The 61,810-nt window shown below is 46.0% G+C and overlaps 2 pseudogenes; both read left to right on the forward strand.

Annotated features, from left to right (window-relative positions):
• Window positions 1-21,472: 21,472 nt before the first annotated feature.
• LOC123819336 lies at window positions 21,473-28,400 on the forward strand (annotated as a pseudogene).
• On the forward strand, window positions 21,482-59,007 carry LOC123819334 (annotated as a pseudogene).
• Window positions 59,008-61,810: the final 2,803 nt, after the last annotated feature.

The following is a 61,810-nucleotide window of genomic DNA, read 5'->3' on the forward strand; positions in this document are numbered from 1 at the left end:
AGCTACAGGAGACACCACAGGCCAGCGAGTGTCGCGCAGACCACCAGGAAAAGAGATGGGAACAAAGGGCCCTTCTCGGTCAGAGAAAACCTGAAAGACTGGCAAAAGCACCCCTTGGAAGGAAACCACGTTTAATTAGATCAGACTGCGGAGTCCTTTTCACCCAGAGGCCTGTTGTCTGAAGCCAGGGACAGACCAGATGGCCATTGTTCACCTAGCAGCTGGGTGTTAAACCGAGAGACAGAGACTGACCGAGAGATTAAGGGAGAGACTGTGTGAGGGAGCGACAGCCAGAACCATTGCCATCCCAGGTGGCGCCCCCAGGCTGCCCCTGCTGAGGAGCCACATCAGAGGAGTCACATTGCAGGGGACACAGATGTCCCCAGAAGAGTCTAGCCAAGTCGCTAAACAACATATAAATGACAGCAAACTGAGCCTTAGAAAAGCAGAGGAAAGTCACTCTTCAGAGTTGTATATGACATTACTTAAAATATCCAGTTCCTAATGAAAACTGCAAAACATGCAGAGAAACAAAGAAGTGTGACCCACATGAAAAAAACTCAGGCAACAGCAACTCCTTGTGAGAGGCCTAGATATTGGATTGGAAGGCAGGGCTTCAGAAAAGCAATTATAAATATGTTTAAAGAACTGACGAGAATCATGCCTAAACAAATAAAGGAAGCTATGATGACAACATCTCATCAAATAGACAATGTCCATAAAGAGATGGAAATTAATTTCTAAGGACAAGATACAAATTCAGCAGGTGAAAAGTATAACTGAAGTGAAGATTTTTACTAGAGGGGTTCAGTGGCAGGTTTGAACCAGCACAAGAAAGAATCAATGAACAGTGAAAAATCACAGGGGTCGAGGGGAAATAGACAATCCAACAAGGATAGTTGTAGATTTCAACACCCCACTTTCAATAACTCAGAGAGCGACTAATCAGAGGGTCAACAAAGACATGATGTCACCGACCAGGTCCGACACAAGAACACTCTGCCCAACAGAAGCAGGGTATACATCCTTCCCAGGTGCACAGGGAACGTTACCCCAAACAGACCAGGTGTGAGGCCACAAAATGTGCATCAGAAAATGGAAGGGGCTCAAGATCACACAGAGTCCATTCTCCAGCCAAAATGAAGTAAAGTTAACAATCAATAACAGAAAAAAATGGGAGGAATTCAATAATAGATTTTAACAACATAATTCTAAATAACCAATGAATCAAAGGAGATATCAAAAAGGAAATTATAGATATTTGAGATGAGTAAAAATAAAAGAGCAACATAGCAAACCCTATGAGGGGCAGCTAAAAGAACACTTAGAGGAAAATTTGTAGATGGAAATTCATATGGAGCTACACTGAATAGAAAGCAATGATCTCAAACCAATGACCTACTCTTCCACATTAAAGAGTGATTGAGGCAACAGTCTATACCTAAAACAGTCACAAGAACAATATAGTAAAGAGTAGCATGGAACTTAATGGACTAGAGAATAGAAAAACACTACAGAAAACCAGCAGATTCAAAGCTAGGTCCTTCGGAAATATCAACAAGTTGACAGATCTTCAGTTAGTATGACTAAAAAGCAGATAGAGAATTACTAAATCAGGAATAAAAAAGGTCAGAACATATCACCTGAAACTATAAACCTCCTAAGAGAAAACGAAGGGTGTAAGCTCCTTGACATCAGTCTTGGTCATCATTGTTTGGATCTGACCCCAAAAGCAAGGAAACAGAAGCAAAAAATAAGTAAGTGGGACAACATCAAATTAATAAGCTTCTGCAGAGCAAAGGAAGCCACCCACACAATGAAAAAGGCAATCTACAGAACAGCAGAAAACATTTGCCAGTCATGTATCTGATCCGGGATTAACATGCAAAATATATGGGAACCCCTATACCTCAGTAGCAGAAACCAAACAATCCCTTTTTAAAAAATGGGCAGACAGACTGAATAGACATCTTTTCAAAAAGACATGTAAATGGCCAATAGAACACGGTGCTCGAGATCACTAACAATCAGGGAAATGCAAATCAAAACCACAAGGAGACAGCACCTCACGTCTGTTAGAACGCCTACTGTCAAAAACACAAGAAATAACAAGTGTTGGTGAGGACGTGGGAGGAAAGGAACCCTTGTGCACTGTCCGTGGGAATGGAAAGTGGGGCAGCCACTCTGGAAAACAGCACGGAGAGTCACCAAACAACTGAGAACGGCACCACCACCTGGTCCACACGGACGCCATCCACAGGGAACAAGCACAGGACCCCACAGAGGCCTCTGCACCTCCCTGCTCACTGCAGCGCCACTCACAGCAGCCGAGTGTGGGAGCCAGCTAAGGTTCTGTGTAGGGTCCCATGGACAAACACGTGAGAATTACGAGGGACAGAATGTGCAGGAGGGGACAGAAATGAATTTAGGGTAGTGAGTAAAAAACAGTAATTAATGAATAATGATACAAGATTACCCTCTATTTTGCATACTCACAAAAAAGTAAACCTACTTTTGCCCACCCGTGTATGCGTGTGTGATCTGCCATGAGAATCGGAAGGACATCTTTCCACTTGCAGACAGACCTGGAGGGCATTTGCTAAGTGAAGTTACTCAGACACGGTCATAAACACTGTGTGACATCACTTTCAATGCGGGATTTTAAAAACCCAAACTCTCAGAGGAGAGAGCAGTCTGGCTGCTAGCAGGGGCAGGCAGGTGGGGAATGGGGGGACGGTGGTCAGACTGCACATCGGCCACTTAGCGATGAGTTAGTTCTGGGGATGAAATGCACCGCACGGGGACTGGAGGTAATGACACTGTGTTCTGTCCCTGAAAGTTGCTAAGACAGTAAATCTTCAGTGTTGTCACCACAGAACAGAAACAGGAATCATGGGAAGTGGTGCAGGTGGTAGCACCCCAACAAACTATGGTGGTGATCGTCTGTGCTGGCAGGTAAAATGCTCAAACCAGCACGCTCTGTGCTTTGAACTTCCACAACGTTACATGTCAATCACATCTCAGTAGACCTGGGGGCAGTGGGGTGGGGGGGACAGTAGGTGGGTTCAGTGGGTGTTGGGTTCCTCATTATCAATGACGAGCTGGCAATAATGGGCCAAAATCAGACTCCAGTGCATGAGCTTCAGATGAAGTTAAAGCCTTCACCATCTATGGGCAATGTCACCTCCAGGGAGTCTCAGTGAGTCTGGCCCCGTCACATCTTGTCCCTGACCTGCCCAGGCCCAGGCCCTGAACCCCCATAACCCCGGGGCAGCCTCCCTCCCTCTACACCAAACCTGTCTGTTTCGTCACCTTCCTCAGGTCTCCTGGCCCCCTGGCGGGACACACTCAGGGCTGGTGGGGATGTCAACTGCTGTTCGGGCTGCGGGCTTGGGTGCTGCCCCGGAAGATGTGTGTGGCCCTGGTGCTGGACGCTGTGTTCCTCCTGTTCTGCCGGCTGCTGACCAGACAAGGGCCTGAGCCACAAGTCCGTTCTGAGTGACAGGCTGTAAACAGGACCTTGTCCTGCCAGCTGACAGTCATACTCATCTCTGGTGTCTGTGCCTCCAGGGTCTGCAGGCTTTGCTTGCATCCCTCACCTGGCAGTAATCTACCAACGACAAAGTCCTACCAGGGCCCATTGCCTGCCTCCCCGCAAACCCTGCCCCTGTGACCTGGCCTCTCTGGGCTCCTTTCCTACTTAAGCCAAGTAACTGTCATTGCTTCTCCTGGTTTCCAAATACCTCAAGCTGCTGTCCCATGTTATTGAATCTTCCCCCAATCTCACTACCAGACCAGGGTCAGGCCCCACACAAACCCTCAGTCCATTCCCATTTGTTTCAATTGACCATGAATTGAGTGCATGAATGCACTGGACGTTCACATCGTGTTGTCTGACATCAGTATTTGTAGATGTTAGTTCATCTGCCTGACACTCACATTGAACAAAGGCACTGCTCTGTCATCCCCGCCCCCACCTGCAAAACCACACTCACTCCCAAGTGCAGAAAGATACACACACCCACTAGGGTGTGTGCCCACAGGAAGAGAGACCCTGAAGAACTATCCCTCGGTCACAGCAGGGGACATCTCCCCTTATGTTGCCATCAGACCCCTTAGCAGCCTGAAAGCAGAGGCTGCTGAATCCCAAGGAAACTTGAACTACAGACTGGAGTCACTGGGAGCCACAGAGACCCTGAGGAGAGTCTGCTTCCCCAGAAGACGTTTCTCACTGGCTGGCACACTCATAGGGTGGGGGTATGCTTTCTAACTCTGGAGTAAAGCCAAAAGAATTAAGAGGGTTGGAGATTTTTATTCCAACCTCCTAATAAAGGGCAGATAGGCCTTGGTGTGCTGAACACTGGTGGCACCATGGTGGGCAAAGTTTTGTCAGCCTGGATGTGCCGTGCAGATCTGGGAGGGTCAGCGCCAGGCCCAGGTAAAATGAGCCAGGTCAGCAGCTCATCTCTGCACACACTTGCTCGGTCTGCCCCAGAATCTCCACCCTCACACACAAACTCAAGCTCACCCCGGATCCTGCTGGGTCCCTATGGTGTCGTCTGCTCAGTGCTTCAAAGGCAGAGAGTCCCAGGTCACTTATGCCCTACCATCACTGAAGGGACAAGTCAAAGGGGAAATAATTTGGAACAGCTGAGCACGAATTAGAGCAAGGTGACCACATGTCCCACCTGAAGCCACTGCAAACACGAATGGGAACCCAACACTGAGGCCGAGACTCAGCACTTCCTCTGCTGCCACCATCGCTCTGCTTCCGGGGTCCTGCACAGATCCCCACGGAGGCCCTGACAGGGAATCTGGATTCTGGAGTCTTTGTCCACTTTCCAATATCCTTTCAAAGGAACAAACGGGAAAAGGCTGACATTGTCCCTTTGCTGAGAGGGGAGATGGTCAATGGTAAACAAATGAGAAAGAAAAGCAAAGTGTCCAGTGGAAGCAATGAAACACGTGATTCTCACCCTTTGGTTGGGGAGGGATGAGCCCAGAGGTCCCCCAGGGACAGCGATGGAGCTGCTGGGATGTAGGGAGGAGACCCCAGGGGTTCCAGGGAGCAGACACACCCCACCACGGCTGCAACCCAGGCACCCGAGGGAACAGAGTGTTTGCTGATAAAAGGACAGAGATTAGCGGAGTAGGTTGAAACTCATGTCCCAAACATAGGCTGCTTTCAGAAAAAGCCTTTGAAATATTATGGTAGTAACAGGCTGAACATCAAAGAATAGAAAAAATAAATGGTGCCAATATTAATCAGGCAAAGGAAGGAAGAAACAGCTGCACTGATAGCAAAAGAATTAGACTTGAAGACAAAGGAAATTACCAGATGCAGAAAGTTGAACATTGTAGGATGGTGAAAAGGACCCTCTACCCAGAAGACAAAGCAATCCTAAATGTTTTCTCCAAAACCAGAGAAGCAAAATGTGTGTGCAGAAACCAAAACTGAAAGGAGACTCAGAAAAATCCAGGTCCGTGGTTAGAGACCAGTCTCCCCACACAATCGACGGAACAGCCACCTGGAAAACGAGCTGGGGTCCAGAAGGGTCCCTCACACCGTCACTCAGCAGGGCTAACTGGTGTTTGTGGAAGCTGGGATTTACAGAAGACACATTTTTTTCAGGTGCCCATGGAACATGTGCCAGGATAGGCCCTGTCCTGGGTCTCAACACAAACCTCACCACATTTAGAAGAACTGAAATGCGGTGGAACTGCATCCAGGGAGGACTCAGGAGCCACTCCTTCACCAGCTGTCGGCGGTCAGCAGAGCCGGGGCTCCCCGCACATTCTCGGAACCTGGGGGAAGGCCTGTTGATGGCTCCTCGAGGTCAAATTCTAAGTCTGCAAAAGTACTTTTCTGGGCCCGGAAGATGCTCACGACACTGTCACTGAAGGATGGAGGAGTAAGGGGTAAGGGGACATTTTTCTTTTCCTTCTACTCATCGGTGAGACCAGCCTCCCTATTGAGGGGAAGAGGTGACAATGTCCTCCACCCCACATGGGTCCCCTGGCTCCAACAACCCCTCACTCGTTTTCCACTTAGAGGATAGATGTCCTTGCTCGAATAGGGACAGCTTCAGTCTCTGCTCACCCTTGGCCAACCCCACCCACCATGTGGGCGCACTAACCCTGGGCGCATGATCAGTTACCCCTGGTACAATTTAGCCTCTTTGTGAGAATCCGAGAGCTGCATCCTGTCAGGGACAGACACCTACCGGGCTGTGTTGGGAGTCAGCCTCACTGAATACTGGCCAGCCCCTCAACCTGCCTGGTTGGGTCCCTGCAACACCTCAGACAGCCTCCTCCAGCCACTCCCCACTGGCAGAGATGGCAGGGAGTCCGGCTTTCTCTTCAACAGCAGAGAGACTGCTCTCTCTCTCTCTGACAGAGGAGACCCAGGGGCCAAGCAAGTGTAGATGGTGCACACCCAGCCACCCGTGGCCCAGGGTCCCAACTAAACCCTAAGTCTTCAGCCCCCTCTGCCCCTCCAGGAACCTCTTGACATAAGACAGTGGGACGTGTGGAAGTGAAGCCAGAAGTCAGAGGTGTCTGGGAGAAACTTAGGAACTTAGGAAACCCCATATCTTTTCCTTGTCTGTGCTCAGTTTGGGAAAAGGAGGAAATAATACCCAGTATTGGGAAAGGAGTGTTGAAATCTCCAACTGTAAATGTGGAGTGGTCTCTTTCCCCATTTGTTTGGCTCATCATCCCGTTCTTAGATTTGAAAGTTCTGTTGTTTTCTGAAGCTCCGTTACCTAGGAGGCACATTCAATCTTATTGCCTTGTGGATGCACTAACCTATTTGTCATTATGAAAGGTCCTTCTCTATCCCGGGTGCAAAGATGGTATCATTTGGCTCCTACTTTGTTTGACTTGAATACAGCCGCTGCAGATGTCAAATGTTGAGCTTGTGCGTGGTTTCTCTTTGTGACAGTGTGTCTTTTTGGATTCTTGCCCTGTGACCTGTCTGCATCTCTGCATGTAAAGTGGGAATTCCTTCACACAGCACACAGGTGGGCCCTGCTTTTCAAATCCAACCTGACTGTCTTGTAACTGGGGCATTTAGATAACTTACACCTAATACTATTGATATAGTTGTGTTTAAATTCATTGTCTTGCTACTTGTCTCTGTTTGTCCCATCTGTCCTTTTTTTCTCTGCCTTTTTGGGTGAATTGTAAAATTTCCCTTTATTTCACCTACTGCTTTATTAGCCACACCTCATGTCATTTTCCCAGTGGTTGCTCCGTGATTGACAGTACGCACCTTTAACCTACATTCTACCTCCAGTGAACAGTCCATCACAGCACAAGTCCTGTGAGATCTCTGCAACATTCTACCATTGCTTCCTCCCTCCCCATTTAGGCACTATTGTTGTTGAACCTTTTACAGTTACATAAAATATAACCTCCACTATATATTTTGTTTTTGTTTTACTTTTAAGAGTCACTTGCCTTTTGCAGAAAATTTTCAGTGATAAAAAGAATCTTTTCTACGTACCCACCAACTTGCTGTTTTTGGTCTCGGCCCTTTACGGAGGTGCCAGTTGTCTCCATTTTCACTTTGTGCACCCCTGACCAGTCCTCTGGGTCAGCCCTGAGGGGCCTTCATTCAATGTCTGGATACCATATGTTTATAAAAGAAGTTTTAGCAAATTTAAAAACATTGAAAAAACACTAAATATCTTTTCTGGCCACAATAATATGAAACTAAAATTAGTAACAAGAGAAAAACTGAGAAACTCACAAAAAACATGGAAATGAAACAACACACTCCTGAACAAGCAGGAGAATTTTTTTTTAATGGAAACAAAAGTGGTAACAGCATACAACCTGCAGCAGAAGCAATTCTAAGATGGAAGGTTATAACAATAAAGGCCCACACTAAGAAAGAAGAAATCTGAAATAAACAACTTAACTTTACATCAAGGAGCCAAAAAAAAAAAACAAAAAAAACAACTAAGCCCAAAGTTAGCAGAGGAAGGAAATACAAATCAGAAAGACAATAGATAAAATGAAGAAAACCAAGATCTCTTTGTGTGAAAAGATAAACAAATGTATGAAACTTTAGCTCAACCAGGTTTTTAAAAAATAGAAAAGACTCCAATAAATAATATCATAAATGAAAGAGGAGATGTTACAACTGAAGATATCACAAAAATACAGCGGATCACAGAGACTGCTATGAACAACCACGGGCCAACGAATGGAGAAACTACAAGAAACGGATAAAATTCCTGGAAACATGCAACCTACCAAGACTGAATCATAAATAAACAAAAAATCTGAGCAGACCGATAATGAGGAAGGATATTGAAGTGGGAATCAAAAATCTCCCAACAAAGCAAAACTCATACCACATGGTTCTACAAATGAATTCTATCAAACATTTGAAGAACAATTAAAACCTGTCTTTCTCAAACTGGTCCAAAAATTGAAGAGGAAGGAACACTTGCAAACTCATTTTGTGAGGCCAGACTAACCCTGATATCAAAATAAGACAAGGGCGCTACACAAAGAGAAAAACCACAGGCTAATCTCCCTGATGAATATAAATGCAAAAATACTCAACAAAATACCAGAAAACGAAACTCTACAGGCATTTAAAGGATCATACGCCACAGGCAAGTGGATGTAAGCCAGGTGCACCTCCTTTTACAGGTGTAAATGTGGACCTTGTGTGGTGGATGTCCTTGCTAGACAGGACCAGGGTCTCAGATCTGGGAGGTTGTTAATAAATATGGGGGGTGGGGGGGAAGGGTATTGATTTTTGGAAGGAGAGTTGTTTCACTCATTTATGCATTCATTGATTGAACCTTGTATGTGCCCTTACCAGGGGATGAAACCCACATGCTTGGCACAACAGGAAGATGCTCTAACCAACTGAGCTGCCTGCCCAGGGCAAGATGCAATCTTTCTAAATGGTAAACTGTAACACAGTACTTTGCATGCACTGCTGTAAGCAACATGGCCTTGACAGGAACCCAACACAACCCAACCCAACAAGTGCAGCCAACTGCAAAGCAGAAACCAATGTGTCATTGACCAAATAGTGGGTATAAAATCGATAGCTTCAGCCTCCCTGTGGGGAGACAGAGTTTGGATGTGAATCCCCATCTCTTTCAGTTGCTGCAATTAAATAAAATGGCCTTGTGACAACCAGACCCGGGTCCTTGAAAGAACACCCTAAGCAGCAAACCCCTTGAGTTCAGGAACATCATGAAATTTCAGCCACAAAAGTGTTAAGGCCAAGAGACACACAAATATACGGGATGTGAGAGTTACTGGTGAGCTTATAATAGGCTAAGACAGGGGTCACAAAGCCACAGTTTCCTGCTGCGGACCACAAGCTTTCTTGTACTTGCAACAAATGAAGGAAACAATATACCCTTTTGGGTAATTGGGTATAGTGCAATTACCCAAAATGGCCCCGTTTAGGATGAGCCCGGCCTTGCAGCCAGACTCTTGTCAAGGCCACAGTTTGCTTGCTGCTCCTTGCTATGTGACCCTAAATTTGAGACAAGGAAGGTGTGAAGTGTCAAAAACCACAAACTTATTTGCAAAACAGGGGCCTCTAACTTTACCTGCTGTGCTTGGCACCCAGATGAGGCAGGGCTCAAGGTCACTGTTGTGTGAGCCGCCAGACTACGTGTTGTCCTGGGCACTGGGTTCTGCACTGGGCTCGCTCTTTCCCACAGAAACTCTCAGACACAGTGTGTCCAGTGACTGTGGTCACTCACCGGGCAGTTGTACATGGAAGACCCAGGGAGGAGCCCCTACCGGAGTGACCCCTGGGACTCTAGCTCCAAGCAACAAGTGAGTCGCCCACCTCTAGCACCAGGAGTAGCTGCCCAGAACATGGGGCCATAGGGGCAAAGGTGTACGCCCATCTCAAACGACATGGCTCCTGGAAAACGAGGGGAGAACTAGGCCAAAAGCTGCACAACAGGAAGCGCCACAGAAACAACTCTTCTCGGCACACATCACAGACTGTGAGAGAGAAACCAATGAAGAGCCCACGAAAGAAATGAAAGCAAAGAAGCCACTGGAACAACGAGCCACAGCCAGTGAGCTGATGGAAAAGCCGGTGGGAGCAAATTCACAAAGAGGCAGCTTTCTCCCTGCCGCTGGAAGATTTTGGATTGAGTCTTTTGATTGGAAACGAGTTGGACACTAGAAATAAGCACAAGTATATCTTCTCATTAAACCCAATGGAGCGCCCTGAATGTCCTTCTGTGCACACTTAATGTTCGTCTCTAATTTATCCAATATTCCAAATATATGGGAAATGTTCAATATTACATGAGGAAGAGGGGGATTGAGGTGTTTTTATTTCTGTTTTTGTTTTTTAACCAAAGCTGGACGGTCTAAAAGAGAAATGTTGTTTTGATCCACTAAGGGACAGGATCTCATGCACAGAAACAGAAGTGACTTAAAATTTAGAGAAACAAAAGGGAAGAGCTGAGAGAAGAGAGTGATGGAAAGGAGGGAGGATGTCTGTGCGCTGATTCTCATAATGTGCAGCATCTTCAGTGAGGTTTCTAAAACTAAAACACCGAAGATGAATCATTGGGCATAAGTACCAGTTTGAAAACCCAGTAACAACGCTGCATGCTGGGCTGCAGAGCCCCAGGCTGAAGCAGAAACGTGCCCGATTTCCCAGGAAGGAGGGGACACGTGCCCGATTTCCCAGGAAGGAGGGGACGGGAAAGGCTGAGGCTAGAGGACAGGGAGCTCCTAGAAGCAGAGGGAGCGCTCTGACCTCTTCCGCCCTGCGCGACCTCGGTTTGGACCGAACGTCACCAGGTCGTCAGGGAGAAGGAGACACTCAGCTGACAGGTGACCGACGGATTTCAAATTGAGGGCCTGGGACACGTTGGATATTGGGCTATAATTTAATAAACGTTATATACAAATCCCAGATATCTGTACTTATATGTGGTACATCCTTCTCACGATATGCACTTCTATTTCTCAGGTGTCATGTTCAATTTGCTACTACTTTGTTGAGGAATTTTACGTCCACATTCATAAAGGATAAAAGTTTTCTTTTCTGTAACACCCTTGAATGATACCCACCTCATAGAATGAACTGTGAATTCCTCCTCTCCGATGTGAAGTATTGGTGTTAATTCTTCTTTAAATGTTCGGTAGAGTTTTTTGATTACCAATTTAACCTCCTTACATCTTGCAGGGATATTCAGACTTTATTTCTGCATGAGTCACTTTCAGTCCTTTGTGTCTGAGTAGGAATCTAACCTACAACATTGAAAAGCAAAAGACGACAAGAAAGTGTGACTTTCTGGGTGGTAAACTGACAGCCTGCAGCTGTGATGCTGTCACGACCTACCTTATCTTTCGAGCGGAGCCAGGCCTTCCCTGGCAGAGCCTGGTGTAGCCCCTAGTATAGGCTGGAGGCAGGACACAGGAAGTGGCCAGGATGCAGGAAGTGGCCACCGCTGCCTTCGCCCCACAATTCTCTGGGTCGTCACTGGCTTTGTCAGGACTGAGAGTCCCTTTATGCAACCTCCTGCCTTTTCTCTTTCTTTTACAAATGTGAGCTCTGCAGTGAGGTCTGAGGCTTCCTGTGTCCTGAGGACCGGCAGTGGCACCTGGTAGCCCAGAGCCTGGTGGGCTAAGCACACGGGGCTAGCGTCGGATGGGGGCGGGGAGGTGGAGGGACTGCTGGTGGGGAAGTGGTCACAGCCTTGCTGCTGGGCGCCTTAGTCTTGCTTTGCCTGCTGCTTGCCAGGCTCAGGCCCAGGCCCGACCCATACATAGCCCATGTCTGAAAGGGCAGGTCACCTGACAGGAAAGGAATCGTGGAGCTGAGCAGAAAGTAAAACTTCATCAAAAAGGAGTTCTACAGCTTCAGAGTTTAATGACACACAGATCTGAACACTATTAACTTTGCAAAGGCCCCAAATTCACACGTTAAGGGGGGTTTTTGGTTTTTTTTGTTTTTTTAAAATATATTTTATTGATTATGCTGTTGCAGTTATCCCATTATCCCCCTTCATTCCCCTCCACCCTGCAAACCCTCTCCCACCAACATTCCCCTACTTTAGTTCATGTCCATGTATCATAAGTTCTTTGGCTTCTACATTTCCCATACTATTCTTGACCTCCCCCTGTCTATTTTCTACCTACCATCTATGCTACTTATTCTCCATACCTTTTCCCCCTCTCTGTCCCTCCCACTCCCCTGTTGCTAACCCTCCATGTGATCTCCATTTCTGTGGTTCTGCTCCTATTCTAGTTGTTTGCTTAGTTTCTTTTGGTTTTGCTTTAGGTGTGGTTGTTAATCATTGTGAGTTTGCTGTCATTTTACTATACATGTTTTTTTTTTATCTTCTTTTCTTAGATAAGTCCCTTTAACATTTCATAAAATAAGGGCTTGGTGATGATGAACTCCTTTAACTTGACCTTATCTGAGAAGCACTTTATCTGTCCTTCCATTCTAAATTAAAGTTTTGCTGGATAGAGCAATCTGGGATGTAGGTCCTTGCCTTTCATGACTTGGAATACTTCTTTCCAGCCCCATCTTGCCTTAAGGTCTCTTTTGAGAAATCAGCTGACAGTCTGATGGGAACTCCTTTGTAGGTAACTGTCTCCTTATCTCTTGCTGCTTCTAAGATTCTCTCCTTCATTTTGACCTTGGGTAATGTAATTATAATGTGCTTTGGTGTGTTCCTCTTTGCGTCCAACTTCTTTGGGACTCTCTGAGGTTCTTGGACTTCCCAGAAGTCTATTTCCTTTGCCAGAATCGGGAAGTTCTCCTTTATTATTTGTTCAAGTAAGTTTTCCACTTGTTGCTCTTCCTCTTCTCCTTCTGGTACCCCTATAATTTGGATGTCGGAATGTTTAAAGATGTCCTGGAGGTTCCTAAGCTTCTCCTCATTTTTTTGAATTCTTATTTCTCCATTCTTTTCTGTTTGGATGTTTCTTTCTTGCTTTTGGTCCAAGCTGTTGATTCAAGTCCCGGTTTCCTTCCCATCACTATTGGTTCCCTGTGCACTTTTCTTCATTTCTCTTCTAGTAGCCTGCATTTGTTCATCTAATTTGTGACCAAAATCAACCAATTCTGTGAGCACCTTGATCACCAGTGCTTTGAACTGTGCATCTGATAGGTTGGCTATTTCTTGGTCGCTTGAAAGTACTGGTAGTGGGGCTTTTATTTCTGTTTGAGCCATCTTTTCTCCCCCTTTAGACTGGTCATGCCTGTTACGTACGAGGGGCAGAGCCTTAGGTGGTCACCAGGGTGGAGCACCCCAGTCTCTGGGTTGTGACGTTGTATGTGGGGGTGGGCTCTGAGAGGGAACTATGGTGCTTGCTCTGCTCTCTGTCAGACCTCAGTCCCTTCCACCACTTCCCCTGAGCAAATTGGGCCCCTCTGGTGCCAATTCCCATGTGGATGGGCTTGTGCACCCTGTGGGACTTTTCAGTGACCTCTCCTGTGAGGCTGGGAGTATCTCCCTGTGTCTCAACCCCCACAGGTGTTTTCAATCAGTGTCCTGAGGCTCTATTTCCCAGCGCTGGGATCCTGGGTTGCGTGCAGTGCCTTGCTTCACAATTCCCACCTCACTGGGTCTGCCGTTTGCCAACCCTCGGCTGGGGTCTGTCAGCTTCTGCTTGCATACCCAGGGTTCGCGCTCTGCAGCCTTGCATGCCCTGTTGCCTTATGTGCCTGGTCCCAAAGCTCTCTGCTCTCTGTGCCACTACCCTTGCCCAGCTGCCCAACTCCACCCCTCCTACCGGTCTGCATGAATGGGTCTATTTTAATGTCTTGGTTGTCCGACTTCCATACACTTTGATTTTCTGTCAGTCCTGCTTGTTATTCTGTTTCTGAATTGTTATTGTCCCTATCTTGGTTGTGCGAGGAGGCACAATGTGTCTACCTATGCCTCCATCTTGGCTGGAGGACACATGAAGTTTTTAAGTCTCCTTTTTGACTCTAGGCACAGTTTTAAAATGAATCTGTCTAACTGGAATACATTTTAGTCTCCATGCGTCCTTCCTCTCTGGAAAAATAGTGGAGTGGCTGGCAGTTTTTAGTAGAAAATGGATTCATGGCAAAGAAAAACAAACATTTTTATTTTGAATGTTCTTTAGAAATTTAGACACTCTCCAATCAGGAAGATGCTCTCACCAACTAAGCTACTCAGGATTGAGGGTTCAATCTCCTGTCAGGGACATGCAAGAAGCAACAGATGAATGCATAAATAAGTGGAACTACACATGGATGTTTCATGAAGGTTGTGGAGAAAAGGGGACCCTAGTGCACTGTTGGTGGGACTGCAGACTGGTGCAACCACTATGGAAAACAGTATGGAACTTCCTCGGGCAACTAAAAATGGATCTGCCTTTTGACCCAGCAGTTCCACTGCTGGGATTATATCCTAAGAACCCTGAAATACCAGCCCAAAAGAACCAATGCACCCCAATGTTCATAGCAGCACAATTTACAATAGCCAAGTGTTGGAAGCAAGTTAGGTGCCCATCAGTAAATGAATGGATCAAAAAACTGTGGTACATTTACACAGTGGAATTCTATGCAGCAGAGAGAAAAAAGGAGCTCCTACCCTTTGCGACAACATGGATGGAGCTGGAGAGCATTATGCTAAGCGAAACAAGCCAGGCAGTGAAAGACAAATACCATATGATCTCACCTTTAACAGGAACCTAAATAACAAAACAAAGAAACAAGCAAAATATAACCAAAGACACTGAAATAGAGGATAGGCTGACAGTGTTCAGAGGGGAGGGAGAAGGAATTTTAGGGGAATTTCAGGGGAAAAGGGGAAGGGTTTATAGGAACAAATATAAAGGACACATGGAGAAAAACTAGGGGCCGGTGGAAATGGGAGGGAGGTGGGGAGGGCTGGGTAGGTGGGCTGGGATGGGAGTAAAAGATAGAAAATTGTACGTGAGCAATAATTAAAATAAAATTATTTTTAAAAGTCATTGTTGCTATAGACCTAATATTCTTCTCATCTTTCTTTATGTAGTGAACAGTAGATTCGTTGATCCCATAAGGGCGGCCTACAGCCATGTAGCTTTTGCCTTCCTTTAACATGCTGAGAAGTTCCCCTTTTCTTTGATGGTAAGCATATTCCTCTGGCACTTGGGTTCATTGCCAGAAGCCAGAAAATGCAGAATGTTTGAGTGGCGTTGTAGGGCTTGAAATAAATTCAAACTTTTACGAAAATTTCACAAAAACAAAACACCACAGAGCAACACTACATTCAGCGATCAGACCTCGATGTGAAGTGGACAGGGAGAGATGCTGAACGTAGGGGCACAGTGCGGGAGAGCAAACAGACCAAATCTACCGTCACTGAGCCAATCAGCACCCAGGATACAGAAGACAGTGCTATGGTTGGTTGCCTTCCATTCCATCAGCCAATAGCGTGCCATGTACAATCTCCGTTGAAAAACTTGAGCAAGTGGTAGTGGTGTACTGCATTTCCATTGTGTACAGTACGGTATTCATCTGCTGATGAAATACATACTGCATTTTATTTTGATTTAATATTTTTTTAATATGTTTGAATTAACATTTTTATATTTTTATATTGTTTTACACTTTTGGGGCAAATAATTGAGATCATAAATATTATGTAAACACCTATATAGTGCAAAATCCTGTGATATAGGGAAAACTCTGTGGAACAGACTTACAGTGAAAAAAAACCCCATGATACAGTGAAGCTGCAATAAGTGAACCACAATATAGCGAGGAACTACTGTACACATCCTTCACATGCTTTTTGGTGTTTATTCCTAGGTATTTTATTTTTTTCTTCAATTACAAAACTAATTGGTTTTCTAATTTTTTTCCTGACATTTCATTATTGGTTTGTAGGAACACAGTAAAGTTTTGTACCCTGACTTTTTGTCCTGCAACTTACTGTATGTTTTCCTAAAATAATACACTTAAAGCTAGAATTGAGTGTGTTATCACTGTGTAGCTGCATTTCATAAACTTAAAAATACAGCATTCAATTATGTTCTTGTTCTAAACATTTCTCAATTTTGATTACCTGGTCTGATTTGATCCATGGGTTATTTGACCCAGGCATTGCCTGAGGGTGCTTGGGGATGGCTTGGGGGAAAACTGGGACAACTGTGATGGCAGAGGCCATAAATAAACACATAAAAATAAAACTATGTCCTCCGATTGACGAACATATGGTATTTTATTATTTACCTTAGTTATGTTGTGGTCAGGAAATATGCCCTATGTTATTTCAATACTATACAGTTTCAAAGCTTTCCTTGAGACCAGTTTTGGTCAGTGTTCCCCATCTGTCTGAAAACAAGGGACTGAATTTGAGGAAGTGTCTACACATGTGCATGAGGTCAAGGCCATGAAACTGGTTGCTTCATCTTCTGTGTCCTTTTTGCGTCTTTACTTTCCTGCTCTGGTTAGGACTGAGAAATGTGTGTTACACCTGTCACCCTAAGTGCAGGTTTGCCCATTTTCTCTGTGACTGAATCACTCCTCTTATAAAGTGAGGACTCTGAGTGCGGCAGGTGGAAATGCAAAGCCGTGTCTGAGCTGGTGCGCAGGGCTCTGTGGCTGTGCCCCCACCACACTGCTGAGGTCACACCTGCAGCCTGCACTCCTCACCTATCTTAGTATACTCTCTGTTGTTCTTCTAACACAGATAGATATGTCATACATTTTATAACTTACACATTTATTCCTTATTGTTTATTTTCTGTCCCTTCGAGGAACACTGGAAGATGCAAACCAAGAATCTTTACCCGTGATTATTTGCTGATACATCCAAGTCCTTAGAACGGTGCCTGGCACAAAACGTGCTGTCATACAAATTGAATGGAAAGCCAGTTTTGTTGGGTAGTTTCTTCTTGTTGGTTTAGAATTTGATTGTTGTATTTGCCTAAATTTCTCTTCTCAACCTTTGTCTGGTTATATGCTTTAGATTAAAATTACTTTTGCAATCCACTGAAAAATGTGTGTGTGTGTGTGTGTGTGTGTGTGTGTGTGTATGTGTGTTTAACTGAAACCTTTGGTTCATGTCTCATAATTATAATTTCCAATCTATTATGACACATATAAAATTTTTATTTCTTCCCTTTTACCTGTCCAACCTGTTCCATGATTCATTTTTATTTGCTCTTGTTGAATTTTAATTATTTGGGATATTTTTCACAGTCTGCACTTTTCTCTACTAGTTTGGAAGTTATGCATACTTTTCCTCACTTTTTAGTACCTACCCAGTGAATATAACACGTACTGCTAATGGATCAAAGGCTGAAGTTAATCTATCTTTTTATCTTCCTCTTATAAAACAAATTACCTTGGACATTTTAATTCCATCCCACCCCACATCCCAATCTAAATATAACTCTGTATTTTATTTAATTTTTTCCTTTTAGAATCTTGAGGCTGTTTCTATTATTTTATACTGTTCCTGCCAGTTTAACTTAGTCTTTGTTTTCCCTTCTGAGTCACTGATGGGATTGCTTTCCACTCGTGTCCAGCACATTCTATAGAAATCCTCCAGGGAGGTCGTGCTGGGGGCAGGAGCACTCCCCTTCCTTGTCTGAAATGCATGTGTGCTGCCCTGACTTCTGACAGCTGAGTGTGGAGCTCTGAGTCAGCTGTCATCTTCTCTGAGCTCATTGCAGGTCTGCTGGCTCTGTTTCTGGCTGCTTTGTTACTGGGCAGGGATCAGTGCAGTTCCAGCATCTCCTCCAGGAAGGTCATGGGTCTGTCTTTCTGGTTCATTTGAGGAATTCTCTTTGCTTTGATGTCCTACAGCTTCGACTTATGTGTAAAAGTGTGAATTCCTTCTTCATGATCGTCTTTGGGATTTGTTGGATGGTCTGAATTTTGGGTTGGTGTGTTTCCTCAGCTCCACCACTGCAGCTTTAATGATTTCCTCTGTGGTCTTCCCTTCTGTTTTCTCTCCACAAGCATCTTCTGCCTGTTTGCAGTGCATACTGGCCTTTTCTTTCTCAACCCTCTCTGCACTCACCAGGTATAGCTCAGTGACATTTTTCAGGGGTTAGACTTTTGGGGTGTAAGGTCAGAGTTCCCTGTGAGACCCTGTGGAATTCACCCTTGCCTTTGGCTCCCATGTCAGTGGGGTTGGAGATGCACAGTCGAAGTTCTCCCAGTTGGTGAATCTCCTCAGAGTGGCAGCGGGCTGCTGTTCTTCACCTACAGGTCTGGGTTTCCCCCTTCATGGGGCTCCATGTCTGAGCAAGTTCCTTTCCTTGACGGTTCTTGCATCCTTTTAAGAAAATATAGGTAATATTTTCCACTATTTTTAGTTGACTTCAGAGGAATGGTTAATAACCTCAATACCTGATGGGAAAGTTTATTTTTTGTTTGTTTGGTTAGGTGTCTTTCCATAGGTTTCCTGAGTTCTTGGCTCTGTTAGGGGTTAATTGTTGTGCTATCTGTGTCCCTTCCATGCCTCTTTTAGTTGTCTGCTCTCCCTGGTTGTTGTTTTTTCGTTTGAGAACAAATCCATACAGCAGTTTCGTGGGTGTCAGGAGTGTGGGTTGGCCTGTAGACTGTTCCTGACTTCACCTGGGGCTCTCAGGTCAGCCCCTGTGGCCACCTCAGCCTCAGCCTCTCTGGGATGGAGTGTCTGGACAGTCACCCCAGTTCATCCTCATCTCTGTCTGCCTTCCAGAGATGGGTTGAGACCTCTCATCATCGAGGCTCAGACTCCTAAGTCTGGGAGAAGACCCTGAGAGATGGGCTGAGAGTGGTGGTCGACCCCAGGCTTCCTGGGACTGGGGTGTGATGGGTGTGAAGATATGTATGGGTCTCTTCACCATGCAATTTCCACTACAGTGGTGCAGACCTGTTTATGTGCATGAGAAGGTGACACTCGTGTTGGAAAAATGTCATAGTGAAATAACAGGAAATGTTTACAAGATCGAAAATTGTTGACACCACAATTGCAAAGCCTTTGAGGCTTTGAGCTTGGAGAGGTGCAGAAATAGCCCCAGGGAGCTCAGCTGGCTGGAGCACGTTCCCTGTGCGCTGAGCTGCAGTTTCTACCTCTGGTCAGGTAACATAGGAGATGTATAAGTAAATGGAACACCCAATTGATGTTTCTCTGTCTTTGTCTCTGCCTCTCTCCCTCTATCCCTCAATCAATAAATTGAGAAAAAAGAACAACAACCCAGGCTGGGTAGCTCAGTTGGTTGGAGGGCCATCCTGTGTCCCAGTGGGTTGTGGGTCCATTTCTGGTTCCGCAGTGTGTGGGAAGTGACCAGCAGAGTCTCTCTCTCACAGTGATTTCTCTCTCTCTCTCTCTCTCTCTCTCTCTCTCTCTACCACACCCCTTCCTCTCTCTCTAAAATCAACGAAATGTCCTCGAGTGGGTATTATGAACAACTGTGCATACATGGATTCCATCTCTAGGCAGGAACAGGTACAAACTCACATGTAAAAGGCACTGACACAAGCCCATGTGTCAACCTGCAGCCTGTTTTACCATCGGTCTCCCACCACTGAGTCTCCTGGTCACGTCCAACATATCTAAGGATGTGCAATTTCCCAGCTTTATTAAATTCTAGTTTACATAAAATAAAATTCATTACTTCTTTAGTAGATTTAATCATCAGTTTTGTAAACATTTTTCTAACAATTTGGGTATTTCCCATTACCTTGTATGCATGTTCTCATGTTACATTGTATGTTTGGTTTATTTTATATATTTTTTATTTTACTTTTTACCTTTGATCCCCTGCAACCATTTGTATCACCTCTCACCTCTGGGAACCACCAATCCACTCTCTGGATCTTTGAGCTTGGGTTTTTCATTTGTTTGTTTCTTTTATATCCCACATAGGAGATCATACAGTATCTGGATTTCTCAGTCTGACTTAATTTCACTTAACAAATGCCCTTGAGATCCATCTATGTCATTGCAAATGGAAATATTTGGGGCATTTTATGGCTGAACACTCTTCCATGTAAATCACCATTTCCTCATCCATTCTTCCATACATGGATGCTTTGGCTCCTTCCATTTCTTGGCTATTGTAAGTCATGCTGTAGAGATTTTTGTTTTCTGTAGCTACATACCCAGTAGTGGAAATGCAGGATCATATGGCAGTTCTATCTTTAATTTTTTAAGTCATCACCTGAGGACATTGGTGTTTATTGTTTTTAGGGGAAGAAGAAGGGGAACATTAAGAAAAGAGAGAAGCATTGATCGATCCCTTTCAGCATTCATCCCACTGCGGGTGGAACCCACAATCCTCTGCTACAGGAGATGCTCCATCCAGCTGAGCCATGCTGACCAGTGCAGCTATTTTTAACTTTTCAGGAACCTCCATACACAGTAACTGCACCAGCTTTCATTCCCACTACCAGTGCACAACAGTTCTCTTTTCTCCACGTCCTACCAACACTCATTACTTTTGTCTTTTTGGTAGCAGCCATTCTAATGGTTGTAAAGAAATATCTCACTGTGGTGTTGATTTGCATTTTCCTGATGATTAGTGATATTGAGCATCTTTTTCGGATCTTTGGTCATCCGTATGTCATTTTTTAAAAAAAATCTATTCAGAACTTCTGCCCACTTATTCAAATTGAATTGTTGGTTTCTTTTGCAACTGAGTTGTATGAATTCTTTATGAAGTTTGGACATTAGCCTCTTATCAGCTCACAAATCAGTGATTTGTAACTCTGTTCTCCCATTCAGGCAGAGGCCTTTTCATTTTGTTGATGATTCTTTTGCTCCCTTTCATTTGCATGAAGTATCTTCCTCTGCCCTCCACTTTCTGTCTCTGTGTGCCTTCCAACCTCAGGTGGGATTCTTGTGGACAGAGTGTGTATGGGTCTTGTTTTCTACTCAGCTGCCCCATGTGTTTAGCTTGGGGCACTTAATCCATTTACATTTATAGTGATTATAGATGAGTACATGTTTATCACCATTTGAGTATTTTGTAAGAGTTTGGTTCTTTGATTGTTTCTTCTTAAACAAGTCCCTTTAGATTTCTTGTAACTGTGATTTGGTAGTGATGAACTCCTTTAGCTTTTTCTTGTCTGAAAAGATCTTTATCACTCCTTCAATTTATTTATTAATTGACCTATTTATTTAAACCATAACTCAAGGTTATGTTTTCATTGATTTTTTTTAGAGAGAGAGAAAGAGAGAGAGAAAGCTAGGTAGAGATAAATATCCATGTGAGAGAAGCATCAATTTATTGCCCCCATGATCAGGAACAGAACCTGCAGTCTAGGTATGTGCCCTGACCAGGAAGTGAACCTGCCAACTTTTGGTGGCCCAGAAAACACTGCAAGGAACTGAGGGGAAATAGCCAGGACTCTTCTCCAATTTGAAATGAGAGCCTTTCTGTGCAGAGCCCTCTTACAGGAGCCAGTTTGGACAGCTCCTCCCCTCACTTCCTCCTCCTCCTCCTCCTCCTCCTCCTTGTACTCCCTGTCCTCACTCAGCTCAGACTTCGAAGTCACAGACAGGAGCAAGACATAGACTTTGCAGGTAAAGAAATATGGGTGATTGTGTGTGTGTAGAGGGGAGCGGCAGGGAAATGTGGGATATGGAGCATCAGAGTCCCCACCCCCGGGATCCGAGTTAAACCTCCCATCACACTTGCTCCCAGTGCAGGTTTCTCCTTGCTTTCTGTTTCCTGTCTCTGCTGACTGACTCTGGGCTGTGACCTGCTGTAAAGGCTGAGCCTTGCAAATTAGCCACTCTTACTGGTTTGCTGCTCAGAGGATGTTTGTACAAATAAGTGATGCACTTCACCACTTAACAGAAATTATATATAAACTAAAGCTTTTCAGGACAGAGCCAGGTGAATGGGCAGAGTCAGCTCTGGGGGCAGCTGGTGGGTGGGAAGCACTGGGAGGTGTCAGAAGCAGGGATCCCGCACCCAGGACCAACAGCCACTTGTGGCCAAAGCTGATTTGCAAAATACTGGAATTCCTCTTCTCAAGTTACAAGAAGGGCTTTTCTACTCCCTATCCTTAAGGCATGAAGACATAAGTCTTCTTCCCAAAGGACCATCTGTCTTTCTAACTGTTTCAAGTGAGTATTCGACGGCTCCTGTCAGAGGAGCCTGCCCTTCCCGAATCACATTTTCAGCCTGTCCCAGGCAAAGTCCCCTGCACTCCCAGTTCTTCTAATGGCTCTGCCCAGTGCCAAACGTGTGTAGGCAGTGAGGAGACAAAATATTTACAATGAAACACCATGGTCCTGTGACACTGAGCATGATGAATAAGGAAAGGGTCACCTTTTTCGCAGATGTAGGTTGAACATCAAGGTCAAAATCAATAAGCAGAGGGAGTTTTGATCAATTTATTAATGTAACAACATGTGTTGTGAAGAACTCTGTGTCCAGTAATGTGCTTGTCCCAGATAATAAGGGAATACAAGATTGGACAGTCCCCTGGAGGTTCCATAGTCACGAAGCTTACAACTGACCAGGGCAGAGTAGAGAGAGCAGATGCAGAACTCCCGACTGAGATCTGTGCTCCAGGGGGACCCCCGGAAACACTGGGAGAGCCAGTGGCAAGGGGACCTCAGCACACCTGTACTGTGGGTGGTGACGGTGTTGCAAGAAGAGGCGTTGGAGAAAAATAACCAGGTTTTAGTTAAAAACTGTGTTGAGTTTTTAAAGAATTGTAGAGATGAAGAGGTACTGAAGATGAGATGATCCCTTAGGGCCTGTGACAGGGAAACCAGTCCCAGTGGCCTGGATCAGCCTGAAGGAGGGAGCAGGGACACTTCTGCATGTTTTGGAGGTCGAGTCGGTGGGACAGATGAGCAAACGTGAGGAGAAATGAGCTGTAGGTGACACCACCACTCTGGAGGAGCCCCAGGCTGAAAGGCTGAGGCCATCTGCTGAACAGAGGATGAGTTGGGGGGGTGGGTGAGGAATGGGATGATCCCATGACCTGAAGGCAGTACTGGCTGGATAGCATGGAGGTCAAGGGTTTCCTGTGGATAGTTTTATGGGAGATGCCCTTGAACTTGCCCAGTGGAGAAACTGAGTTGGATATGAAAATTCAGAGCTCTGGGGATGGTCTAATCTACAGATAAAGTTCAAATAGACATTAGAACAACAAGTTACTGAGGGGACGGGGAAGGGTGCCCAGAAGCCGAGCTGAGGAGGCACCTGAAGCCTGTATATTTGTGCAGAGGAAGAGCAGGAAGCAAAAAGGAGACTGACCAGGGGAGTGGAGCAGATGTGCTGGGAAGGAGGAGAAATCAAGTAGCCAGTCTAGGGGAAGAAGGGGCTGCTGGCTGCAGGAGGTTCGGTTTGTAGTTACTCTCCATTTCCCTGAAATGAGTTGTGTTTCTTACCCACAGGAACTCACACGACAATGGCAATTCCATTGCACAGCTCGAGTTTCAGCATCAGTGAGCCTGGGACCACCCATGGTGAGAGGGGACTCGGGCTCCCCAGGTCAGGCTGAAGGAAGGGACCTGGAGGGGGCTCTCCTGTCCTGCCTGCCAGTCCCCAACTGAGGAAGATCCAAATACCCCCAACCCCATTTCTCATTTTGTCTTCATCGACTCTGCTCTTTCTTTCCCCTTGACCCTCCACCCTGGCCCCTCCAGATATGGCATCACCACTCAGAGGAAGAGAGGTTACAGTGTCCTGAGTGATCCAGGATTAATGAGGGTTCTTGTCCCCTACTTCCTAACATGTGCACACATCAGGAGGGCCCGCTCTAGCCTCTCTGCGTGTTTCTCTTCCCCTCTCTTCAGTCCCCGTGAGGGTGGGAAGGAGGAATGTGAGAGTAAAGGAGAATTTATTCAAGTCCCTGTGGTCCCTGCTCTGGGTGGCCTCACTGTAACCAACAAATTCCACAGGCTGGCTCACTCCATTTCTCACATAAACCCCCTTTCACTCCCTTGTCTATAGAAAGTAACTGCATCAGTTGAATTCGTGGTGGTTTGCAAATCACACCACAATGTAGTGGCCTAGAAACATCAGTCATTTTGTTGGCAATTCCGTGGTCTGAGTCAGCTGGGCCTCTCTCAGGCAGACTGGCTCATGCACCTAGTGGTAAGTGGTAGTTCAGTGCATAACTGGATAAATTTTTTTAGATGAAATGTATTTCAGTGAGAGTGGTTAATAACACTATGTAAGGTTCAGGTGTACAATCTTATCATCCTTCATCCGTGTACTTCATTGTGTACTCACAATCCAAAGCCTTGTCTCTTTCCATCACCAGGGATTTGACCCTGTTTACCTCCTCTCTTTCCCCCTCCTCCCTTTCCTTCTGGTAAACACCACATTGTTGTCTGTGTCCGTGAGTTTGGTTTTTTACTTGAGGCTTCCTATTTTATATCCCGCACATGAATGAAATCACATGGTTCTTGTCCTTTTTTTATGTGACTTATTTCATCTAGCATGGTGCTCTCAAGATCCAGCAACTGGATAATTTGGGATTGGACATGTCTCAATCCCAATCCTCAATCCCAATCTTCATGGATGTGTCTGCTAGTCAGCAGGCTCTCGGGCAGGCCAGGGTGACAGGGATAAGTGGGCCTGTGTCCCTCATCACTGAGCAGGCAAGTCCAGTCTCTTCCCAAGGCAGCTGCAGGACTCTCCAGGGCAGAACAACACAGCCAGCTTTACACATCTGCATATTTAGGACCCACGCTGGCATCACGCTTCTGTTGCCTTCTTGTCCAGAGGAATCACCTGGATTCAAGGGGTGGGGAAACAGACCCAGCATTTATGGGCAGGGCTGCAGATCCACATCCCAGGAGGCTCATGTCCCAGATGGGAAGAGTCCATGGCCACAGCAGCACGCTGTCACATAGATCGCCACATGCCCTCAGGATTGGCAACCTGCTCCAGGGTAGAGCTGGCCTGTGGTGGCCTTTTGTCTCACCTCCCAGGATTTTCCCACTCCCTGTGTGGTGACAGCTGATGCCCTCATGGTGTCCCTAGGTGGAGTCTTCCACTGTGATGCTAATGGCTCAGTGATCTGAACTCCCACCCACATTCCCCTTGTTGAAACTTACTTCTCTCTTCCCAGGATGCTGGTTATCAGATGTGGGAAACTCACCCCCAGGGGAGGTTTGGCTACTCCCTGGATGAGCTATAGCTTCCCCACAGAGTGTGTGGAAGGTGGGGAGTCACTATTGATCTTGTGGAAGCCAGAGATGGGGGTTCTGCCAAATCTCTCTTCTGTTTGTTGGATATTTAAAAAAAAACCATTCCTACTACAGAATACACAGAAGGAGGCATACTGGAAATAAAGAGGCCAGTCAGGGTGCAGCTGAGGCACGGATGGTGATGTAGGTTGAGCTAGTATGATGGTCTTCAACATGGAGAGAAGCAGTCAGATTGTGGATGGAAGCAAGAGAACATTCCAGTGGGTGGGATCTGGAAAGTAAAGGGAAGACAGGAATCAAGGGAGATTTCTAGACTTTTGGTGTGAGGACCTGGGTGACAGTGATGATTTCTCTGAAAGGGAAATTCAGTCATCACTCCTGTCTCTAATGTCATTGGTGTGACCCTGTGGGCATGGACTTTGACCAGAGACAATGGCTGTGTGTGATACAGGGTCCTCCCACAGGCCACAGTCTCGCTCAAGGCCGTGCTGGAGGGTCTTTGTCAGAGAGACAGGTGCTCGGGTGTGGTTGCCCTTGTTTTTACTGGTCCCAGGCTGTGCTCACCAAAACCTGAAGCGTTCCTCCGTAAGGCACATTAAAGAGAAACAGAGATCTACTAAAGGGAAATGGGGAAAGAGTTAAACAGATGATTTGGTGTTTAACTGAAGGTACAGTTACTTTGAAAACATCCTCCAGTTGGTAGGCTATGGTGTTCTGTCATTAACCTGCAACTTTCCCAAGAAGCACATAGGCCTAACCAATGGAGCCTAAGAAAGTGTAATTCTACTGGTGCTAATCTGCATGAGTTGTCGTTGTTGTTGTTGTTGTTGTTGCTATTACTATTATTATGATTATTTAAGTGTCAAGGGATTTTACAGTAACTCCAGAGAACTGTCTATACTTTCTGGTTGTAAGTCTTCAGCATGTTAATTTAAAATAGGAAAATGTCATTAAATTTCTACACACAGCCATAATTTTAAGTAACGTGTTTTTTGTTTTTGTGGGTCACAGTCCCTGATGGGAGGGCTGCATATGTGACATATAAGGGGACACTCCTTCTTTTTGCCCAGGTGCCCTGCTCACCCCTGTAAGAAGGGAGGGCCTGAATCGCCCCCTCCCTGGCTTCTTCCTGGGAAGAATAAAAGCTCCCTTGTGACTATGATGTAGGGGTGAGAGGATCTTCTGCTGTGACATCCCACGGTCAGCTTTTGTGTCACTTGCTGCCTTGGCTTAGGAGGGACAGCACCTACAGTGGCTCAGAGTTCTCACTTACACCCTGGGGTGCCCTCCTCCTAAGCTGCCAAAGGTCAGAGTGATCAGTCCAAGGGACTCCTGAGACATGTCTGGAGTTCTCTGAGTCCTGCAGCAGGAACACACTGCCCAGGGCATCCTCAGAGCTCCTGTGGGTGCATAGGTCACTCATGGGACAGGACCTGATTAGACAACAAATGGGCACAGGTGGGTGTGGGTCCTGCAGGGGAAATGCTGGAGGTCAATCCTCACACTGTGGTTTTTGTTTCCTGGTGTCCCAGGGCTTGGAAGCCAAGACCCCAGAGAGTCACAACTGAGACTAGTCTTAGTGGGTAAGACTGGAGCAGGAAAAAGTGCCACAGGGAACAGCATCCTTGGGAAGAAAGCATTTCATTCTACCATCGCAGCAAAATACATCACCAAGGTCTGTGAGAAAGGGAGCTGCACGGGGAGTGGGAGAGAAATTGTGGTTGTGGACACGCCTGGCCTTTTTGACACCGAGGTGCCAGATGCTGACACACTGAAGGAGATTGTTTGTTGCATCCTCCTGACATCCCCGGGGCCTCATGCGCTGCTCCTGGTGGTCCCACTGGGCCGGTACACAAAGGAACAGCAAGAGGCTGCACAGAAGGTGCTGACGATGTTTGGTCCCACAGCTAGGAGATTCATGATTCTGTTTATTCACTCGGAAGGATGAGTTGGACAATGTGGAGTTCTGTGATTACATAAAGGAAGCCCCAGAATTCATTCAGGATCTGAGGAAGGATTTCAAGGATCGCCACTGTTTGTTCAATAATAAGGCAACAGGGGCTGAGCAGGAGGCCCAGAGGGCACAGCTGCTGGACCTGGTCCAGTGCATGGTGATGGAGAACGAGGGGGGATTCTACATTAACGAGATGTACCAAAGGGCCGAGGAGGAGATTCAGAAACAGATCCGAGTGATAGAAGAGCAGTGCAGAGCTGAGCTGGAGAGGGAGAAGAAGAGGATAAGAGAGGAGTATGAGAAGAAAATCAGAAACCTGGAGGATAACCTGGAGCAGGAAAGGAGAAAGGCAGAAATGGAGCAGGTGTTGGCAGACAGGGAAAAGTAGTATGTTTTCAGGCAATGAAATGCCAGGGGTAAACTTGAGAGTATGAGTAGTATACTTCACAGCCTCATGCATATATTCACGCTTACCAGTCCCTTGTTACGTTTATTGTTCAAGTAAAATTAAGCTCATTGAAAATCTATGTGTATTTCCCGTGAATTTTGGCTGCCCCTTCCTATATCATTCATTCCCCAAAGTCAGAGCTCTCTGTTTCTGTCCCTCAGGCTCTCAGGACTAGGGAGGGTTGGAAAGTTCACTGTTGACAGTTGATTGAGTTAACCAGGGACACATTCTCAATTTGTAAAAGTTCAGGGGAAAGTGTGGATGCTCCCTATCTTCTGAACTTTGTCTCAGACACACGGAAAAGGAATGAGGAGATCAAAAGTCGGTGAGTCCGGGCCTGCTCTACTTATCCTTAGTAACTGTTTCTCCTCCAGATTCTTTCCAGATTGGCAGATAATCTCTACCTGTGGCTTCTACTTTTTATTTTTGCCTTTAAGACCTCTGCGATTATTTTACCCATGTGGTTAGGTAATCTATAGATAGAGATGCTTATCGAATTCTTTCTTCATTAACATAAATTTGTTTCAATACATCCTAACACAAGGACTGAAATTGTTCCTTATCATCGGCCCCCTGGAGGACAAAGAACTGTTTAAAAAACAGATCACTCAGAACTCGGCAAAGTGAAATGATGGAAAGGTCAAAGAACACGGATTCAAGAATGTTCAGAATATTCAGATGTTCCTATAGAAGTGCTTTGGCCAGCCTCAACGTGACCACGTTGCTAAAAGACTAGTTCTCTCTGTTCCTTGGGAAACCAAACGATGCCACCACACCGCCATCACCCTGCACCTTGATGACTCCCTGCTGGGAGGGTGATCCGCACACTGTTCCCCACCCCCTGAGTTGTTTCCTTAGTGTTACTATAATAAACCTTTTCTATTCTTTCGTATCTGTGCAAAACTGGAAATCTTTTACCTTAGGAAAAAACACTGATACTTCTTCTAAGAGCACAGGGAAGAGTTTTACTTTTTGGTAAAATGTCAAGATGGTTTCTGAGACCTTCCAGGATTTCCTGGTTACAAATGAGCTCCCTTTATTGTATGGATAACAGTAGTGCAAATCTATCCCTTCTCTTCTTGGGACTCCTACATGAGTGATTTCTAGGAGTTCCCAAAGCACATTTCAATGTTCTAGCAGCAGGTTCTGGTGGTCACACACCCAGAGGGAACTTCAGTGGTCTACCTGGGGAATGAACCAAGGGACCACAATGCAGGTCAGGTCCAGTTACCACTGGCCAAAAAGGAGAGAGGACAGTCTGGTTCCTTTTTTAAAAAGTAAACATAACAATAAGAAATGGTTTCACATCCTGAAAGAGACCAACTGCTTTGTTTTTGTGAGAGGCAATAATTTATGACGTGTCTCTCCCTCCTGGGTTGTAGGACAAGTCCTTTCCTGGTCCAAAAAGAAAGCCATCAGCTTGCTACTGTAATGCCCAGTGCTACCTGGGGATCCCACCCCTGTGGCTTCCAAAGTCTGCAGTGACAAAGCCAAAGGCTACAGAAAGTTCTGTATGTGTTGTTACTGAGGAACCAGGTAAAGAACTGAATTGCAGGTTTGCAGGGCCTGGACACGATGGACAGAGGACAGTGGCACATGACTGAGAGCGTAGAGGGTCGCAGGAGGGGGCATCTCAGAATGTTCCTCTAAGAGCAACAAGGACTTGGGACTGTCTGTGCTGTGGAAGTGTTCCTTGAGCCAAGGTTCACCAACTCTTCAAAGCATGGGGTAAGAAATATTTTGGGAGGGCCTCATGCACACCAGGCACTTGGTATACAGTGATGAGTAAAGAAACCAATACTTTGTCCCTGGCACACCAGCATCAAATCAGTGTGAGCCCTGTGGTGTCTTGGATGAGATGGAAATCTTTCCATAGGAAGGTCAGGTGGAAGGTAAATTCACACGTGGACATCCAGCTGCGCTCAATCCTCTGTCCTACACCATGGACTGTCACGCTGTGTTCTCTGCATCACAGGGAAGGGGCGGGGGACAATCCTCATTGTCCTGTCTCTGATAGGTCCCCGTCAGGGTCTGCCCCTTCAGTCTGAAGCACGTGTTTGCACCATGAGGGACTGGTGTCAAATAGCAATCCAACTTCTTCTGAGAGGTTCAAAAGACTTGGAAATACCTGTACCACCATTTTGAATCCCCCACCCCCCGAGTTTACAACATTCTTCATAGATTTGGGAATTCTTTAAGACATGATATTATTTGGCCAAGTGTCTTATATCTCACTTCCGCTCTTCTCTGAAGAAAAACACTTGGGAAGGGTTGGCAGGTGGTGGGGAGGGGAGGGAGAGGGTTACCCTGAGGAAATAGGAGGAAGGAGAGGAATGTGATGGAGACTGGTGCAGGCAGGGCTGGATGCCAGATTCACCCCAAGTGCTCCATGTGAGCAGCGTCACTGCTCCTGGGAATCTGAAGGGGATATCAGAGGAAGGAAGTGAAAAGAGTGAACAATGGAAGATGAGGAATCTGAAATGGAACAACTCTCTGGCATAATTGGTTTGGGAGGGGAGGGGAAGAAGGTCAATCGAGATGGTACCTCCATATGGTCCCCCCAAAACACACCCTGTCCAACTGCACCCTGGGGCACTGGGGCTCCTTAGAGCACTGAGACAGAAAGTATTTTAAAATTTACTCTACTTAGTCCTGTTGTTTGCTTTGTCTGTGTGCCTCCTTTCAGAGAATGATGGGACATTATTTACCTCTGCCTTCTGGTTTTTGTTTGTTTTTCTGACCCAAGGCAGCCAGGCTTGGGTTCTCAGCAGGGAGGGGAAATATACACAGAATTTACTTTTCAGCAATCACCTCTCTGGGACTTAATAATTCAGAGCTTTTTTTTTTTTGAAATCCTCACCTGAAGATATGTTTACTGATTTTAGAGAGAGCAGAAGTTAGAGAGAGAGAGTGGGAGAAAGCATCCATCTGTTGCTCCCCTGTGTGCCCACTGAGGACCAAACCCAAAATCTTCTGCTGTACAGGATGATGCTCCAATCAATGAAGCCACCGGGCAGATCCAGAGATTTTATTTCTTTTTAATAAATAAAAAGATTGGAGACAACCAAGTGGTCTGGAGTCAGCATCGTTGGGAAGCTGATGTTCCGCTGAACGTCACCAGTGGATGCTGGTCAGTGCAGTCCTCCTTCTTTGTTGGGACTTTCAACATTTATGGTTAAAACTTTATACATAGCATTCAAATACATATTGTAATTTGAAAAAAATACTTGAAATTTTCCAAATTTTAAATCAGTTAATCCTTGATATTATTAAAAAGGTCTTGCCTTCTATGGGCAATTGTTTGATGCCTTTATGGGAGATGTCTCAAGGTCAATATACTGTGGAAATATTTTGGCCTTTCCTTAAAATTTTCCCACAAAACTGTCCATGGCCAAAGTAATCATTTCTTTTACTACCATTCCATTTTAAAGTATTTTTATTTTTGGTGTAATTTTATCCAAGGCATTTTGTAGCTGGTCCAAATTACAAGCTCTGATCCTTTTAAATACTGTTTACAATGTTTCTTTGTTTTTATGAACCAACTGTGAAGTTTATTTTAATTTTATTTTTTTCAGTATGTTTTTATTGTTGTTCAAGTACAATTTTCTCCATTTCCCTCCCCCCATTAGTCCCCCCCACCACAGCTATCCCCATCTCCCACCCTCCATTCTACACCTCTTTGGCTTTGTCCACATGTCCTTCATACATGTTCCTTGACAACCCTTCCCCGTTTGCCCCCCATTATCCCCTCTCACCTTTCCTCTGATTACTGTCAGTTTGTACGTCATTTCAATGTCCCTTGTTATATCTTGCTTGCTTGTTTGTTTTGTTGATTAGGTTTCACTTATAGGTGAGACATATGATATTTATCTTTCACCGCCTGCCTAATTTCACTTAGCGTAATGCTCTCCAGTTCCATCCTTGCTGTTGCAAAAGGTATAAGCTCCTTCTTTCTCTCTGCTGCATAGTGTTCCATCATGTCAATGTACCATAGTTTCTGATCCACCCATTTACTGATGGGCATTTAGGTTGCTTCCAGCACTTGGCTATTGTAAATTGTCCTGCTATGAACATTGGGGTGCATAGGTTCTTTTGAATTGGTGTTTCAGGATTCTTAGAGTATAATCCCAGCAGTGGAATTGCTGGGTCAAAAGGAAATCCCATTTTTAGTTTTTTGAGGAAATTCCATATTGTTTTCCACAGTGGCTGCACCAGTCTGCATTCCCACCAACAGCACACTGGGGTCCCCTATTATCTACATTCTCACCAGCACTTGTCATTTGTTGATTTGTATATGATGTCCACTCTGACTGGTATGAGGTGGTATCTCATTGTGGTTATAATTTGCATCTCTCTGATGGCTAGTGATGATGGGCATCCTTTCAGATGTCTCTGGGCCATCTGTATGTCCTCCTTGGAGAAGTGTCTGTTCAGGTCTTGTGCCCATTTTTTAATTGCACTGTTTATCTTCCTGTAGTAGAGCTGTGTGAGTTCTTTATATATTTTGGAGATCAAACCCTTGTCCAAGGTACCATTTGCAAATATGTTTTCCCATACAGTTGGTTCCCTTTTCGTTTTGCTGATATTTTCTTTAGCCATGCAGAAGCTTTTTATTTTGACAAAATCTCATTTTATTCTTTCCTTTCTATCTCTTGCTCTAGGGGACATACAGGTGAAAATATTGCTGTGTGCGATATCTGAGATTTTCCTTGCTATGTTCTCCTCTAGGAATTTTATGGTGTTGTGGCTTATATTTAAGTCTTTATCCATCTTGAGGTTATTTTTGTGTATGGTCTAAGTTGGTGGTCAAGTTTCATTTTTTTTTTTTTGCATGTAGCTGTCCAGATCTCCCAACACGATTTGTTGAAGAGACTATTTTTACTCCATTTTATGCTTCTACTCATGTTGTTGAATATTAATTGACCATGGAGACTTGGGTTTATTTCTGGGCTCTCTATTCCATTCCATTGGTCTATGTGTCTGATGTTATGCCACTACCAGATTGTTTTGATTACTGTGGGCTTATAATATAGTTTGATATCAGGTATTGTGACACCTCCTACTTTGTTCTTTTTTCCCAAAATTGCTGCTGCTATTTGCAGTCACTTATGGTTCCATATACATTTTTGAAATGTTTGTTCTATATTGGTGAAATATGTCATTGGTATTTTAGTAAGGACTGCACTGAATCTATAAATTGCTTTGGATTGTGGACATTTTGATGATGTTAATTCTTCCAATCTATGAGCATGGTACACACTTCCATTTGTTTGTGTCTTCCTTAATTTCTTTCGTCAGTGTTGTGTAGTTTTCTGAGTACAAGTCTTTTACCTCCTTGGTTAGGTTTATTCCTAAGTACTTTATTTTTCTTGTTGCTATATCAGATGGGATTTTTCCTCTGATTTCTGTTTCTGATGTTTCATTGCTGGTGTGCAAAAATGTCTTTGATTTCTGAATATTGATTTTGTATTCCATTGTTTTGCCTAATTCACTTATTAGGTCAAGTAGTTTTTTAGTGGAGTCTACAGGATTTTCCATGTACACTATCATGTCATCTGCAAACAATGACAGTTTTGCTTCCTTTTTTCCAATTTCGATGTCTTTTCTTTCTTTTTCTTGTCTGATTGCTGTGGCTGGGACTTACAATAGTATGTTGAATAGAAGTGGTGAAAGCATCGCAAATCAACAAATGTAATACAGAATTTTAATATGCAGAATTTTAATTTTAACATGCAGAATTTCTAAAGCCCCACCCCCTCTGTGGCTCTGTTGTTTTGGTGGGCCTCCCCATCAACTTCTGCCTGCTCTGGCTGCCTCCAGATGCCACCAGCCTTCCCTCTAGTCACCGTGAATTTCGACCTGGTGTGCTGTGGTGGGGAAACCCCATCTATGTGGCAGTGGTGTGGCCCCTTATCTTGACCAGAAGATCCTGACTAAGGGTCAAGTCCCCTACAGTGTTGGTCTGTGTTAGGTCACTTCTGATGCCTTCAGACAGAGGCTTTAAAGTAATTGTTTTGTATTTTCCCCATAATGCATCAAGGGTGTTCCAGGGGAGCTGGGAGCTGGATTCTTCCTTGAGGTTTTGAGCCCCTGGATAGATCCACACAGAGGAAACACCCATGTTCTCACTGGGCCCTTCATGTGCCGTAGACCCTGGTTCTTCTGCATTCCTCTGGTGTTGAGATGCTTGTTGAAAATAACTAATGTTGACTCTTTTCACAGCCTTGACCAAGACAGCTTCTCTCTCCCTGCCCCACCCCCACCACACCAGGTCTTTCTTCATGATGCACAGACAGTGGAGGGTCCAGGACTGTGGTGATCCCCACTGGACTTTCTTTGCCCTGTGGAGCCCCAGGGAGTGACTGTCCTTACTCCTGAAATGTTTTGGGTGGCATCATCCCTGATTTTTAGTAAAGAGAGAGCACATCCTATTTGACATACTTAAACACCATTCCCTTAGAATTTTTCATAAAGGCCATGGTTTGAGTGGCTTGCCAATGAGAATCACTGCATGAGTGTCATTGGTGAAGTGCTTGTACTTTCTATTATGAAATGAAAGAAGCGAACAGATAAAACAACACATTTTAAATTAATTTATATTGTTGTCTTAATGGAAATGCAAATGGTTTGAACTTTGACTCAGTAGCTCTGAAGTAATGAGTCTGCTCACTTAGAAACATGATGATCTTGACCCCCCGACCTTGAGTACTGACCATTTTCCCAACCCTAGTGCAGGGGTGGGAGCTTATCCACCAGAATGCCAATAAGGTCCCATTCTGAACATTACACTAGGGATTTTAATTTTCATATAGAAGAATAACAAGAGAAATACAATAAAGAGGAAATCAAAGCCATTGTGATCAAATCAATACTTTATGCAGAAGGAGGTGAAAAATAGAAGATGGAACAGAACTGCAGTCCTAACATGGGCCTTCGACAGTATGCAGACCTCACAGAGAAAATGTCTGGGTTCTGCCCATAAGTCACATATGGCTTATTGAGTAAATGGATCTGTCTTGGATGCCCACAAAACTGAGTCTTTGTTCTGCCCTGAGATGCTTTCCTGAATCTTTCAGCCAATGAAAACACTGGCTTCCTTGGCATCCCCTGTGTCTGGAGACAATGGGAGTCTGTGGCCGCTGCACTGGGACACCAGGGGTCCTGATGGGGCCCCTGGCAGCAGAGGATTTCTGACGGGCAGGTGAGCACCCAGACAGACCTGTGGCTGCCTCTCTGATTGCTGACTGTCCCCAGATGCTGTCCCCACACCCTATTTGTTATCCCTCTCTGAAGAAGGCAGCTAGAGACCCTCTGTCACATGGTGTGAAGAAGGGACAGAGGAGTCTCTCAGGGGGCAGTTCCCTCATTCTCACCTGTCCTGTTCCCATCACTTGGTCAGACTCCCCATGGAGCATCCTGAGCCTCAGAGAAGCTCAGGGGCATCTGAGGAGTGTCAGTCTCTTTGTGAGGTCACACAGCACGTACCAGTCACAGGCTAGGGCTGACCACCATCCTGATGTCTTCTGGTCCTAGTCCACATCGCCTCCTTTGGCCTTATCTCCAGAATTCCCTTTCCAGGAGGACCTCCCCCATGGGGCACAGAGTCCTCCCAACCCATCTGGCGGGTACTTCCTACTGTGCTCACAGCCTCAGCTGCTCCCTTTGCAGTTTCCCCTTCTTCCCTGCACCCCTCTATCCAACACCACAGATACCTCACAGAGGACCCCACTATACACCCAGACACTAACCCCATGTCCCCTCTCTCCCCACTGTCCAGTGAGAATGGAAGGGCTACAGGTAAGGCTGAGACAGGGTGGGGAAACACCTTTAATTTCTAACATCAGGAGGCAGATATGATGAGAGGGGACCCTAATTATAGCATCCCTAATCTAGTCTGCTTCAGGGAAGGCTCCTCCTTTACCCAAGCCCCCTTGGCACCTCCTGGGGCCTCATGTCCTGTAGGAGGTCTCAGGCCACCACCCTGACCAGGCCCTGCTCCTTGGACCCCCCGGCCCCACTTGACTCATCATTCCCACCAGCAGTCCCCATAAGGCCCATTTGCTGTGGTTCAATGGCTGCCTTCAGGGTTGAGTGAAGGAGCTGCCCCTCGGACCAGGTCTCTCTTTCCCCTCGCTCCTCCTGCCCCACCCAGCAGCTGCCCCCTGCCCCCGCTGCAGAGCCACGGCTCTGTCCTGACCCACCACACACTCAGGTGCCTTCAAGTCATTATGCTGCCCCCTCTGTGGGTGAGGACACAGCCCAAGACTGGACAGTCACCAGGTCAATGGCACACACTGATTTAGAGACGATTTAGAGACTGATTTAGAGACTGAAAGAGACGATTTTTGCATTGGAATTTGAGTACGTGTGAGAGTTTTCCCCAGAGGGCAGAGAAGTCTTGGAAGTGGGAATAACCTGTGCTTGGGCATCCTGGTGCAGTACGGCTTTACTGCAGGGACACGGAGCTGTCCACTGGGGCTGCGGGGTTGGATGTTTATGGGAGAGAGATGGGGAGGGGCTTATATAGTCTGCCAAGATGTTTCACCTCTGCCCTCCAAATTAGTGGTGCTCTGCCCTGACCGCACACTGAAATCAACTGAGGACCTTTTAAAACCCTAATTCCTGGGCTGCACTCCAGATCTATTAAATCAGAATTTCTGGTGTTGGCACCCAGGCCTCAGTGTTTTTAGAACTCTCCAGTGTTTCAGTGTCCAGGTCATGTGGGAACCAGTTCCAGCAGAGAGCCAACAGAAGTTATGAGCAAGGGAGTTCCTTGACTGGCTTTGCCTTTTAGCATACCTCTGGTGGCAGCTTTGAAGGTGTTTGTTTAGAGAAAGGGGGGCTAAGAATGGAAAGAATGAGTACATTTCAGGACTAGTTGGGGATAAAGCTGAGGTAAACAATTCTCGAACTAGAGATTTTTGCGGGGAGGGATTTCGTTTTCAGAAACCAATATGGGTACATTAGGTGTGGTACAAGAAGGGCAGAGGAGTATTCACAAATGGAAAAGGTAGACTCAGGGCTTTCTTTGCTGTTATGCTGTGCAGGTAGCTGCTGCTTATGTTTCTTGGAGGAATCCTGGGTCTTGCAACACACACTGCACCTTAGTCTCTAATTCTGTAGTAGATGTGAGCACAGTTCCAGGTGAACAGAATCACAAATAGAACTCAGAAAGCCTAACTCCCTGTTAGCTGCCTCTAAACTCCTGCCTTGTCCTGGATAGGGAGTCACAGGTAGACTAGGGGATCAATTAGAAGCCCCAAAATAGGGTTGAAGTACATATAAGAAGAGAACTGAGTTGACTTTGTGGTCCCTAGGTCACAGAACTCTACTGGGTCAGGAAAGTGTCGAGCAGCAGCAGCAGCAGATGAAGGAAAATGTCCCCACCTTGCAACAGGTGAGCGTGCGTGAGGGCCCCCCTGCGAGGGCCCTGTTTCAGTTATCTGGTTTCACGCAGCCAACCGCCCTGAAGCCGAAACCACAGCGGTTGGTTATTTCTCATGGTTCTGTGGGTTGCCTGGAGAGTTTGCCGGGTCTGGTTGATGTCACTCATGCAGCCACATTCAGCTGGAGGTTGGGCTGGGCTGTTGGCCCAGGTGCCTTGGTTCTCTTCCATGAGTTCCCCACGTGGGGCTAGTTTGGGCTTTTGATAGCCTAGTAATCTCATGCAGGCACTTGCTTAAGGGATGGACCTAGAAATGCAAGAGTGTCACTTATACCACATTTTGTTAGACTTCCCCCGCCCCCCCGACCTCAAATCTAGCCCAAGTACAAGAGGAGAGGAAATCAACACTCTCTCTTGATGGAAGGAGCAGCGAGTGTATATGGGACTGGGAGGAGTTGCTGGCAGCCACGGCTGGAGGCAGTCCGTCCTTAGCTGGCAGCTGGGAATGGGGGCAAGTGGGCTCTGGCTTCATCGGGACAGCCTGGAGGGAGGAGAATGTATGATACAAGCCTCTTCTCTCTTCAGTCTCAGGTGGTGGGGTTTTGCCCTGTCTTAGATGATCATTTCTCTGAGAAAAGCATAATTTAAATAAAATGTCGAGTTTCTTGGCCCTAACTCCAATGGATCCCACAGGACTTCACTGAGAACAATGACACAGTTTTCAGCGTACAGTGATCCCTCACCTGTCGTGGGAGTTACATTCCAGAGACCCCCGAGATAGGCAAAAATCCTCGAAATAGCGGCGATACATTTATTTTATTATTTATATATACTTTAAGGCTGTATAAATCCTTCCCACACTCCTATAACCCTTTCCCACTCTCTATTAACCTTTCCCACACTCTTATAAACACTTCAAATGCTCTTAAACACTTTCTACACTCTGAAACCTATGTACTTTTAACAACATATAAAATTCTATGTGGGTATGCACCAGTGAAGTACACTACAACTTGAATGATGAAGATGGTGAGTCATGTAGCTGTGCAGTACTGATGGCAATGAAGGTGATGACGATGAGATGAACGTACAGCACAGCTGAGAAGAGCATTACAGCTCTTCTGAAGGCATCACTTCATCAGGGGCTGCATCAGGTGGTGCAGTATCTTCGCTCTGGGCCATAAATTCTGTTTCTGCTAAAGGCATAGGCATGACTGATCTCTTGGTCCGAGTGATGAACATAGTTATGGGGAGTTGCTGGCGCTGCTTTTTATCCTCAGAGGCAGCTTCTCCGTGTAGATAAATGCTCTTGAGTCCAAAGCATGTCTGAAATTTGTCAAACCGGCCCTTGCTGGCCCTGAATGGGGTTGGTCTGGTGGGAGCAGCACTGGACGGTCCTGCTTCTGCATTGTCTTCCTGGTCTTCATCCTCATCACCGTCGTGAACGTTCTTGCTTTCCTAAAAAATATCATAAAGTTTCTTGGCCTTCGTCCAGATGGTGTTGGTATCCAGTGAGATATTCTTCTTCCTGCAGTCATTCATCCACAGGGCCAATGCAGACTCCATCCTCCCTATGGCCTTATTGCAGGAAGTCACCATCCTCTTTCTGGTCCTGGTAAAAGTCATTGTTGCTGTAGACCAAATATTCTTCTCGCCTTTCTTTATGTAGCCAACAGCAGATTCATTGATCCCGTAAGGGCGTCCTGCAGCTGCGTAGCTTTTGCCTTCCTTTAACATGTGATAAGTTCCACCTTTTCTTTGATGGTAAGCATATTCCTCTGGCTCTTGGGTTCAGTGCCAGAAGCCTTAGAAGGCGCAGAACATTTGGGTGGCATCATAGGGCTTGAAATAAATTCAAACTTTTACGAAAATTCCACAAAAACACACCACCACAGAGCAACACTACACACAGGGATCAGATGTCAATGTGAAGTGACAAGGAGAGACTCTGAACTTATGCACACAGTGTGGGAGAGCAAAGAGACTGATGCTACAGTCACTGAGCCAATCAGCGCCCAGGATACAGAACACAGTGCTGTGGTTGGTCGCCTTCCATTCCGTCAGCCATCAGTGTGCCTTGTACAATCTCACATTGGCAAACTTTTGCAAGTGGTAGTGGTGTACTGCATTTGTATTGTGTACAGTACGGTATTCATCTGCTGATGAAATACATACTGTATTTTATTTCCATTTAATATTCTTTTAACATGCTTGAATTAATGTTTTTTATATTTTTATACTGTTTTAAATATTTTAGGAAAGGTAATTACTCTCATAAATATTTCATAAATATGTATATAGAGCAAAATCCTGTGATATAGCCAAAATTCCATGAAACAAATTTAGATGTATATTTTTTTAAAAAGCCTGCGATACAGTGAAGCTGCAATAGGTGAGCCGTGATCTATTGAGGGACTACTATATACGTCCTTCACATGCAATTTGGTGTTTATTCCTACATATTTCTTTTTTCTTCAATTAGAAGGGAATTTGGTATGTTAAATTTTTTCCTGAAATTTCATTGTTTATTTGTAGGAACACAGGAAATCTTTGTACACTGACTTTGTGTCCTGCAACTTACTGTACGTGTTCCTGAAAAATACACTTAAAGCTAGAATTGAGTGTGTGATCACTGTGTAGCCGCATCTCATAAACTTGAAAGTACAGCGTTCAATTATGGTCTTGTTCTAAACATTTCTCAACTTTGATTACTGGGTCTGATTTGATCCATGGGTTATTTGACCCAGGAATTGCCTGAGGGAGTGTGGGCATGGGAGGAGGGGAAAATTGGGACATCTGTGATGGCAGAGGCCATAAGTAAATACATAAAAATAGAACTGTGTCCTCCAATTGACAAACATATGGTATTTTATTATTTACCTTTTAATTACGTTGAAGTCAGGAAATGTGCCCTCTGTTAGTTCAATACTATACAGTTTCAAAGCTTTCCTTGAGACCAGCATTGGTCAGTGTTTCCCATCTCTTTGAAAAAAAGGGACTGAATTTGAGGAAGTGTCTACACATGTGCATGAGGTGAAGTCCGTTAATCTGGTTGCTTCAGTCTTCTGCTTCCATATCACATTTTTATTTGCCTGCTCTAGTGAGGACTGAGAAATTTGTTTTGCACCTGTCATGGTAAGTGCAGGTTTGCCCATTTTCTCTGTGACTGAATCACTCGCCTTACAAAGTGAGGACTCCGTGTGCAGCAGGTGGAAATGTAAAGCCGTGTCTGACCTGGTGCGCAGGGCTCTGTGGCTGTGCTCCCACCACACTGCTGAGGTTGCACCTGCCACCTGCACTCCTCACCTGTCTTACTATACTCTCTGTTGTTCTTCTAACACAGATGAATATGTCATACATTTTATACTTTACACATTTATTCCTTATTGTTTATTTTCTGGCCCTTTGAGGAACACTGGAAAATCCGAACCAAGAATCTTTAACTGCAATTATTTGTTGATATATCCAAGTTCCTAAAACGATGTCTGGAACATAACGTGCTGTCAAAAAAATGGAATGGAAAGCCAGTTTGTTGGGTACTTTCTTCTAGTTGGTTTAGAATTAGATTGCTATATTTGCCTAACATTCTGTTCTCAACCTTTGTCTGGTTATATGCTTTAGATGCAAATTACTGTTGTGATCCACTGCAAAAATGTGTGTATACGTGCTTTTTAACTGAATCCTTTGGCTCATGTCTCATAATTATAATGTCCAAGCTATGATGCCACATATAAAATTTTTATTTCTTGCCTTCTACTTGTCCAACCTGTTCCATATTTCACTTTTATTCACTCTATTGAATTTTAATTATTTGGAATTTTTTTCACAGTCTATGATTTTCTCTACTAGTTTGGAAGTGATACACACTTTTCCTCACATTTTAGTACCTGCCCAGTGAATATAAAACATACTATTAACTGATCAAGGTCTGAAGTTAATCTATCCTTTTATCTTCCTTTTATGCAACAAATTACCTTGGACATTTTAATTATATTACCATCATCCATCCTAATCTCAATTTCACTGTGTATTTTATTCAATGTTTTTCTTTTTGAATCTAGAGGCTGTTTCTATTATTTTTCACTCTTCGTATTAATTTAGACTTAGTTTTTGTTTTCCCCTCTGAGTCACTGATGGGATTGCTTTCCACTCGTTTTGAGAACATTCTGTAGAAATCCCTCCAGTGAGGCCATTCTGGGGGCAGGAGCTCTCCTTCGTTGTCTGAAAAGCACGTGTGTTGCCCTGACTCCTGACAGCTGTCCCCTGAGTGTGGAGCTCTGAGTCAAATGTCATCTTCTCTCTGCTCATTGCAGGTCTGCTGGCACTGTTTCCGGCTGCTCTGTTACTGGGCAGGGTGAGTGAAGTTTGAGCATCTCCTCCTGGAAGGTCATGGGTCTGTCTTTCTGGCTCCTTTGAGAAATTCTCTTTGCACTGATGTCCTACAGCTTCGTCTTCTGTGTCAAAGTGTGAATCCTTCTTTATGATCCTCTTCCAGATTTGTTGGATGGTCTGATTTTTGGGTTGGTGTGTTTCCTCAGCTTCACCACCGCAGCTTTAAAGATTTCCTCTGAGGTCTTCCCTTCTGTTTTCTCTCTAAAAGCATCCTCTGCCTGTTTGCAGTGCACCATGGCCTTTTCTTTTTCAACTCTCCCTGCACCCACCAGGTATAGCTCAGTGACATTTTTGAGGGGTTAGCCTTTTGGGACTTATGGTCAGAGTTCCCTGTGAGACCCTGTTGAATCCCCCTTGCCTTTGGCTCCATGTCAGTGGGGTTGGAGAGGCACAGTCGAAGTTCCCCCAGTTGGTGAATATCCTCAGAGTGGCCAAGGGCTGCTGTCCTTCCCTTATGGATCTGGGTTTCCCCTTCCCTAGGCCCCATGTCTGAGCAAGCTCCTTTTCTTGACAGTTCTTGCATCCTTTTGAGAAAATATAGGTAATATTTTCCACTATTTTTAGTTGACTTCAGAGGAATCGTTAATAACCTCGATACCTGATGGGAAAGTTTGTTTTTCGTTTGTTTGGTTAGGTGTCTTTCCATAGGTTTCCTGAGCTCTTGGCTCTGATAGGGGTAATTGTTTCGTTATCTGTGTCCCTTCCGTGTCTGTTTCAGACATCTGCTTTCCCTGGGTGTTTTTCCTGTTTGAGATCAAATCCTTACATCAGCTTCCTGAATGTCAGGAGTGGGGGTTGGCCTGTAGGCTGTTCCTGAGTTCACCTGGGGCTCTCAGGTCAGCCCCTGTGGCCACTTCAGCCTCAGCCACTCTTATAGGGTGTCTGGATGGTCACCCCAGTTCATCCTCATCTCTGTCTGCCTTCCAGAGATGGGTTGAGACCTCTCATCATTGAGGCTCAGACTCCTAAGTCTGGGAGAAGACCCTGAGAAATGGGCTGAGAGTGGTGGCCAACCCCAGGCTTCCTGGGGCTGGGGTGTGATGGTTGTGAAGACAGTTTTGTGGTCTCTTCACCATGTAATTTCCACTGCAGTGGTGCAGACCTGTTCATGTGCATGAGAAGGTGAGACTTGTGTTGGAAAAGATATCAAATTGTGAGAAAACAGGAAATGTTTACAAGACCGAAACTTGTTGAGACCACAACTGCAAAGCCTTTGAGGCTTTGAGCTTGGAGAGGTGCAGAAATAGTCCCCGGGGAGCTCAGCTGGCTGGAGCACGTTCCCTGTGCGCTGAGCTGCAGTTTCTACCTCTGGTCCGGTAACATAGGAGATGTATAAGTAAATGGAACACCCAATTGATGTTTCTCTGTCTCTGTCTCTGCCTCTCTCCCTCTCTCCCTCAATCAATCAATTGAGAAAAAAGAACAACAACCCGGTCTGGGTACCTCAGTTGGTAGGAGGGCCATCCTGTGCCCCAGAGAGTTGTGGGTCCATTTCTGGTTCTGCAGCATACGGGAGGTGAGCATCGGGAATCTCTCTCTTGTGACAGGACATAGCTCAGCAGTAGCCATTCTTAGGTAGGAGCTGACCGGCAGCCATTGCCAGACAACAGCCTTTCCCAGATAAGCAGTTGTCTGAAGGTTGTATGCTAACTTTCACTTTCTGCTTGCTTTCAGCTGCCTTCTCCTCCTTTTTCTGCCTGTGTAACAAGCATACAATGAAGCCCCAGCTTAAGCTCGGTGCCCAGAGTTTGAAATTTATCTCCTCTGGGTCCACAGGCCTGAATAAACTCCACTTTGTAAACTCTGAGGCCGTTGGAGTCATCTTTTCCATAACATTTTGGTTCCCTGATGGGGAAACGACTCGCACGAGCAGGCTGTCGGCTCCAGTGAAGGTGGCCGTGGGGTGGCTGGTGGGGCCCGGTGGTGATAGGGAGGCGCACATGCCCTGGTGATTTTGGGTCCTGAGCATCCTGGGCTCCGTAGGCTCAGCCCCTGGACCGCTCTTAGACCCAGGCTGGTGGGGTGTGGACTGGTGGAATCTGGGAAGGGGTCAATCTGGTAAGTGCCCCAGGGACCAGGAGCTCGAGACCAGGCCCACCAACGTGGTAGAAGGAGGGACTGATCACCCTTCAGGCAAGAAGTCCCAGGCAGGGTTCCCACAGTTCGGGCAGGTGGGAACGTAATAAACTCGGTGTGTTTGTGTGAATGACTGTGTTTGTTGCTCCACGGGTGGAAGCCTACGGAGCGTGAGTGAGCCCTAACCTGCGGTTCCTCGGTCTGTCATACGGCATAATGGCTGGGAGTTGAACCTGAATTCTACATGGGCAGCCTTAGCTAAGACGGACCTAAGTACCCCGAGAGGGGGCAGGCCAGGCAGGCAACCTGAGCGTCCCTTCCCTTGTCTGTCAGCGCCAATGAGGAGAATTCATTAGGGGGCGGGGGTGTTCTGCCACAGTAATAGATGGCATGTATGTTGGAGATCGGACAGCAAGCCATGTGGGTGTGCCACCATTTTGGGTAAAATGGAGCATGAGCCACTTGAGTGCCGCACCATGGAGGGTGGAGCGTGCATGGTTGTCGTCATCTTGGACGATGGGTCACGTGAGAGGCCCTCCATCTTGGAACTGGGCAAGGTGCCAGGCTAAGGGCTCTCTTCAGATTATGGGCTGTGTGCTGCTGCTGTGTAGGCACCACATCAGTCTGGTTCCCTGTGTAACTGGTTCTGATAAGAATGGCTCTGGCTCTGAAGGACGTGAACTGAGGTCCAAGGCTGACAGTCTCATCTATAGGGTGTTTGCAGGGTCCGAGCTTCAGAAAACTGCAGGATGTCCCTGCAAATCTAGGGAATTTTAGTGGAAGGTACCTGTAGTGCCAAGGACTTTTGGCTGCCACATACTGAGTTTAAGTACTGAGTTTAAGTACAGTCCTTCCCAGTGTGGGAAAGGAACCAGGATTAAAAGAGAATGATGGTTAAATCTGAATGAGTACAATTATGTATAAAGAATGTAAAAGTTTTAAGCCTGGAGTAAAGGAAACCTCAACTACTTGTTTTCTGGTTTTGTGGGAACAGAGCAAATTTCTAACATTGGTGTTGTTTCTGATCAGAAACCCTCTGTACTTGAAGACCTGTTTAAGGTCACCTGTAACCAGTCGGGGAGAATGCCTTTGCCACTCAGGACCCAGGAAAGGTCATTTGGGGCTGATGAGTGCTTCAGCCAGAGGCAAAAGAGCATGTTTCTGCCCAGAGGCTGGGCGTGAAGGAGCATGTCTCTGTGAGGCACTGATGGACATATTGGTGCAAGAGAATGCCCCTACCTGTGTATTGTTCTGGAACTCTGTGGTTTGGATTTTGCTCTGTACCTGCTCTAAAAAGGAAATTGAGGATTCCAGGGAAGGTTGAAACTTCACATTCTGTAGGAAAGTAAATTATAAAATATAAAATATACAAATCAAGAAGGTTGGTGGGAAACTGCAAAAATAAATGGAAAAGTAAAAGTTTTAAGAAGAAATTATGTGGTGTTAGTTAGTAATTGATGGTATCAGGCATAGAGATGCAGTCTTGGTGGATATCAGAAGATGTATGAAAGAAAGAATGCAGGGTTTGTGAATGTTGCAGAATGTCTGGAAGTGAAGGTTTTCAGAAGCCCAGTGGATATCAGAAGGGAAAGGATTTTCCCTCACGCTTTGTATTTTTCTCCCTACCTGATCTCTCCAGACTTTGGCATTCAGAAGGAGTGAGTGGTGACATGAGGTTTCTTTGCATAAAACCAATAAGACCAGTCGCTAATAGAGGTTTTGTTAACCGAGACTTTGACTGGAATGTCACGCCTGAAGGAGGCATGTATGGGTTCTGCTCATCACCAGAAAGCCCTGAGAAACTGGGATCGACTTGCAAAGCTAGCATAAGCCCACGAGAAAAGCTTAGTACTTTAGTTGGTTGTGCAGTTCATGGCAGTCTTTCCAGGGAAGGAACGAAGGTTGCTTTCATGAAAGATGGCCAGAAAGGAACCTGTGGGCACAATGGAAGCCTCAAGGATTTGAGTGAAACAACTGGAACAGGCGAAGCCAGATGGCGGATGTGTAGCTCTGTTTCTGTGCCCTGAGGGGCGGTCTGAGAAGTCAGTCTAAAGGTTCCCTGTATGAGTTCCAGCAAAGCAGACGTAAAGATCATAAGTGATCCAGGCTGCTCTTGGTGTGTTTATGCAAATGAAGAGTCAAAATTAAAAGTGGGACTCAAAGTAGTCCCTTTAGTAACAGTGAGGGTGATCTTAAGGAGAAAAATTGTGGTTCAAGGAAAATCACAATACTCAATATTGGATATCAGAATGGCGCAGCTAACTGTCTTGAAAGTTTGTTTTCATTTGAAAGTTGGAACTGGTTTTGTAATATCATCAAAGATGCACAGTCTACAGGTACAGAGGACCTGTCAAATCGCCATTGCTGAGTGTCATTGCAGGAAAGACCTCGCAACTGAACGTCTTCCCAAAAGACTGTCTCACAGGCACAGAGACTGGTTTGGGGACTATTGTGTGAATTAACCTGTGTGTTCTTCTGTTTTCATAGGGTGTATGCCTATGACTTCACTACCTCAGTGTTTGGTTGCAATATAGGCCTCACTTGAGGAGCCCATTTTTTATCATCGCGCCCTGAAACTCAACAGTTTGGCTGAACTAAGTAGTTGGGTTAGTGAGTGGTGCAGGCGATCTGTGGGCTTCACTTTAGAATTGATTTTCCCTCTTCTGTCTTGATGGCTTGGACAGGAAGGGTTCAGATATCTGAAAGGAGGGAAATCCTAATATATTCCCCTCAGTCCGAGTGAAGTATAATGGGCCACAAGAGTTTTGGACATGTGTAGCATGCCTTGTACACCTTCCTCCAGATAAGCCATTCTTTACTTAAGTTCCTGCCTTTGTCATTTAGTGGTTATGATTTAATTGAGCCTTGCAACTCTTTCCAAATCTGTCATCTCCAGAATATGACCAGGATGCCAACGGTCCAGTAATGCCAGTCTTTGGACACCAAGCCTGCGACTTTCTGGTGACAGCCAACTGACCAGGATTCTGCAAGGTCCTTCCCCTTACAGGAAGGACTCCCTCCGTGCTGCACACACCCCCCTTTCAGGGCACCCCTGACCCAAGGGTAGGTAGAACGATGTCCATGTCCAGCTGAGAGTAGTTACAAGAAGATGAGAACTTTGTCCATTGTCCTTTAAAAGAATTTATAGTGGGTGTATATCTGAAATGAAAGATTGTTACAGGGTGCAGCCAAGAGCGGGGGACCCCAAATGGGCATTTAAAATGGGGTCCAGAACTCAAGGCGTCCAGGAGATTTTAAGATGTCTTCACCCCTTCCCCCACAGGTGTGAGTTGGGGGAAGGGACACATGGAGCAAGAACATGCAGGGCTGTTCTGTACAGCAACCGCTTTACAGGTAACCCATGGCATAGTCATTTGCTGTACCTATAGCCTTCAGTTGGTCTCTTAGATATGCTGAATAGCTGTGGCCATGCTGTGGGCCAGGGAGTTAAAAAAAAGGCTCCCCCCACCCAAGATGAGACTGGGAGGCAGGTCCCCCAAGTTATAGCACCTGCGTGGGAGCTCAGAGAAGATTGTCTCCATGATATGGGGCCACACCTGCCCAGACCCATGATGGCAGCTGGACGGGTGCAGGTACCGGCCCATCCAGGATCTTCAGGCCATCAACGAAGCAGCCGTCACCCTCCACCTTGTCATCCTGAACCTGTACGTGCTCCTGAGCCAGTTTTCCCCAGCGGCAACGTGGTTTACCTTCCTTGATCTGAAGGATGCCTTTTTCTGTATTCCTGTGGCACCTTCCAGCCAACCCATTTTTGCCTTCAAATGGAAAGATCTGCACACAGTGGTCAAGACTCAGCTGGCCTGGAATAGACTGCCCCAGGGGTTTACGAACTCCCCAACACTATTTGGGAAAGCCTTAGCAAGAGACCTGAAGCCCCTCAGTGAGGGGGAACCAGACCTGATGATTGTGCAGTACATGGACGACCTCCTCCTGGTGGCCCCATCCCAGGAACAGTGCTGGGAGGGAACGCACACACTGCTGAAGCGCCTGGCTGAATTAAGGAAAGAACACCTGAAGCACATCCTGAACACACTCCTACTCTTCATGTCGAGTTGCAGAGGGTGCGTGCTGTGTATCTGAAGTGCCCCCACAGCCGTCCATGCAGTCCTCAGTCATGGCCTTTTATGGTGCTCCATTGGGTTTGCCTGCCCCAGTGGCCTGTGAGCTCCCTCGGGGCTCCAGCAGTGTCGCCAGGCACAGAGCTCAGCAACCAGGCTTGTCAGAAGTACTCCCAGTGTGATCAGGGGCGCGGATGGAAAATGGCAGAGTTGCCAACACCCTCCAGAAACCCGTCTGATTTCTGAGAAAAATGCTCATTCTCCTGAGAAAAAGCCAGCCTGCACCCTGCTGCTGTGAAACTCGGCCCCTCTACCAGGCTTTGAAGGGTCTGGACACTAAGCCCCTAGAATGGGGAGGAAATGAAGAGATAGCCTTCCAAGATATCAAGGGGTGCCTCAGTGATGTTCCTGCCCTTAGACTGCCAGATCTGGGGCGGCCTTTTGAACTGTATACCCACAAGAGAGACAAGGAAGCCCTTGGGTCCTGACCCAGCCTGTCGGACCATGGCAACACCTGGTGGCTTACCTGTCTAAGCAGTTGGACCACGTCGCCACCGGCTGGCCGCCTTGGTTGAGGGCAGTCGCTGCTACCGTGACCCTCTTGTAAGAGGAAGGCAAGTTAACTCTAGGCAAAGAAGTCAGTCTTCACGTACCACAAGCAGTGAATAGCCTCCTAGCTGGGCAGGGGCATAAGTGGCTGACTCAGTACCAGGGCATCCTTCAAGAAAACCCGAGGGTGCATGTTAAGACCGTGAAATGAGTCAATCCGGCCACCTACTTACTGGCAGAATTTGGGGAGCCAGACCATGACTGTCTCGAAGTAACTGAAGAGGTCCACACCAACCAGCTAAACCTCCGAGTCCCGCCCCTTGCCTGACCTGATGTCACCTACTGCACGGATGGGAGCATCTATATGGTTGAGGGCAGGAGAGTCGCCGGGTATGCAGTAGTGGATGACTGCGGAATAGTGGAGACTGCCAGATGGGAGAATATATATTCCACAAGGGCAAGCCAGCAATCTAGTAAAGCAGTGCCATGCCCTCACCCACATGGGCAAGACCTTCATAGAACATCTGCTGAAGAGGTATTTCTATTTCCCCAACCTGGCAGCACTTTGTGCTTCCACCTCAGCAGAATGCATAACATGTGCTCAGAACAACGCCACCGGGCTCCCGGAGATGAGGCCAGGGATACAGCACACTGGCAGACAACCCTTTGAAGACCTGCAAATAGACTTTACTGAAGACAAGCCTAGCCGAAGGTTAAAATACCTCCTGGTAATTGTGTGCACCTTCTCTGGATGGGTTGAGGCTTTCCCCACCAAGACGGAGAAAAGCCGGGAAGTCACCTGAGCCCTCCTGAGAGAGGTCATCCCAAGGTGTGGATTGCCTCTGACCATTGGAAGTGACAACAGGCCGGCCTTTGTCTCACAAATTGTCCAAGAAACAGCCAAGCTTCTGAACATCGTGTGGAAACTACACACTGCCTATCAACCCCAGAGTTCTGAGGGGAAGGTAGAGTGGATGAACTGGACTCTTAAAGAAACCTTAGCTAAATTTTACCAGGAAACTGGACTGCCCTGGATGGACTTGCTGCTGCCAGCATTGCTTAGGTTGCAGGGATCACCCCTTGGATCCACTATAGCCAGGCCAAAAGAGCAGCAGATCCTGAGGACCCGAGGACTAGGCCTGCACTTAGACTACCCACGCTGAGGCTCCGGAGGATTCCAGCCAGTAAAGAAGACACCAAGGAATGGACCGTTGTTCTGCAGGGTACCTGACTTTGATTGGCACCTTTGCAGGAGTACTGGGGATTGGACTAGTTACTGTGGCCCCTGTGCAATGGAATCCTGAGGAGCAGATCGCCCTAGGAATAGTTTATCTCTGTTTGGTCTCTGCATTTGGGTTTATTGTATGCTTTGCTTAACAAATGCGGCCCCTGTCTCAGCCCCAGCCTACAAATGTAATACCCCCAGGCATAGGATTATGCTCAGTGGTAGAGTGGTCTCTTACTATTTCCCAGGGTCAGCTTTCAGCTCCTCCACTGACATGCCATTGGGTTGCGTTCAGCCACAGCAATCCCTCTGCACTTGGGGAGGGAAAGTACACTGGACTGGAGTAATATCCAGGACCATAGGATACCAGCCCCAGAGGTGTCAGGCATATGGGACCCTGCATCCTCTGGACCTTGGTCCAACACCTGGAGGCCACGGTGACTCGCAGGGCAGCTGCCAAAGTGTTAGCTCTCCAGCGGTACGAACACCAGTATCAGCAGTTGTAATCCTCCCCAGCACCTCAGCCATATAGCCAGGTACATAGTGATGCTAAGGAAAAAAAACACCTTCTAGCATCAAAGGGGGGATTGTGATAGGACATAGCTGAGCAGTAGCCATTCTTAGGTAGGAGCTGACCAGCAGCGGTTCCCAGACAGCAGCCTTTTCCAGATAAGCAGTTGTCTCAAGGTCGTATGCTAACTTTCACTTTCTGCTTGCTTTCAGCAGCTGCCTTCTTCCTCCTCCTTCTGCCTGTGTAACAAGCATATAAGGAAGCCCCAGCCTAAGCTGGCTGCCCAGAATTTGGAATTTATCTCCTCTGGTCCGCATGGCTGAATACACTCCACTTCGTAAACTCCCAGGCCGTCTGAGTTGTCTTTTCCATAACACTGTCACAGTGATCTCTCTCTCTCTCTCTCTCTCTCTCTCTCTCTCTCTCTCTCTCTCTCTAAAATCAATGAAATGTCCTTGGGTGGGAATTATGAACATCTGTGATGCATGGACTCCGTCTCTAGACAGGAACAGGTACAAACTCACATGTAAAAGGCACTGATACGAGCCCGTGTGACAACCTGCAGCCTGTTTTACCATCGGCCTCCCACCACTGAGTCTCCTGATCACGTCCAACATACCTAAGGATGTGCAATTTCCCACCTTCATTAAATTCTAGTTTATGTAAAGTAAAATTCATTACTTGTTTAGTAGATTTAATATTCGGTTTTGTAAACATTTTTCTAACAAGTTTGGGTATTTCCCATTACCTTGAATACATGTTCACATGTTACACTGTGTGTTCAGTTTATCTTATATTTTATTTTATATTTCCTTTTGATTCCCTGAAACCATTTTCATCACCTCACCTCGGAGAATCACTAATCCATTCTCTGGATCTTTGAGCTTGGGTTTTTCATTTGTTTGTTTCTTTTATATCCCACATAGGAGATCATAAAATATCTGTGTTTCTCAGTCTGACTTAATTTCTCTTAACAAATGCCCTTGAGATCCATCTATGTCATTGCAAATGGAAATATTTGGGGCATTTTATTGCTCAACACTATTCTGCATTCATCACTTTTTCCTCTTCCATTCCTCCATATATGGATCTTTGGTTCCTTCCTGTTCTTGGCTATTGTAAGTCACACTGCAGAGATTTTTGTTTTCTGTAGCTACATACCCAGAAGAAATGCTGGATCATATGGTAGTTCTGTCTTTAATTTTTTAAATCATCACCTGAGGACATTTGTGTTTATTGTTTTTACAGAAAGAAGAAGGGAAACATTAAGAAAAGAGAGAAGCATTGATCAATCCCTTACAGCATTCACCCCACTGTGGGTGGAACCCACAATCCTCCGCTCCAGGAGATGCTCCATCCAACCCAGACATGCCGACCAGTCCAGCTATTTTTAACTTTCTTTCTTTCATTTGCATGAAACATCTTCCTCTACCCTCCACTTTCTGTCTCTGTGCGCCTTCTGTCCTGATGTGGGTCTCTTGTGGACAGAGTGTGTATAGGTCTTGTTTTCTTGTCCATTCAGCTGCCCCATGTCTTTAGCTGGAGCACTTAGTCCATTTACATTTACAGTGATTGTAGATGAGTACATGTTTATCACATTTGAGTATTTGTAAGAGCTTCTTTTTTCAATTCTTTCTTCTTAAATAAGTCCTTTTAGATTTCTTGTAACTGTGGTTTGGTGGTGATGAACTCCTTTACCTTTTTCTTGTCTGGGAAGATCTTTGTCACTCCTTCAATTTATTTAATTTTTGACCTACTTATTTAAATCTGCACTCAAGGTTATGTTTTCATTGATTTTTTTAGAGAGAGAGAGAGAAAGCTAGATAGAGAAAAATATCCATGTGAGAGAAACATCAATTTACTGCCCCTGTGATCAAGAATAGAACTTGCCATCTAAGTATGTGCCTCGACCAGGCACTGAAACTTCCAGCTTTTGGTGTCCCAGAAAACACTGCAAGGAACTGAGGGGAAACAGCCAGGACTCTCCTCCAATTTGAAATGAGAGCCTTTCTGTGCAGAGCCCTCTTACAGGAGCCAGTTTGGACAGCTCCTGCCCTCACTTCCTCCTCCTCCTCCTTGTCCTTCCTGTCCTCACTCAGCTCAGACTTCAAAGTCACAGACAGGAGCAGGACGCAGATTTTGCAGGTAAAGAAACATGGGTGATTGTGTATGTGTAGGGGGGAGCAGCAGGGAAATGTGGGATGTGGAGCGTCAGAGTCCCCTCCCCCGGGGATCCCAGTTAAACCTCCCATCAAACTTGCTCCCAGTGCAGATTTCTCCTTGCTTTCTGTTTCTTGTCCCTATTGACTGACTTTGGGCTGTGATCTGCTATAAAAGCTGAGCCCTGCACATTAGCCATTCTTACTGGTAAGCTGCTCAGGGGATATTTGTACAAATAAGTGATGCACTTCACCACTTAATGGAAATTATCAATAAACTTGAAGCTTTTCAGGACAGAGCCAGGTGAGTGGCAGAGTTGGCTCTGGGGCAGCTGGTGGGTGGGAAGCGCTGGGAGGTGTCAGAGGCGGGGCTCCCACACCCAGAGCCAACAGCCCCTTGTGGCCAAAGCTGATTTGCAAAATACTGGGATTCCTCTTCTCAAGTTACAAGAAGGGCTTTTCTATTCTCCAGCCTTAAGGCATGAAGACACACAGGCCTTTCTTCACACAGAATGTCTGTCTTTCTGACAGTGTTTCAAGTGTGTATTCGAAGGCTCCTATCAGAGGAGTCTGCCCTTCCCAACTGGCATTTTCAGCCTGTCCCAGGCAAAGTCCCCTGCACTCCCACTTCTTGGACAGCTCTCCCCAGTGCCAAACCTGTGTAGGCAGCGAGGCGACAAAATATTTACAATAAAATACCATGGTCCTGTGACAGTGAGCATTGATGAATAAGGAAAGGGTCACCTTTTTCTCAGATGTAGCTGAACATCAAGGTTAGAGGGAATCAACAAGCAGAGGGAGTTTTGATCAATTTACTTATTTAACAATATGTGTTGTGAAAAACTCTGTGTCCAGTAATGTGCTTGTCCCAGGTCACAAGGGAATACTGGACTGGACACCCTCCTGGAGATTCCCGCATCACGAAGCTTCCAACTGACCAGGGCAGAGTAGAGAGAGCAGATGCAGAACTTCCGACAGAAATCTCTGCTCCATGGGGCCCCCTGGGAGCTCTAGGAAAGCCAATAGTGAGGGGACCTCAGCACAGCTGTACTGTGGGTGGGGACAGTGTTGGGGAGAGAGGCACTGGAGAAAAAAAAACAGGTTTTAGTTAAAAACTGTGTTGAGTTTTTTTAAAATTATCAGGGTGAAAAGGGACTGAGGATAAGAGAATCAGTCAGGAGTGTGACAGGGAAACCAGTCCTAGTGGCCTGGATCAGCCTGAAGGAGGAAGCAGGGACTTCTGCATGTTTTGGAGGTCAAGTGCGTGGGACAGATGAGCAAACGTGAGGAGAGAGGAGCTGTAGGTGACCCCACGACTCCACAGGAGCCCCAGGCTAAAAGGCTGAGGCCATCTGCTGAACCAGAAGTGAGGGTGTGGGGAGTTGGTGAGGAACTGGATGATCCCATGACCTGAAGGCAGCACTGGCTGGAGAGCATGGAGGTCAAGGGTTTCCTGTGGATAGTTCTATGTGAGATACCCATGAACTTGCCCAGTGGACAGGCTGAGTGGGCTATGAAAGTTCAGACCTCTGTGGAGGGTCTAAGCTACAGATAAAGTTCAAATGGTGGTCAGAGCAACAGGTTACTGAGGTGACCCAGGAAGGGCACTTGGAAGTCAGGCTGAGGAGGCACCTGAAGCCTGTATGTTTTTGCAGAGGAAGAGCAGGAAGCAAAAAGGAGACTGACCAGGGGAGTGGAGCAGAAGTGCTGGGAAGGAGGAGAAATCAAGTAGCCAGTCTAGGGGAAGAAGGGGCTGCTGGCTGCAGGAGGTTCGGTTTGCAGTTACTCTCCATTTCCCTGAAATGAGTTGTGTTTCTTACCCACAGGAACTCACACGACAATGGCAGCTCCATTGCACAGCTCGAGTTTCAGCATCAGCAAACCCGGGACCAGCCATGGTGAGAGGGGACTTGGGCTCCCCAGGCCAGGCTGAAGGAAGGGACCTGGTGGGGGCTCTCCTGTCCTGTCTGCCAGTCCCCAGCTGAGCAAGATCCAAATACCTCCAACCCCATTTCTCATTTTGTCATTATCGACTCTGCTCTTTCTTTCCCATTGACCCTCCACCCTGGCCCCTCCTCATGTGGCATCACCACTCAGAGGAAGAGAGGTTACAGTGTCCTGAGTGATCCAGGCTTGATGAGGGTTCTTGTCCCCTATTTCCTAACATGTGCACACATCAAGAGGGCCCACTCTAGCCTCTCTGCACTTTCTCTGCCCCTCTCTTCAGTCCCCGTGAGGGTGGGAAGGAGGAACGTGAGAGCAAAGGAGAATTTATTCAAGTCTCTGTGGTCCCTGCTCCTGGTGGCCTCACTGTAACCAACAAATTCCACAGGCTGGCTCACTCCATTTCTCACATAAACCCCCTTTTATGCCCTTGTCTATAGAAAGTAACTGCATCCGTTGAATTCATGGTGGTTTGCAAACCACACCACAATGTAGTGGCCTAGAAACATCAATCATTTTGTCGGCAATTCCATGGTCTGAGTCAGCTGGGCCCCTCTCAGGCAGACTGGCTCATGCACCTAGTTGTAAGTGGTAGTTCGGTGCATAACTGGATAATCTTTTCTTTTTTAGATTAAATGTATCAGGGTGAGAGTGGTTAATAACACTATTTAAGGTTCACGTGTACAATCCTATCATCCATCACCTGTATACTCATAGATGTTTTGGGGGTACTTACCCAAAGCCTTACCTCCTCCCATCACCACGCATTTGACCTTGTTGACCCTGTTCCACTTCCCCCTTTCTGTTTTCCTTCTGGTAAACATCATTTTGTTGTCTGTGTCAATGAATTTGTTTTGTATTTTTCACCTGAGGCTTCCTATTTTATATCCCACATGCGAGTGGAATCATATGGCTGTTTGTTTTTTTTTTTTTCATGTGACTTATTTCATCTAGCATGATTCTCTCAAGATCCAGCAACTGGATAATTTGGGATTAGACATGTCTCAATCCCAGTCCTCAATCCCAATTTTCATGGATGTGTCTGCTAGTCAGCAAGATCTTTGGCAGGCCAGGGTGACAGGCCTAAGTGGGCCTGTGTCCCTCATTACCCAGTAGGCAAGTCCAGCCTCTTCCCAAGGCAGCTGCAGGGCTCTGTGGGTCAGAAGGACACAGCCAGCTCCGCACATCCACACATTTAAGACCCATGCTGGCATCACACACCTACTACTCTATTGTCCAGAATGAGTCACCCAGCCCACCTGGTTTCAAGCTGTGGGGAATGGACTCAGTCTTTATAAGCAGGGCTGCAGATCCACATCCCAGGAGGCTCATGTCCCAATGGGAACAGTCCGTGGCCACAGCAGCACTCTGTCACATAGATCGCTGTGTGCCCTCAGCATTGGCAAACTGCTCCAGGGTGGAGCTGGCCTGTGCTGCCCTTTTGTTTCACCTCCCAGGATCTTCCCACTTCTTGTGTGGTGACAGCTGACACCCTCAGGGTGTCCCTAGGTGGAGTCTTCCACTGTGATGCTAATGGCACAGTGATCTGAACTCCTACCCACATTCCCCTTGTTGGTAGCCATCCTGTGTCCCATGTACTCAGCTTCTGGAAACTTACTTCTCTCATCCCAGGATGCTGGTTATCAAACGTGGGAAACTCGCCCCCAGGGAAGGTTTGGCTACTCGCCGGATGAGCTATAGGTTCCCCATAGAGTGTGTGGAAGATGGGGAATCACTACTGATCTTGTGGAAGCCAGAGATGGGGGTTCTGCCAAATCTATCTTCTAATTGCTAGGTATTTTGAAAAATCATTCCAGTTACAGAACAGGCAGAATGGGGCATACTGGACATAAAGAGGCCAGTCAGGGGACAGCTGAGGCATGGATGTTGATGTAGGTTGGTCTGGTATGATGGTCTTCTACCTGGAGAGAAGTGGTCAGGTTGTGGATGAAGGCAAGAGAACATTCTAGTGGCTTGGATCTGGAAAGCAAAGGGAAGAGAGGAATCAAGGGAGATTCCTAGACTTTTGGTCTGAGGACATGGGTGACGGCGATGATATCTCTGAAAGGGAAATTCAGTCAGTACTCGTGTCTCTAACGTCATCCTTTTGACCCTTGGGCATGGACTCTGAGCAGAGACAATGGCTGTGTGTGATACAGGGTCTTCCTGCAGGCGACAGTCTCACTCAAGGGCCGTGCTGGAGTGTCTTCTTTGTCAGAGAGACAGGCGCTCAATGTGCTTGTCCCTTGCCTTGCATGGTCCTGGGCTGTGCTCACCAAATCCTGAAGCCTTCCTAGATAAGGCACATTAAAGAGAAACAGAGGTTTACTAAAGGGAAATGCGGAAACAGCTAAGCAGATGATTTGGTGTTTAACTGAGGGATGGTCACTTTGAAAACATCCTGCAGTTAGTAGGCTATGGTGTTCTGTCTTTAATATGCAGCTTTCCCATGAAGCACATAAGGCCTAACCAATGGAGCCTAAGAAAGTGTAATTCTACTGGTACAAACCTGTATGAGTTGTTATTGATGCTGTTTTATCATTATTTAAGTGTGAAGGGCTTTTACATTAACTCCAGAGAACTGTCTATACTTTCTGGTTCTAAGTTCAACATGTTAATTTAAAACAGGAAAATGTCATTATATTTCTACACACAGTCATAATTTTTTAAAGATTTTATTTATTTATTTTAAATATTTTATTTATTTATTTTTAGAGAGGGAAAGGAGGGAGAGAGAGAGAGAGAGAGAGAGAGAGAGAGAGAGAGAGAGAGAGAGAGAGAAACATCAATGTGTGGTTGCTGGGGGCCGTAGCCTGCAACCCAGGCATGTGCTCTGGCTGGGAATTGACCCTGCGATGTTTTGGTACAGTCATAATTTTAAGTAAGGTGTTTTGTGTTTCTGTGGGTCACAGTCCCTAACAAGAGAGCTGTGTATGTGACATATAAAGGGATACTCCTTTCTGCCCAGGTGCCCTTCTCACCCTGCAAGCATGGAGACCCTGAATTACCTGCCTCCCTGGTTTCTTCATGGGAAGAAGAAAAGATCCCTTGTGACTATGATGAGGGGTGAAGGGATCTTCCACTGTGATGTCCCATAGTCAGCTTTTGTGTCACTTCCTGCCTTGGCTTAGGAGGGACAGCACATACAGTGGCTCAGAGTTCTCATTTACACCCTAGAATGCCCTCCTTCGTGGGCCCTAAGCTGTCAAGGGTCAGAGTGAGCAGCCCAAGGAACTCTGGAGACATGCTCAGGATTCGCGAAGTCCTGCTGTAGGAATCTGGGACCCAGGGCTTCCTCAGAGCTCCTGTGAGTGGAGGGGTTGATCACAGGACAGGACATAAGCAGGCAACAGAGACGGGCACTACTAGGTATGGGGCCTGCAGGAGGAATGCTGGAGGTCAATCCTCACACTGTGGTTTTTGTTTCCTGCTGTCCCAGGGCTTGGAAACCAAGACCCCAGAGAGTCACAACTGAGACTAGTCTTAGTGGGTAAGACCGGAGCCAGAAAAAGTGCCACAGGAACAGCATCTTTGGGAAGAAAGTGTTTCATTCTAGCATCATAGAAAAATCTGTCACCAAGGTCTGTGAGAAAGGGAGTAACACCTGGACTGGGAGAGAAAGGGTAGTCGTGGACACACCTGGACTTTTGGACACCGAGGTGCCGGATGCTGACACACAAAAGGAGATTGCTCGTTGCATCCTCCTGACATCCCCGGGGCCTCATGCACTGCTCCTGGGGGGTCCCACTGGGCCGCTACACAAAGGAAGAACAAGAGGCCATGGAGAAGTTGCTGATGATGTTTGGTGCCACAGCTAGGAGATTCATGATTCTCTTATTCACCCCAAAGGATGAGTTGGACAATGTGGACTTCTGTGATTACATAAAGGAAGCCCCAGAATTCATTCAGGATCTGAGGAAAGATTTCAAGGATCGCCACTGTTTGTTCAACAATAAGGCAACAGGGGCTGAGCAGGAGGCCCCGAGGGCACAGCTGCTGGACCTGGTCCAGTGCATGGTGACGGAGAACGAGGCAGGATTCTACACTAATGAGATGTACCAAAGGTCTGAGGAGGAGACTAAGAAACAGATACGAGTGGTACAAGAGGAGTGCAGAGCTGAGCTGGAGAGGGAGAAGAAGTGGATAAGAGAGGAGTATGAGGAGAAAATCAGAAACCTGGAGGATAGCCTGGAGCAGGAAAGGAGAAAGGCAGAAATGGAGCAGGTGTTGGCAGACAGGGAAAGCACTATGTTTCCAGGCAGGAAAATGCCAGGGGTGAAGTTGAGAGTGTGAGTAATATACTTCACAGCCTCGTGCAAATATTGATGTTTGCTGGGCCTTTTTTACGTTTATTGTTCAAGTAAAATTTAGCTCATTGAAAATCTATGTGTATTTCCTGTGAATTTTGGCTGCCCCCTCCCTATATCATTCATTCCCCCTTAGTCAGAGCTCCCTGTTTCTGTCCCTCAGGCTCTCAGGACTAGGGAGGGTGGGAAAGTTCACTGTTGACAGTTGATTGAGTTAACCCAGGAGGGACACATTCTCAAACTGTAAAAATTCAGGGAAAAGTATGGATGCTTCCTATCTTCTGAACTTTGTCTCAGACACACAGCAAAGGAATGCAGGAGACCAAAGTGGGTGAGCCCGGGCCTGCTCTACTTATCCTTAGTAACTATTTCTCCTCCAGATTCTTTCTAGGTGGGCAGAGAATCTCTACCTGTGGCTTCCACTTTTTATTTTTGCCTGTAAGACCTCTGTGTTTATTTTACCCATATGGTTAGTAATCTATAGATAGACATGCTTATAGAATTCCTTCTTCATTAACATGAATTTGTTGCATTACATTCTAACATGTGGACTGAAATTGTTCCTTATTATCGGCCCCCTGAAGGACAAAGAGCTGTTTGAAAAATGGATGACTCAGAACTCAGCAAAGGCAATGACAGAAAGGGCAAAGGACATGGATTCAAGAATGTTCAGAGTATTCAGATGTTCCTATAGAAGTGCTTTGACCAGCCTCAATGAGAGCACGTTGCCAAATAACTAGTTCTCTCTTTTGCTTGGGAAACCAAACGATGCCACCGCACCGCCATCACCCTGCACCTTGATGACTCCCTGCTGGGAGGGTGATCTGCACACTGCTCCCTACCCCCTGAGTTGTTTCCTTAGTGTTACTATAATAAACCTTTTCTATTCTTTCGTATCTGTGCAAAACTGGAAATCTTTTACCTTAGGAAAAACCACTGATACTTCTTCTAAGAGCACAGGGAAGAATTTCACTTTTTGGTAAAATGTCAAGATGGTTTCTGGCACCTTCCAAGATTTCCTGGTTACAAATGAGCTCCCTTTATTGTATGAATAACAGCAGTGCACATCTATCCCTTCCTTCCTGGGGAATCCTACCTGAGTAATTTCTAGGAGTTCCCAAAGCACATTTCCATGTTCTAGCAGCAGCTTCTGGTGGTCACACACCCAGAGGGAACTTCGGTGGTCTGCCTGGGGAATGAACTAAGGGACCACAGTGCAGGTCAGGTCTGGTCACCACTGGCCAAAAAGGAGAGAGGACAATCTGGTTCCTTTTTTTGAAAAGTGAACATAATAGTAACAAATGGTTTCACATCCTGAAAGAGATCAACCACTTTGCCTTTGTGAGAGGGTGATAATTTATGACATGTCTGTCCCTCTTGGGCTGTAGGATAAGCCCTTCCCTGTTCCAAAAGGAAAACCATCAGCTTGGTCCTATAATGCCCAGTGGTACCTGGGGATCCCATCCCTGTGACTTCCAAAATCTGCCGTGACAAAGCCAAAGGCTACAGAAAGTTCTGTATGTGTTGTTACTGAGGAACCAGGTAGAGAACTGAATTGCAGGTTTGCAGGGCCTGGACACGATGAACACAAGACAGTGGCACATGACTCAGAGCACAGAGGGACACAGGAGGGGGCAGCTCAGAATGTTCCTCTAAGAGCAGCAAGGACTTGGGACTGTCCATGCTGCGGAAGTGTTCCTTGAACCAAGGTTCACCAAGTCTTCAAAGGGTGGGGTAAGAAATATTTTGGGAGGGCCTCATGGACACCAGGCACTTGGTACACAGTGATGAGTAAAGAAACCAATACTTTGTCCCTGGCACACCAGCATCAAATCAGTGTGAGCCTTGTGGTGTCTTGGATGAGATGGCAATCTTTCCATAGGAAGGTCAGGTAGAAGGTAAATCTGCACGTGGACTATGCAGCTGCACTCGATCTTCTGTCCTACACCATGGGCTGTCCTGCTGTGTTCTCTGCATCACAGGGAAGGGGCGGGGGACATTCCTTGTTGTTTTGCCCCTGAGAGGTCGCCACCAGGGTCTGCCCCTGCAGTCTGAAGCACATGCTTCCACCAGGAAGGACTGGTGCCAAGTAGCTATTCACCTTCTCACCTGAGAGATTCAAAAGATTTGAAAATATCTGTACCACCATTTTGATTTCCCCTGCCCCCTGAGTTTACAACATTCTTTCTACATTTGGGGATTTTTTAAGACATGATATTATTTGGCCAGGTGTCTTATATCTCACCTCCCCTCTTGGTCTGAAGAAAAACACTTGGAAACACTTGGGAAGGGTTGGCAGGTGTTGGGGAGGGGAGGAAGAGGGTCGCCCTGAGGAAAGAGGAGGAAGAGGAGGAATACGATGGAGACTGGCCCACACAGGACTGGACGCCAGATTCACCCCAAGCGTTCCCTGTGAGCAGGGTCAGGGATTGTGGGAGTCCACAGGGGACACCATCAGAGGGAGGAAATGAAAAAATGTGAACAATGGGAGAGGAAGAATCTGAGACGGAACAAACCTCTGCCACAATTGGTTTGGGAGGGGAGGGGGAGGCGAAGCAGGTCAATCGAGGTGGTACCTCCATATGGTCCCCTCGACACGCACACTATCCAGCTGCATCCCCGGGGCACTGGGGCTCCTTAGAGCACTGAGACGAAAAGTATTTTAAAATCTAATCTACTTAGTCCTGTTGTTTACTTTGTCTGTGCCCCTCCTTTCAGAGAATGAAGGGATATTATTAACCTCTGCCTTCTGATTTTTGTTTGTTTGTTTTTCTGACCCAAGGCAGCCATGCTTGGGTTCTCAGCAGGGAGGGGAAATGTACACAGAATTTACTTTTCAGCAATCACCTCTCTGGGACTTACTGATACAGAGGTGTTTTTTTTTTAAATCCTCACCTGAGGATATGTTTATTGATTTTAGAGAGAGCAGAAGTTAGAGAAAGAGAGAGTGAGAAAGCATCCATCTGTTGCTCCCCTGTGTGCCCACTAAGGACCAAACCCCAAATCTTCTGGTGTGCAGGATGATGTTCCAACCAATGAAGCCACCAGGCAGATCCAGAGATTTTATTTCTTTTTTCTCTGTGATTAGAGAGAACCAGGTGCTCTGGAGTCAGCATAGTTGGGAAACTGATGTTCCACTGGAGGTCGCCAGTGGATGCTGCTCAGTGTGGTCCTCCCTCTTTGTTGGGCCTTTCAGTGTTTATGTTTGAAACTTTATACGTAGCATTCAAATACATATTGTAATTTGAAAAAAAAGTTGAAATTTTCCAAATGTTACATCAATTAATCTTTGATATTATTAAAAAGGTCTTGCCTTCTATGGGCAATTGTTTGATGCCTTTATGAGAGGTGTCTCATGTTCAATGTACTGTGAAAATATTTGGCCTTTTTTAAAAATCTTCCCACAAAACTGTCCATGGCCAAAGTAATAATTTCTTTTACCATCTCTCCATTTTAAAGTATTTTTATTTTTGGTGTAATTTTATCCAAAGCATTTTGTAGCTGGTCCAAGTTACAAGCTCTGATCCTTTTAAATACTGTTCGCAATGTTTGTTTGTTTGTTTGATTTTATTAACCAACTGTGAAGTTTATTTTTATTTTAATTTTTAGTATGTTTTTATTGTTGTTCAAGTATAATTTTCTCCATTTCCTCCCTGTTATTCCCCTCCCCCCACT

Source organism: Phyllostomus hastatus, unplaced genomic scaffold (genome assembly GCF_019186645.2).
Source record: "Phyllostomus hastatus isolate PE091 unplaced genomic scaffold, TTU_PhHast_1.1 phas_contig_305, whole genome shotgun sequence".
Taxonomy (NCBI): Eukaryota; Metazoa; Chordata; class Mammalia; order Chiroptera; family Phyllostomidae; genus Phyllostomus; species Phyllostomus hastatus.